Here is a 72,089-nt window from a genome sequence, read left to right on the forward strand (position 1 = left end):
CTTGGAGCCTGCTGAGCCCAGAGGCACGTTCACGGTCTGCTGAAGAGTGGGGAACAGTTCAGGAGTCCCCACCCAAGCAGAGTCTGCAGGGGCCGGGCTGTGGGTCAGAGACACCCTCACAGATGCGGAGAGGTGTCAATCCAGAGAGGAGCCTTCTTCCCAGAGGGTGAGGATGGAGGGAAAGAAGAATCAGGTCTGCTTCTTCCCTTCCAAGGTGGATACCTTTATTTCCCTCTTTCTGTTTTTAAAACAATTCTTTGTCTCTGAATATCAATAACCTCAGATATGCAGATGACACCACCCTTATGGCAGAAAGTGAAGAGGAACTAAAAAGCCTCTTGATGAAAGTGAAAGAGAGTGAAAAAGTTGGCTTAAAGCTCCACATTCAGAAAATGAAGATCATAGCATCCGGTCCCATCACTTCATGGGAAATAGATGGGGAAACAGTGGAAACAGTGTCAGACTTCATTTTTTTGGGCTCCAAAATCACTGCAGATGGTGATTACAGCCATGAAATTAAAAGACGCTTACTCCTTGGAAGAAAAGTTATGACCAACCTAGATAGTATATTGAAAAGCAGAGACATTACTTTGCCGACTAAGGTCCGTCTAGTCAAGGCTATGGTTTTTCCTGTGGTCATGTATGGATATGAGAGTTGGACTGTGAAGAAGTCTGAGTGCTGAAGAATTGATGCTTTTGAACTGTGGTGTTGGAGAAGACTCTTGAGAGTCCCTTGGACTGCAAGGGGATCCAACCAGTCCATTCTGAAGAAGATCAGCCCTGGGTGTTCTTTGGAATGACTGATGCTGAGGCTGAAACTCCAGTATGTTGGCCACCTCATGCGAAGAGTTGACTCATTGGAAAAGACTCTGATGCTGGGAGGGATTCGGGGCAGGAGGAGAAGGGGACGACAGAGGATGAGATGGCTGGATGGCATCACTGAGTCGATGGATGAGAGTGTGAGTGAACTCTGGGAGTTGGTGATGTACAGGGTGGCCTGGCATGCTGCGATTCATGGGGTTGCAAAGAGTCGACAGGACTGAGCGACTGAACTGAACAGAACTGAGCTGCACGGTGTTGCTCTGGCTGCAGCGAGCGGGGTTCCTCCTGGTCGCAGTGCTTGGCTTCTCACTGCTGTGGCTTCTCTGGCCGCGGAGCGCGGGCCCCATGGTCTGGGCTTGGTGGCTGTGGTCCACCCGCTTATCTGCTCTGCGGCAGGTGGGATCTTCCGGGACCAGGGATTGAACCTGTGTCTCCTGCAGTGGGCGGCGGGTTGTTTACCACTGAGCCACCAGAGAAGCCCCTCTGTCCCTTGCCTGGTTGCTATGGCTAGGTCTTCCTGTGTTAGATAGACGGACTGAGAGTGGGCATCCCTGTCTTGTTTCTGATCTTAGTGGGAAGACCTTCAGCTTTTCGCCCTTGAGGATTATGTTGGCTGTGGTTTTGTCATAAATGCTTTTATTATGTTGAGCTATGTTTCCTGTAAATTCACCTTGTTAAATTTTTTTCTTAATTTTTGAAGAAATTCATTTCAAGGCTTTGGAGTTACAAAGCCCAAGAATAACTGATACCCAGTGAGGAAAGGGACCTGGGGCCACGAGGACCCACCACGAATGCGTGCTGACATCCTTCTATGCAGGCAGCGTGGTGCATCCACACAGCCTCTCCGTGAACACCTAAGGGAAGGAGACCTCGGTCCTTCCCCCGATTGCCCCTTCCCTCACCCCTGGACACTGGGTCGGCAGGCTGCAGTCCACAGGGCCACACAGGGTCGGACAGCACTGAAGTGGCTGGGCACGCGCGTGCACACAAGCTGTGTGTCCACAGCTTTCTTCTGTTAGCTTTATTTGTGCTCTGTAAGGAACAGACATCCACATATTTATGATAGTTCCAATATAACGTATTAGTAAGCCTTCTCATGCTGAGTCACTTCAGTCATGTCCAACCCTGCGACCCCATGGACTGTAGCCTGCCAGGCTCCTCTGTCCTGAGATCCTCCAGGCAAGAATACTGGAGTGGGCAGCCATTTCCTCCTCCAGGGGATCTTCCCGACCCAGGGATCAAACCCACTGCTCTTTCGTCTCCTGCATTGGCAGGCGGGTTCTTTACACTGAGCCACCTGGGAAGCCCAGTAAGCCTCTCAGTTAGTTTCCATTAGAATGAATTCATATGCATCTACCTCTCTATTTTTCTACCTGTCATTTCTATCTCTACCCAGTCATCCACCCACCCACCCATCCACTGATCCACCCACCCATCCATCCACCCATCCATCCATCCACCCACACATCCACCCATCCATCCACACACCCATTCACCCACCCACCCATCCATCTACCCACCCATCCATCCACCCATCCATCCATCCACCCACCCATCCACCCACCCATCTATCCACCCACCATCCATCCATCCACCCACCATCCATCCACCCACCCACCCATCCACCCACCCACCCATCCACCCACCCATCTATCCATCCACCCACCCATCCATCCACCCACCATCCATCCACCCACACATCCACCCATCCATCCACACACCCATTCACCCACCCACCCATCCATCTACCCACCATCCATCCACCCACCCACCATCCATCCACCCACCCACCATCCATCCACCCACCCACCCATCCACCCACCATCCATCCATCCACCCACTATCCATCCATCCACCCACCCACCCATCCATCCACCCACCCATCCATCCACCATTCATCCATCCACCTATCTACCCACCCACCCACACACCCATTCACCCACCCACCCATCCACACACCCATCTATCCATCCACCCACCCACACATCCACCCATCCATCCACCCACCCATCCACCCACACATCCACCCATCCATCCACCCACCATCCATCCACCCACCCACCCATCCACCCACCCATCTATCCATCCACCCACCCACCCATCCACCCATCTATCCACCCACCCACACACCCATTCACCCACCCACCCATCCATCTACCCACCCATCCACCCACACACCCACCCATCCATCCACCCACCCACGCACCCACCCACCCATCTATCCATCCATCTACCCACTCACCCATCCACCCATCCAGCCCCCCACCCATCCCCCCCACCCACCCATCCACTCATCCATCCACCCATCCATCCCCTCACCCATCCATCCACACACCCACCCACCCATCCACCCACCCATCCACCCACACCCACACACCCAGACACCCACCCACCCACCCACCCACCCATCCACCCACCCATCCACCCACACCCACACACCCACCCACCCACCCATCCACCCACCCATCAACCCATCCACCCACCCATCCACCCACACCCACACCCACACACCCACCCACCCATCCACCCATCCACACACCCATCCACCCACCCATCCACCCACACCCACACACCCACACACCCACCCACCCATCCACCCATCCACCCACCCATCCACCCACCCACGCATCCATCTATCTATCTATCTGAATCTAACTAGACACACCTATATACTGTTATATAATCTCCTCCTCTTGAATGCAGGTGGAACCTGTGACATCTATCCAATAAGATATGACAAAGGAGTAGGCATGTTCCTCCAATGACCACATTATATTATATAAGACTCCATTCCTAGTGGCTCAGATGGTAAAGAGTCTGCCTGCAATGTGTGAGACCTGGGTTCAATCCCTGGGTCGTGACGATCCCCTGGAGAAGTATTCTTCCCCTCCATTATTCTCGCCTGGGAAACCCCATGGACAGAGGAGCCTGGCAGGCTATATAGTTCATGGAGTTGCAAAGAGTTGGACACAACTCAGTGACTAACGCAAACAAGCGGAAAGACATTCTTCCTTCTGCTGGCCTTGAAGATGCACCTGACCAGGTTGCAGTCTGCCTCCAGTACAGTATGAACACGAGTTAGAGGAGAGAGACCTGACTTACGGCGGTGTTTACTTCTGTACAAAGCCTCTCAGTCTCTGGAGGGGAAAGCGCCTCTTTCCCATGCCATATCTGGGACCTAAAGGGGTAATGTAAACCTGGAGAGGAGGAGACCTGCCTTGGACGTGTGGTCGGCAGAGTTACAGCCCTTTAAAGCTGTCTGCGTCTTATTCCCTGAATCTGTGCAAATGTCAGGTGGGTGATGGAGGGGAATCTGGGTAACAGATAGAATTAAGTAAGTCTGCTGGTCAGGTGACCTTAACATAGGGAGATTATCCTGGATTATCTGGGTGGACCCAGTGTCACCGCAAGGGTCCTTAAAAGCGGAAGGCGGGGGCAGAAGAAGAGAGTGAGAGGAAGCTGTGGATACAGAAGGGGAGAGGAGAGGCACTGTCCTGTCTTTGAAGATGGAGAAAACCGCCACAAGCCAAGGACTGCAGGCAGCCCAGAGATGCTGACAAAGGCAAGGGGTGGATTTTCTCCCAGAGGCTCCAGAAAGGAACACAGCCCTGATGACACCTTGATGTTAGCCAGAAAGCCCATTTTGGACTTCTCCAGAACCCAGGGATAAACGATATTGCTTTAAGCCACTAAGACGGTGGTTATGTTGTTACAGCAGCAACAGGAAGCTGCCTGAGTCTCTGCACCCCGACGTCATTCGCTTCCCATCAGCCAGGGGCACCTCGGCCTCCAGAGAGGGGTGGGATCTCACCCTAGTGATACTCTCAAGTTGGTGCAGAGTGGCGGTGTCTGTCTGGGCACAGAGGCCCCTTCTAGAACTTTCCATTGGGAAGAGACCTCTAGTGGCCACAGGTCAAGAAGGGGAGGTCAGGAAGGGGAGGGCTTCCGTTCCAGAGCAGCAGGAGGGTCCTGCCCTTCTAGGAGGCACACAGGGCAGCCCACTCTCTCTCTACAGCAGCCCAGCAAGTAGTGGAACAAAAGATGCCCAGAGCGAGAACATGAGTCCAGGCTCCCCTGTCCCCAACCCCAGCAGAGAAGCAGCCCAGGAGGCAGCCCCCAACGGAGGAAGTCTGCACCCCTCCCACCTCCCTAGTTGATGTCACACAATAGGGACCCCAGAAATGTGCCGGCAGTGGGGCAGACTCAGTGCAGCCCTGGAACACCCAGGTTCTGCATCTATAACAGGGAGAGAGAAGAGAACATGCCTGGGGAGGCTCTGAAGGAGGCAGAGGTGAGACAGGAACTTATTCTCTGAGTTCCCAGGGGTGAGAGGTTGGGAGGATGCCTCTCTCCTGCCGTTTCTCACATTTGTCCAGATATCAGAATTTCCATGGCTGAAGAGCGGTGCCCCTCTCCTTGGACTGCAAGGAGATCAAACCAGTCAATTCTAAAGGAACTTAGCCTTGAATATTCACTGGAAGAACTGATGCTGAAGCTTGAATACTTTGGCCACCTGATGCGAAGAGCCAAACTCATTGTAAAGGACCCTGATGCTAGGAAAGACTGAGGCAGGAGAAGGGGACGACAGAGGATGAGATGGTTGGATGGCATCACCGATTCAATGCACATGAGTTTGAGCCAGCTCTGGGAGACGGTGAAGGACAGGGCAGCCCGGCATGCTGCAGTCCCTGGTGTCGCAAAGAGTTGGACACAGATGAGCTGGACTGAACAGTAACTCTCTCCACTTCACATGTTCGTCCAGGTATCAGAATTTCCATGGCTGAAGTGCAGTGCCTGTCTTCTCGCTGGCGTGTTTCTTGTCAGCAAACTCTAGAGACCCGTGTGCAGACACCCTGGCTGTACGCTCAGTCTGTTTTCCGAAACCTCACTTTGCAGAAATCCGCCATCCTCCAGGGAGGCCCTTGAAAGGGAGATGCTGTCTCGCGCTGTCCGTGGTCCCCAGTGGAGCCTGGGTCCTCCTTCCTCCCACCGCATCTTCCACAGCCCACCTCCCCGCCCTCCCCCAGCCTGGCGGCCCCTCTGAAGTGCATGTCACTGCGCCGTCATGCCTGAACTCAGACCCCCTTCCTCACCCGCTGAGCTTTGGCTCCCAGATCATCCTGTTCCCTCCACTTTCACTCCAGCCATCGTTTTTAGGTCACCATCCCCTTGAGGATAATTCACAGAACGCCTGGTCACTCTGCTGACCTTTTCAAAGCTGCAGCTGCCTTTGCCCCAAGGTACCCAGCTTGGCTACCCGCTCCTGGGCTGCACCCCATCCCTGTCACCGCCCCCCCTCCCCCAACACACAGCATCCTCACCTCCTTCCCGATCTCCCTGCAGGCCCCCTCCTCTGACTGCCTCTTCCTCCCCCCGCCTGTTTCCTGATGTCCTCCATGCGGGCTTCCCTGCCCTCCGCAGGCTTCTGTTAATTCATTCACCACGTTTCCACTCTCAGCTCCCCTCCCTCCTCATCCCCCGGCTTGTCCAGCTCTGCGCAGCCTCACTCCCTAGAACATCTCTCGATTCCCTCGCCTTCTTCCCTCCACTTTGTAATTCATTGGGAAACACCCCAGCTCTGATTAAACCCATCCATCTGCCCCGAGTGCCTGAACATGGTGGGAGAAAATGACACCCGGGGCTGACATTCTCACACTGGATCCACGCCTCTGGCCTCGGAAGGGCCTCGGGCACCCTGAGATCTGGGGCATTTGCGGCTCCCCTCTCTGAGGGCCGTGCAGGGGAGGGCACTGGGCAGTGGGTCCCTCTCCCTGTGGCTCTCAAACCTGAGGGCACCTTGGCTTCACGAGAGAATGGCCACCACCCAGCTGCTCTGGCCCCCGGTCCCTGCCCTGCCTGTTTGCTGCAGGATGGGCATCACCAGGTCGCTTTCTTTGTCCTTTTCATTGACGTGTAAGCATGTATTACTTTCCCCTGCTGGCAGTGACAAATGACCACACGTGTAGTGGCTCACCACAGCAGAGGTGTGACGTGCTCTCTCACTGTTCTGGGGCCGGAAGTCTGAAATCAGCGGCCAGCACGGCCAGGCTCCCTGCAGGGGTGTTAGGGCTGGACCCTCCTGCCTCTTCCAGCTCCTGGCAGCTCCAGGTGTTCCTTGGCTTGCGGCCACATCACTCCTCTGTCTCCCTCTGCACATGCTTGTCTCTGTGTGTCTGTGTTTTCTCCATCTCTTAGGAGAACACTCTCCTTTTAGATGGAGAGGCTGCGTGTACCATCTGGGATAAGCTCCTCCTCTCAGGAGCCTAAACTGAATTACTCCCTTTCCCATATAACGTAACAATCGCTCTTTTATCATACAGTCACTTTTTTATTCTGGGAACTAAGACGTATGTTTTGGGGGCTACTTGTGGCTCAGCTGGTAAAGAATCTGCTTGCAATGCAGGAGTCCTGGGTTTGATTCCTGGGTTGGGAAGATTCCCCTGGAGACAGGAAAGGCTACCCACTCCAGTATTCTGGCCTGGAGAATTCCATGGACTGTATAGTCCACGGGGTCGCAAAGAGTCAGACACGACTGAGCGAACTTCACATTCAGCTCCCTAAAAACAGACATACAGGAAAGTGGACAGGTCTTCACTGCAGAGATCAATGAATTGTCTCAAAGCAAACACAGCCAGGGAAACAGGACACGGATGCAGAAACATGCCTCCCAGGTATCCAGACCCCTGAGGCTCCTGTTGGCCTCAGCTCCCCACTCCAGGGACGCCCTGCTGCTGCTGCTGCTAAGTCGCTTCAGCCGTGTCCGACTCTGTGCGACCCCATAGACGGCAGCCCGCCAGGCTCCCCCGTCACTGGGATTCTCCAGGCAAGAACACTGGAGTGGGTTGCCATTTCCTTCTCCAACCAGGGACGCCCAGCCCCTACTCTGTACAGCCTGGTTTTGAATCTTGCGTCCATGGAGCCAGGTGTGTCCATTTCTTTTGCCCTCCGCTCTGTGCGAGATCCATCCCGTTTGCTGTGCACATTTCCTCTGGGTAGCTGCCCATGTGCAACCATGTTCCTGTCAAGAATCCTTCCTGCCTGGGTTGGGCTCTTTCTAGTTCCGGCCACTGCGAACACGCTGCTCTTGCAGGTCAGTGGACGTGAACTTGGGGGCAGACTCCAGGAGATGGTGATGCACAGCGGAGCCTGGTGTGCTGCAGCGCATGGGGTCGCAAAGAGTCGGACACGACTTGGTGACCGAGCAACCACGGCACGTTCCATGTACGGCTGTTACAGAGTGTCGGCGAAATTCCTTGTGTTGTACAGCGTGTCCTTGTCGCTTGCTTACTTTGTATTTGATAGTCTGTGCCTCTAACTCGCCCACCCCTGTATTGCCCCTTCCTCCTTCCCTCTCCCCGCCAGAAGCCGCTCGCTCGTTCTCTGTATCTGTGAGTCTGGTTCTTTTTGCTATTTTCACTAGTTTGTTGTACTTTTCAGGTTCCACGTGTAAGTGATTTTTATCACACAGGATTTGTCTCTGTCTGACTTATTTCACTTGGAGCACAATGCCCTCCACGTTCACCGCTGTTGCGGACGTTCCATTCTTGTTGATCGTTGAATAGTATTCCATCCTGACACCCGCACCAGCAGAGGCCTCTGCCTAGTCTCTTTGCCCCCATCAGGCATGCCGGCTGGGGGTGCTGTCCCGGCTTTGTGAGGAGAGGCAGGCAGCTGGGAGGCAGCCCTACTAAAGGGCTAGAATTGAAGCTTAGGTCCCCCTCTGGGGACCGCGGGGCCCAGACACACCCACAGACACCCTGGGACAGGGTGACACAGGCCAGGAAGTCTTCCCTGCAGGAAGCTGGTGTGGCTAATGGCTCATTCACGAGCATTTGTGTGTGAGTGTGTTTACCCGGCTTGGGTGTCCCCTCCATGAGGGCTGTCAGGTAGTTCCCAACTGATGCCCTTACCCTGATCTTGTAAAATGAAACTCAGACGAAACCACGGCAAGTGCTCCACACGTCACAGAGGCTTCTGGGTCCCGGTCTCTCCCACCTCCCCCCGCCCCTTCCCTCACTGTCTCTGAGATTATCTTAGCTCCGACCAGACTGGAAAGGAAAGCGTTTTAATTTATAGGAAACCAAATCCCAGGCCCAAAGACTACTGCTTTTCACTGTATAGTGATTGCTTTTGGGGGTGGCAGGTGGCATTGTCAGAATTTTTCTGAGGCCGATAATGAAGGTCAATTAAAACGGAGTTGATAATTAAATAGTCCACAAATGTCTTGTGAACTAATTAAGTTGTATTCCACTTTCATTAGTTGCCCAGTTTGACTTGTGTGGTGACTTTGAAACTGTGTTGGTGGCTCAGAAGGCAAGAAATCCGCCTGCAGTGTCGGAGAAGCAGGAGACGTGGGCTTGATCCCTGGGTGGGGAAGATTCCCCTGGAGGAGGGCCTGGCAACCCGTTCCAGTATTCTTGCCTGGAGAATTCCCATGGACAGAGGAGCCTGGTGGGCTACAGTCCATGCGGTCGAAGTGAGTTGGATATGACTGAGTGACTAAGCTCTAAGCATACAGATAATATCCTGTACAAAATCGTGTAATATGTCAGAAGGAACATCATTCCTTTTCTTTGGACTTTTAACACATAAGACATGCATATGTAGATAAGGGATGTCAGACTGGCTGGTTCTACTGAATATCTCTTTCCTAATGTTTGAACACATATATGTACCATTTCCTATCTCTCATAAGGGCTTCCCTGGTGGCTCAGCTGGTAAAGAATTCGCCTGCTGTGCGGGAGAGCTGGGTTCGATCCCTGGGTTGGGAAGACCCTGCTGGAGAAGGGAACGGCCCCCCACCCCATCTCCCATATTAGCTGACTGAGAACATGATGCCTGGAAACGAACGCCAAGTAAATAAAGGAGTTGGAATCAGCCGGAGGGTCAGCTTTGCTGCGCATGGGCCTCTGCTTCGGCAAATCTGAGGGTTCTGCCTCCAGGTCTCAGAACTCAGGTGCGCATCCCGGGGGTCCGGGTACACCAAGTGAGGTTGACTTGGGGGCTTCCTTTCTCCGCATCAGGAAGCTCCTTCTGCCCAGGAGACAGTGCCCTGTGGTCTCTCGTGGGGACAAGCACTTTTGAAGATAAAAAGGAGCAGGAAGCATGCGCCTCCTTGTACTGGAGGCAGCCCCAGCCGCTGTCTGCCCACCACCCCCTCCTGCTCTGGGAGAAGCCAGGGGGCTCTCCTGTCCTGAGCCTCGTCATGTGAACGGCGTGAGTGGGGGACCCTCTGAGGACCACACAGTTGTTTATTAATGACTGATAAGCAATCAGGGACTGATAAGCAATCAGGGTGCGTTGGAGAAGAAGGGAGGCATGGCTGTGGCTGAGGGTCACTGTCAAGGGGAGAGAAGGCTCGGAAACTGTGATATCAATCAGAGACAAAGGCGACTCAGAGCAGTCTGAAGCAGAAACCACCTTAGAGATGTTTGTACCAAAGCCCCACTTTTATGAACCAGAAGACCAGATCCCATTGAGGTTAAATGGGGGCAGAAGGCTTGGATCTGCCTAACTGTACATAAACCTGGTTCTCTGGGAGTTCAACTGGGAAACAAAACATTCAGGGGACAAAGTGGTAGATGAAAGAAGTGTGGAAGAGCCTTGCAAAGGCATTTTGTAGTGTAACATCTGAATGTGCCCAAATTTATCAAAACCAAATTCTATAAAGCAAAGATAAAGTGAAAGTCACTCAGTTGTGTCCACTCTTTGAGACCCCATGGACTATAATACAGGTCATGGAACCCTCCAGGCCAGAATACTGGAGTGGGCAGCCGTTCTCTTCTCCAGGGGATCTTCCCAACCCAGGGATCGAACCCAGGTCTCCACATTGCAGGCAGATTCTTTGCCAACCGAGCCACCAGAGAAGGCCAAAAATGAGGTTATTTACGTTAACCTTTTGCTTGAGTAAGTTCTCTAGAACTTCATTTTTTTCTGGGTTTTACCATACAAGTGCGTGTTAGCTCAGTCATGTCCAACTCTTTGCAACTCCATGAACTGTAGCCTACCAAGCTCCTTTGTCTGTGGGATTATCTAGACAAGAATACTGGCCTAGGTAGCCATTCCTTTCTCCAGGGGATCGCCCTGACCCAGGAATTGAACATTGGTCTCCCAAACTGCAGGCAGATTCTTTACCATCTGAGCCACCAGGGAAGCCTGCATAAAGATAAAGGCTGTGGATAAAAATGTGGCCATTTCACAGATGGGAAACTGAAGTTATTATACATTTTTTGTTCAGTTTTGTCAGAAGGTTTATTGCCAAGAGCGTATCTCCACCCAGGGGTTTCCTCACCCATCCATCCCTCCATCCATCCATCCTTCCATTCACCCATCTCTCCGCCCATCATCCATCCATCTTTCCCTTCATCCTTCTATCCCTCCATCTATACATCTGCCAATTTCATAGTTACTGAAAAATTAGCCAAAACATTTAGGGATTTTTGAATGTACCTCCTGTGGTTTCTTAAGTAAAAAAAAAGGTACAAGGAAGCAGTGAGTCTCCTGACAGAACACCAGCTTCTGTGCAGAAGGCCAGCGTAGTTCAGGTTCCTGGGCAGGAATTTGTTTCTCCACACAGAGCCTAGCTCTTTGTATTCTTCATTTCCAGGAGCTTTACGTGTCCTTCCGCGGCACCATTTTGGCTGTAACTGACACGTTAACCTGCCTGTGGTTCAGAGTTGCTAACAGATCTACAAAGTCACAGTCCCTCCCGTAGATTTGCAAATTGAATAAATCATCCAAACTGGAGGCGTTAAAAATCTCAAAGATGAGAAAGAAAATTCAAAGATGCCTGCAAGAGCAGCCAGCATCAGAGGGTACCCCCACGTCCTCGGTGATTCATTGTCTTAACCCTTGTATCTTGCACCCATTTCAGAGCACGGGATTCTGGGCTCCTTTCAAGCACAAGCCAGCCTGAATTCACAGCGGGTTACAGAAGCTGGCAGGCTGCGAGCTCTGTATGGAACCCGGCTTCCCTTTTGGTTGCCCATCGGCCATTGGCAGAACCGGTCTCCTCTGCAGTGTGACGGCCTCCTTCCTGGCTCCCCAGCCTTAACACACTGCCCTCCTCTTTTTAGATTCTCTCCCTGGAGCATCCACCCCTGCTACAGCTTTATCTTCCCGGCTTCCCAAACCACACCTGGTTTCTCCTGACCAACAGGCACTGAACTTTTTACTGGGGGGCCCAAGGTACCCCGCTTCCTCTGCCTGGAACCAGCTGGAAAGGACTGTGTGGTCACCCATGTGTCCTGCCTCCCTCTCGGGTAGCACACCAGTCAGGGGGCCTGTTCCTTCATTCTTGCCGCATCTTTCTTCTTCATGACCTGAGGACGTTCCCAGGCTCCAGTGTGGGTCAGAGCTCCCTGGTTTTACCCCTGGTGCTACTCTGTTCTGCAAACGGAGGATAGAGCAGAATCGTCACACCAGGCCCTGCTTGGGGCACACAACGGCTGTCATCTTCCAGCCCCCAGGGTCTGAGCTTGATATACAATGTTTATGTGCTTCTTAGGATGCTCCTGGCACTTTCGAAATGATGTGCAGGGAACATCTCATTTAATCCCCAGAAATAGCAGCTATGAACTGAAGGTCTGTGTCCTTCCCCACATGCTTGCTCTGGAACCCTAATAAGCCCCCATGTAAGGGTTTGGAAAGTGAGGACTTAAGAAGTGATAAGAGTTAGGTGAGGCCAGGAGGGTGAGGCCCCCATGATGGGATTAGTGCCCTTGTGGGGAGAGGGAGGGGCCACAGGAGGATACAACTGGAAGCAGCTGTCCACTGGCCAGGACGCTGGCCTTCACCAGCCACCAGGTCTGCAGGCTTCCTGACCTTGGCCTTCCAGCTTCTGGAGCGGTGAGAAATAAATGCTGGCTGTTTAAGTCATCCAGTCTGTGCTGGCTTTGTTGCACCAGCCCAAACTGGGACAGTAAGCTAACCAGGAGGGTTGCTACTCTACTCGCTGTGCAAACGGGAAGCTGAGGTTAAGTGACTTGCCCAAATCTCCCGGCTCCCAAGTGGGAGAGCCCAGTCAGAACTCGGGTTAGAGGACCAGGCCTCTGGCATGCCTACTGTCGCTCATGTCTCCTTTCTGTCCTCACTCCAGCCCAGTGCCTGCAGGCCCTCCCAGGGCAGGAGGCACCTCCCGTCTCAGTGTCTCTGTGCTTGCTGCCCTCATGAGCCTTCCTCCCTTCTCTAGCCAGTGCAGTACCCACCCCCCACCCTCTCCCTGGGCACCGCGCCTCATCTGGTGGGTGCCTGTCCCCTGAGACTATGTGTGGAACGGGCTGCAAGCTCAGGAAGCCAGGGCGCTTCATGGGCTTCTTTACAGTTCACGGCCACAACTCCTCACCATCCAGCCTGCTGCTTTATAGGCAGCACTAGTTCAACACAAAGGCATCCACAGAGAAAAACGTGCTTCAGAACATCAGAGAAGGAATTGAGGTTATAGTTGCATCTGCAAAAGAAAGTGAAAGAAGAAGGCAGTTTATGGACAATTAAAAAAGAAAAAGACCCTTTTCTGGGGGGCTCAAGCATGCAGATTGATCGTTGCTTGAAAGAATGGAATGACGCAGACAATGGCCTCTACGACTGTTCCGCTTGGAGTGGGTCAGAGAGCCCGTGTCTGGAGCTCCAAGTGACCTCCAGCCTGCAGGTCGTCTGTTCATCTCTAACTCCCTGAACTCTGCAGTCTGGTGTTTTGTGCGGCGTTTTCTCTAACTAGTTCTTACAAGTATTGTCTCTTTGATGAGGCTGCCAAGTCTGTGAAGCCGAGGTCCTTTCCCTGCTTTCCTGGCTGACTCGCCCCCTTCCTCACCCCACGGGGGTGCTCAGGGCCCAGACAAACCCGGCACAGTTGGGTGGGATGGGGAGGTCGCCGTGGACTCAGGGCCCCAGATCAGCGGTCCTCCCCTGGCTGTCCAGCACCGCCACCTGCAGAGCATTGGACGTAGTGGGTCTGGGTCTGGTCGGTGTTTCACTGAGAGCCTCAGGCGATTCCAACAGGGTTCTGAGCTCCTGCAGGGGTTACGAACACACCCTGTGGGGGGCTGTGGTCACCTGGCTTCTCCACCTCACCAGGGTAAGAGCAGCTCAGGGGCTCAGTGATGAAGCTGACAGAGACTCCAGGAGGCCCAGGGGGCTCAGCCCCACGATAGAGGAGGTGGACAATGACCAGCTTTTTCTGGCACTCTTTGATACAACACCTCTTTGGGCTGGTCTGTGTTCTAGGGGAGAAAGTTATAGGAAAGTTCCAGTTTATATTGACTTCAAATGTGATAGCCAAAAATAGAAGATCGATTTTTTGAATCAGCCTTAAAAGAGGTTCCTTTTTAAAGCAACAGTTCGTGAGATGACTATAGCCTTGTGGGAGATCTAAAGTTGAAAAAAACAAAACAAAACAAAACAAAAAAACTGCAGAGCATCCACTCCAGGCTGACTTTCTGGCATGCACCCACGATGGGTTCTCTGAGTGCGACACCGGTCTTGGAGATGCTGTCAGGAGATGCCGTCAAAATATGCTGGTGGCCCACGTTCAACACCAGCACTCACATCTTGTTATTAAGCAGAAGCCGCAGAGGGGCAGGGCTTGAAATAGGCAAAAATTTGCAAGGTTTGAGATTCTGTTCAAACTTCCAACAGCCACCCAGCCTTGCTGGAAGCATCAAGCATCAGATGAATCAGCGATTGAAGATGGATCTGGGCTAAATTTGGAGATTTTTGACTCAGCCAGCAGTGAAATTCAGCAGTTTCTCCTGAAGCTTTTGGTGACCTTTTGGTTTCATTCAAGCTCAAACACCAAAGGCGATGGGACAGTGGATGGACTGGCAAGCTTGGGTGACGGTTGTACAGCTGAGATCAATCCACCCACTGTGAAATCAAACTGAATCTGGTTTGCCTCTCAGTTTTCTTTCCCCGTAAAGGAGGGGCTGGGGGTGCAGGTGGGATGTAGAGGCTGGCAGGGCGGGTCAGGGAGGAGCGTGGCGCGCAGGGCAGGAGGCCTGAGCAGACCCCATCAGGCACACTCTGTGCTGGTGGCTCCGCAGGAAACCCCGAGGGGCTCGGACACCCCGTCACTGTGTCCGGGGACATGTTCCCACAAACCTGCCACTGAGCAAGTCTTCAGCTGAAGCCTAGTACTCCCTGCTTCCAGCACTGGATAATCCTCAAAGCACCCTTTGGATGTAAAATGGGTCAGATCAAAGCGTCAGTGAGGACCTGGGTCCCTGATGATCCTGGTTAACGTACCCGAGGTCTCTGTCACGAAGAGGACACGGATTTAGCCTTGCTCTTTTTCTGCCTCTGGTCTGCGGCTTGCTTATTCAGGCTGTAGATACTCATATACAGAGAAACAATAGAGGGACATAAAATATTCATGCTGTGTCCGTATTAAAGTATAATTAGCAGCAGTGTTAAGCTGTCAGGAGGCCTGCTGGATTGTAAAATGTGAGCCGGGGCTGGATTCTTCATTATCTCATGGACCCAAAGCCTGGCTAATGATGTTCTTCTCTTTGAGGCTGATTTCAAAGCATTTTAGCTGCAGCGCTGTAGTGTCAGAATGGCTTCCTTATGCTTTTGTGATGTGAATGATTTCTTGTGCTTATGGTAAGTACCTTTATTTTTGTTTTGTAATTACAGAAAAACTATGTATCCATCATAAAGAACTTAAATAATATAAAATGAGCAAAAATAGAAACGTCCTTAAATTTACCCCCTGTTTATAATTTGGCATTAATTTGTCCAGATATCTTTTAAATATAATATTTATTTATGTATACAATATTTATTATGCTTCATTTTAATTATCATACAAAGAAATTCTTTTATATCTCTTGATTTTTTTCACTTAATAATGTATATTTAACAACTTCCCATAAATGTATGTTTTTTGTAGGAAATTAATTGTGTGTGCTCAGTTGCTTAGTCGTGTCCAGCCGTTTGCAACCCTTAGGACTGTAGCTGCCTGGGCTCCTCTGTTCATGGAATTTCCCAGGGAAGAATATTGGAGTGGGGTGAGATTTCCTTCTCCAGAAAAATTACATTACAAAAGATAAACTAAAAAAAGATACATTATGGTATGTCTATTCTTTGGGTAGCATTAGGATGTTAATCATGAAGATTACATAGTTAGGTGGAAAGACTATAGTCAATGAATGAAGTGTGATATAAAATTATTCATAAGCTAAATATCCTGGTAGAATTTCCAAACAAAATCTGTTCCTTATCATCTTTAAGATGACTGTCTTGATTTAAACAAAAAACAGCAACAAAAAGGGCTTGTCTTGTTTGGAAAGATTCGCTTGGCTGTTGTCATGGTGGGCCATCCACAGGGCTGTTATTTCTGAGGATGACCCAGTGAGATTCTAAGGGCAATCTCTTCCTCATCTGATCGCCCAGAAGTCTCACTCAACCACATGACCATGATCACAGTTAGCAGGCTTCACCCTTCCAATCCCATTTCGCTCTTTAAACTCTTTGGAATCTCTTCGGGATAAACCAGTTCTAACTCTAAATGCTCTTTCTTTCTGAATAAATGTGAATTACCTTCAGAGAATAGAGTGTGTGTGACAATGAACAGATTGAGTATAAAGGATACGAACATTTATCTTGGATATTACATTTCCAATGGAAATTATTGGATTTTCCTACAAATCCAAAGAATATAAAAGTTGTGTTTTCTCCTCCGTAAAACAGCTGGTATCCATGTGTGTTTCGAGTGTCCTAGGGCTTCCTTGGTGGCTGAGTGGTAAAGAATCCTCTTGCCGATGCAGGAGGCATGGATTTGATCCCTGATCCAGAGGATCCCACATACCTCGGAGCAACTAAGCCCATGAGCCTCTAGAGCCCACGCTCTGCGACACAGGCCACCCTGCTGACGGGAAGAGAAGGGACGCCACCGCAACGGAAGCCCCCGAAATGCAGCGAGAGGGTAGCCCTTGCGCAACTAAAGCCCGCACGGCGACAAAGACCCACCACAGCCCAGAACAAACCTTAAAAATCCACAGCGCTTGAAATATTTTTTTTTAAGTGTTCTAGGACAGCCTCTATGTTCTCACTTCCATACTTCACTTCATCACCCCCCAGATCAGTCAACTGAATCACCATCTGTGTGTACTAAGTCACCCTTGCGACCCTATAGACTGATTTCTCTGTCTATAGGATTCTCCAGGCAAGAATACTGGAGTGGGTTGCCATGCCCTCCTCCAGGGCATCTTCCTGACCCAGGGATCGAACCCACATCTCTTATGTCTCCTGCATTGGCAGGCAGGTTCTTTAACACTAAGGCAGCCACCTGGGAAGCCCTGAACCACTGTCTACACAGTTGCTAATCCAAACATCTGAAGTCATTCCTGTAGAAGGTAGCTTCTGCCAGGGAAACAAAGAAGCCTGGAGTCCCCGTAGCTGACAGTGGCAGCATTCCTTGCTGACTCACAGGTCAGCATGTGGGCCGAAGCCTTCTGGGCTCAGCTGCACTCCATTGGGCCCAGCTAGGGTCCCAGTGTCTCCTCGTCAAGGTCCCAGGTTGGCGGAGAAATACTCCCTGGAGGTGCTTTAGTTACATTGCAGGCAGGAGCTCAGGAAGGCCGGGCCATCTAAGCCCTCTGCAGTCTCAGCACCCCGTCACTTCCATGGACGCTCTGCTGGTCAGAGGAAGTCACACAGCCACAACCACAGTGAGTGGGGTGGGGTCTGTTCCCGTCACAGTGCAGCTGGGCTCAGGGCTGGCTGGGGAGGGGTTAATTACAGAAAATGGTTCAGTTGCGCACAGCCCCTGCCCAGTTCATCAACTTGTCAACTGCAAATTGGCCCTTGCTGTGGGTGCTTGCCACCTACCTCTGCAAGGATTAAATCAGGCACCGCTGGAGCTTCGGACCTTCAACCCCCATGAAAGGAGCTCAGGGTGGAGGCCAGAAATGGTGGAAGGCAGTGCTCTGTGCCCCAGGGAAACTGTTGGGACAGGTCTTCAGATGGTTAGATGTTCTCAGGAGCTGTTTCTGAGCCCAGTTCTTATATCACCTCAGATCTAGAAAAGCACTGAAATCCTTCATGGGGATCATTGTGTCCTGTGACTAGCAGAAGCTTCGCGAGATCAGCAGAAACTTTCTACGAAAAATATGTGCTTGACTGTATAAAGTCTTCCTTTGCCAAAATCACATCATGCTGTCCTTCCCCCCATCTCTGGAGCAGTTTCTCGAAGCTATATCTGAGGTGTTTTCTCCCGGGCTGCAGTCCTCATATTGCCCCCCAAAAACTCGCAACTCCTAGTTGTGAATTTATTTTAGTCAACCAAGCGCTGCTGCTCGTCTCTCCTGTTCTCTCCTGAACAAACGCCACCCCTGCCCTCTTCTCTTCCTCCACCCTCCAGCACAAGCCACTGCCTGCCCTCTATGGGAGACACTCTCTCTGCTTGCACTCCTCACCTGACCACTCTGCACACAGCAGCGGAGAGATCTAAACACACCGCAGGATGCAAAAGAGGCTGTGCTTCTCCCTGGCTCAAGGCCACCTTAAGACTTCTGGTTGCCCTCAGAATAAAACCCATTCCCCTGCCCTTGGCTGTGACTCTTATGAGGTGTGGTTTCTGCTCATCTCTCCTGCCCTCATTCTGGGGCAGCTTCCAGCCCATCCTGGAGGTCATCTCTCCAAAGCTGCCCATCCTGGAGGTCATCCCTCCAGACCAGGAAGAGAGCAGACTAATGTCTCCAAATAATCACTTTATCGGGTCGAGATACCAGCTTGTTCAACAGAACAGACAGAGATGGGGGAAGGCGAGGAAACCAAGTGAAAAGGTTGTTCATCTTGTAACTATCTCCCGAAATGGCAAGCCTCCGGCAGGGGGATGTGTTCATTTCTTCCCTCCTGCCATCCACAGGTAGGCTCCTGAACAAAGGCACTTTAACAGTCAGGCAGAGGGGCAGGGTCCTCTGAGGAAAGCCATTATGTATGATTATAATAACAAAAGCAACGGGAAGCAAGTCCAAGAAGCAGTTCCAACAGGAAAAGTTAGAGTCGCCTTTTCCCCGCGATATCCTGACCTCATTCCGGGCAACTCTTTTCTCCTATACCCTCCAGCCATGCCATCTCCTTATAGTCCTCGGGTACAGAAGCTCACTCTTGCCTTAGGGCTTTCTCACCAGCTGTTGCCTCTGCCAGGAACACACTCCTCCAGGTCTCTCTCGTACAAACTCACCTTTGAAGGGAAGCCTTTGTTGGATGCGAGTCTACAGCACTCTCTGCGTGGCGCGCAGAACAGCTTGACAGCTCCTCCTTTTATTTGTGGCTTGTTCACTCTGTTTCCTCCCCTCTTCCGTCACCTCAAGGGTGCAGAGCCCCCCGCAGCCCCAGCTCGCGGGAGAGCTTCTGCAAACCGTGGGGACTTGGTGAACGTCGCTGAGTGAATTTTGAAGTTTATAATGGCGTGAACTGCACAGTACTCTCTCTTCTTAGTAATGCAACTATTTTAGGTGGGGTCGTCCTCGGTGGCTCAGTGGGTAAAGAATCCACCAGCATTGCAGGAGACGCAGGAAACGCGGGTTCAGTCCCTGGGTCAGGAAGATCCTCTGGAGGAGGGCATGACAACCCAGTCCAGTATTCTTGCCTGGAGAATCCCATGGACAGAGGAGCCTGGAGGGCAGCAGTCCATGGGTCAGCAAAGAGTCAGACATGACTGAAGCAGCTGAGCACCCACTCAGATTTTAGGTGAAGATGTAAGTAGGGGTAGAGCAGTGGCTGGTGTTTGATCCGCTATGGAATTAAATCCAGGTCAGGAGATGGATGAGAGGTCCGCAGGGAGAAAGACCTGGCACCTTCTGTGAGCAGGGCCATGCGGTGCGTGGGAGCCAGCGAGGCAGCGAGGTGGGAGCCAGGCAGACCACGGGGGTGACGCCAGTTCTGTTTCTTCCCAGCTGTGTGTCCCCGGCTACATTATTTTATCCCATTTAACTTAATCCTTGACAGCCCTATCAAATAGGCATTATATATATTTCATGAAGGAAGCAGTTGAGTGTGGGAGATTATATATAATTGGAGTCTGGCCCAGCACAGATGTTCATTAAATGCTGGCCCCCTACAAAAAGGATCCCAGGTTCCTCTCTGCTACGCCTCTATGTGAATGCGAAGGTATTAAAATTCTAAACTCTGCAACCAGAAATAAAAACGAGGTAATTTCTGAAATTATACAAATGCTCTTCCACAGAGGAAGTCACCTCAGGGTGTCTGTAATTACAGCACTACCTATTACATTTAAATGTGGTCCTCAGAGCAAAACGGCGAGCAAACGTGGCTTTCAGTCAGCTCCCAGGCGCGGACGGGAGCAGCAGGCTTCCCACAGCCCTTCACTTACTTGTGTCCTCTTGGCTCCGTCCCCGGGAGGCCGCTGGGCCGCTCCTGCCCTGTTACCTGGTGGCCGGCCTGACTCTCTGGCCCGCCCATGGCAGGACCTGGGGGAAGACCTGCCTAGGTCTGCTCCGTTACTCACGCTAGAATTCATCCTAGCTTCCGATCCCTTCTCAAGAGGGCTCGTGATGCAGATTTAAAGCCGTAAATGTGATTACTGGGGCTTCCCTGGTGGCTAGGCTGGTAAAGAATCTGCCTGCAATGCAGGAGACCCTGGTTCGATTCCTGGGTTGGGAAGATCTGCTGGCGAAGGGAAAGGCTACCCATTCTAGTATTCTTGGGCTTCCCTTGTGGTTCAGCTGCAATGCAGGAGCGAGGCCCTGGTTCAATTCCTGGTTTGGGAAGATCCCCTGGAGAAGGGAAAGGCTACCCACTCCAGTATTCTGGCCGGGAGAACTTGAGGACTGTATTGACCATGGGATTGTGTCAGTTGGGCACAACTGAGTGATTTTCACTTTTCATGGCATTATTGAGAAGATAAGTAAATATTTATGGATATGCAAGCAATTTCTGTTTTAATTTTTTAAATTGAAGGATAGCTAGTTTCTTTGGACAACACTGCACCAGCTACATGTGTGCGTATATCCTCTCCCTCCTGGGGCTTCCCGGGGGGGCGCTAATGGTAAAGAACCCGCCTGCCAGTGCAGGAGATGCAGGTTTGATCCCTGGGCCAGGAAGATCCCCTGGAAGAGGACATGGCAACCCACTCCAGCATTCTTGCCTGGAGAATCCCACAGCCAGAGGAGTGTGGCGGGCTACAGTCCATAAGGTCGAGAGCGTCGGACACGACTGAAGTGAGTTAGCGCGTAGCACCCCCTCTCGAGCCTCCCTCCCACTCCCCTCCCCAAGCACTGAGCTGAGCTCCCTGTGTGACAGGACAGCTTCCCGCTAACTATCTGTTTCACACAGGGGAATGTGTCTATGTCAATGCTGCTCTGCCAATTTGTATTTCTTTTTGCTAAGAACGGCTTCCCAGGTGGCTCAGTGGCAAAGAATTCATGTGCCAATGCAAGAGACGCAGGAGATGCTGGTTCGATCCTTGGATGGGGAAGATCCCTGGAGAGTGAAACGGCAAGCCACTCCAGTATTCTTGCTTGGGAAATGCCATGGACAGAGGAGCCTGGCGGGTGATGGTCCATAGCGTTGCAGAGAGTGGGACACGACTGAGCTTGAGCGACAGCATGCACGCACAGGTGTGCCCATCACCCCCAGGGCACGGTTCTCTGTGGTTGTACTGGGGTCCCCATTCCACCTCTCACAAGCTCGGGGACCATGTCCAGGTGAGATGAGCTCTCCGGTCCTCCCTCCATCATCTGCGAAGTGGGTGCAGGCGTCACACCTCCTGTCATAACCGGGTGGGGCTCCCAAGGGGTCTTGTCCGTGGAGCCCCCAGAGCAGGTAGACAGTGCCGTGTGAATGTTGCTGCATAGATACACACGCAGCTGCGTCAGCCAGCCTCCCTGCCTCCCGAGGGCTGGAGGGGTCAGGACTTGCTCAGGAAGCTGAGTACAGGTGACGGTCACCATCTCAGGTCAGGCTGGTTTAAAGACTGGTCAGTTTCCCCCCGCCCTCATCTTGAGCCCCACTCTGTGGTCAGAGTGTCTCCGGACACTCTTCAGATGACTGCAACACACCGCAGCTGGTACCTACATCTCTCAGGGTCTCAGTTTAGTCGCTCAGGCGTGTCTGACTCTTTGTGACCCCATGGACTGCAGCACGCCAGGCCTCCTCTCCATCACCAACCCCCGGAGCCTGCTCAAACTCATGTCCGTCATGTCGGTGATGCCGTCCAACTGTCTCACCCTCTGTCGGCCCTTCTCAGGGTTTAGATGCACATGGACCTAGTCGGGGGCAGAGGACAGAGAAGCTGTGCTGGCCGAGGTGGGCTGTGCAGGGAGGGGATGGTGAGGGGATGGGGTGGGTGAGGGTGAACGTCCCCACAGGCAGAGGCGATGGGCACTGTCCTCTCCTCCGTCTCCACCCCTGGGCTGTGTTCAGAACAGTCACAGGACTGTTAACACGGCAGGGCCACCAGACAAACTATTCCGGTCCTCTTTCTTGTGCTTGAGCCCCCAGCCCCATGCTACCCGGGGCCCCCTTCTCTCAGTGATTGCCTCCAGCAGACCAGACAGGGTGCGGGGATCTTCATCCAGGCAGGGGGCTGTTGGGGTCCTGGAGTCAGACCAGCACCCCCACGTGGCTTGGTGGATGGTCAGAGCTGTGGAGAAAGGCTGGAGCCCTCACGTGGGTCACCAAGCCAAGGGAAACCCACAGGCCAGCTCACCAGCCTGGCCCTGCACCAGCAGGCCTGACCAAATCTGGCTCCTGTTCACTGAGTTGATGATGTTGCTGTAAACATGGGGAGCTTTAAATCGTGGTGAAGAGACTCATGCCTGGGCCCGGACACCCCCCATTCCTGTGTCTCTAAGAAGTCTGGTGAAGGCACCACCCGCCATCACGGACTCAATGGACCTGAATCTGAGCAAACTCCGGGAAATGGTGGAGGACAGAGGAGCCTTGCATGCTACCTTCCATGGGGTCAAAGAGTCCACAGGATTTATTGACTGAACAACACCCGCTCCTGGACTGTCCCTGCCACTCCTGCTTCTCTGATGGATACCAGGTTCTGACCAGAGCCCAGCATGGCCTTGCCTGTGGTTGAAGCCCAGAACCTAAGATCTGGCTTCTGTCTCCATCCTAGCTCCTAGAGTGGGGATTCCCTGTGGAGTACCTGTCCACAAAGGTGCTGAGACCTCGAGACAGATGCTCACCTGGCATGATGACCCATCGTCTGTCCCATCTGGGCTGAATCCCAGCTAGAGCACTTCCTAGACCTCTGATCTCCCCTCCTGATTCCCAGAGACAAGGTCTGAAGGAAGTGTGCGTTTGGGGAGCCTGGGGCGCCACGCACCCTTCCTGTTGCTCACATCTCATCTGAACTTCACGAGAACAGGAAAAGCAAGCGTGGCAGACGTTTTCTATTCAATTTCAAAGCACTTTCTTGAAAGTGACTTCTGACAACTGTCACTAAAGGGAAATAGACCCAGTTTGATAAAGAACAACCCTGAAATCTCATAAGAATTATTTGATTGCCTCTGCTTTGCCACTGAGAAAAAAACAATCCCTTTTTCTACTTGGAGCTGGTGTGGTCCTTGGATTCATTTTAGTTATCTTCTGGCTGGTCTCAACGCTTAATATATAGAGTGCCTCATGGAATCAACAATAAAAGGAAAGAAAGTACTTCCCAAGCCCACAGACTTCGGTTGAAAAACAGCCCTGCGGTGGAAACAATTATTTGCTCTTATCTATGAGAACAGCTCTGTCCACACCGCCCCCACCTCCCGTATCCACCCAAGCTCTGCAGACCATAAATCACGACTCCCATCTTTCTGCAAAGAACAGCAGCCACAGCTGCTCACAAAGCCCCAGGAGCAGGTCTTTTGTCTTGGATCCCCTCGTCCTGTGCGACGCACTCTCCAGCCCCCACCCATGACCTGGAGAGGGTCCTGATAAGAGGTGTCGAGGACGGGGAGGGGACACACGCTGCTGGAACGGGCCCTCCCCCGCCAAGTTCACACGCCGGGAGCAGGCTGTCAGCATCCCTGGGCTCTTTGTAACCTTTGTGTCCCTGTGTTTAAAATGCATTCTGTGCACGTGTTCCTAGGCTGCTGGAGCTCACTTGCAGGTACTCGGGGGGAGGACTCCTGGTGGAGGGAAGGTGGGGGGGGGGCAGAGGAACACTGCTGATGGCAGCTCTGGGGGTCCTGACAACACAGACCTTGTCCCTCTGCCGGTCCAGGCGCTCAGACGCTCTCAGTGCAGCAGCGTCTGAGACACCTGTCACCGTGCTGTCTGCTGGGGACCCTGAGAGGGTGCAAAGCTGGGCAAGCCCATCCTGCCCCCCCTCCCCCCAGGGGCTGGACAATCAGGGGTGACCCCGATTCTGTAGCAGCGGGATGGGGGTGTGAGAGGGAGGACGAACCCGGGCCCTCCTGGGCAGACGCCAGCCTAGCAGAGGTGGGGACTGGCCTTTGTCTGGGAGGCTAGGTCTGCGTCAAGGTGCAAGGGAAGGATGTATCATGCAGTTTAAGGTCAGAACTAGGAGTTCGTGTGTGGGTACCTGCATGGTGTTTGCAAGTGCACACGTAGCTCAGTTGGTGAAGAACCTGCCTGCAATGCAGGAGACCTGGGTTCCATCCCTGGTTTGATTCCTGGGTCAGGAAGATCTGCTGGAGAAGGGATAGGCTACCCACTCCAGTATTCTTGGGCTTCCCTGTGGCTCAGCTGGTGAAGAATCCGTCTGCAATGTGGGAGACCTGGGTTTAATCCTTGGGTTGAGAAGGTCCCTTGGAGAAGGGAAATGCTACCCCCTTCATATTCTGGCCTGGAGAATTCTATGGACAGTAGAGTGCATAGGGTCGCAAAGAGCAGGACATGACTGAGCAACTTTCACTCCATTTCACATGTGGGTGGATGCATATGTGGGTGTGTTCAAGCCTATGTTCTCACATGCACTCACATACGTATGTGCCTGCCCGTGCACGTGTGTGTGTTCCATCCGTAAACTGAAAGCCAAAAGCCAAGTGGGAGGGACCTAGAGATGAACCAACACCCCAGGTGGGAGTTTGCAGGGCTGGGAGCGAACGGGTGGGTGAGGCGGGGAGCTCTGACCTCCCTGCCTCCACCAAGGACCTCTCCCCTGCATGTTGTTCACAAAGGGAACAATCTGCTGAGTTCCTACTAAGTGCCCTGCACTGTGTCAGGTAAGGAGCTTCTCCATATTGCTGAGACCCCATCACAGCATTCGTTGTTGTTCAGTCTCTAAGTTGTGTAAAATTCTATATGACCCCATGGACTGCAGCATGCCAAGCTTCCTTGTCCTCCACCGTCCCCCACAGTTTGCTCAAACTCATGTCCATTGAGTCAGTGACGCCATCCAACCATCTCATCCTCTGTCATCCCCTTCTCCTCCCGCCCTCAATCTTTCCCAGCATCAGGGTCTTTTCCAGTGAGTTGACTCTCCTCATCTGGTGGCCAGAGTATCGGAGCTTCAGCTTTAGCATCAGTCCTTCCAATGAATATTCAGGGTTGATTTCCTTTAGGATTGACTGGTTTGATTTCCTTGCATTCCAGGGAACTCTCAAGAGTCTTCTCCAGCACCAGAGTTTGAAAGCATCAGTTCTTAAGTGCTTAGACTTCTTTAAGGTCCAACTCTCACATCCATACATGACGACTGGAAAACCCATAGCTTTGACTATATGGACCTTTGTAGGCAAAGTGATGCCTTTGCTTTTTAATACGTTGCCTAGGTTTGTCATAGCTTTCCTTCCAAGAAGCAAATATTTTTAAATTTCATGCCTGCAGTCACCATCTGCAGTGATTTGGGAGCCCAAGAAAATAAAGTCTGTCTCTGTTTCCACTGTTTCCCCATCTATTTGCCATGAAGTGATGTGATCAGATGCCATGATCTTAGTTTTTTGAATGTTGAGTTTTAAACCAACTTTTTCACTCTGCTCTTTCACCCTCATCAAAATGCTCTTTAATTCTTCATTTTATGCCATTAGAGTGGTATCATCTGTATATCTGGGGTTATTGATATGTCTCTTGGCAATCTTGATTCTGCTTGTTATTTATCCAGCCTGGCATTTTGCATGATGTACTCTCCTTGGAAGAAAAGTTATGACCAACCTAGATAGCATATTCAAAAGCAGAGACATTACTTTGCTGACTAAGGTCCATCTAGTCAAGGCTATGGTTTTTCCAGTGGTCATGTATGGATGTGAGAGTTGGACTGTGAAGAAGGCTGAGCGCTGAAGGATTGATGCTTTTGAACTGTGGTGTTGGAGAAGACTCTTAAGAGTCCCTTGAACTGCAAGGGGATCCAACCAGTCCATTCTGAAGGAGATCAGCCCTGGGATTTCTTTGGAAGGAATGATGCTAAAGCTGAAACTCCAGTACTTTGGCCACCTCACGTGAAGAGTTGACTCATTGGAAGAGACCCTGTTGATGGGAGGAATTGGGGGCAGGAGGAGAAGGGGACGACCGTTGATGGACGTGAGTCTGAGTGAACTCCAGGAGTTGGTGATGGACAGGGAGGCCTGGCGTGCTGCAATTCATGGGGTCACAAAGAGTCGGACACAACTGAGCGACTGAACTGAACTCTACATATGAGCTATATAAACAGGATGACAATATACAGCTTTGTCATAATCCTTTTCCAATTTTGAACCAGTCAGTTGTTCTATGTAAGGCTGCTTCTTGACCTGCATACAGGTTTTAGAGGAAACAGTAAGGTGGGCAGGTATTCCCATCTCTTGAAGGACTTTCCACAGTTTGTTGTGATCCACACAGTCAGAGGTCTTCTCATAGTCAATGAAGCAGAAGTAGATGTTTTCCTGAAATTCCCTTGAAGTATTTTGAGCCTAACCTTATTAGCATGTGAAATGAGGGCAATTGTGCAGTAGTTTGAGCATTCTTTAGTATTGCCCTCCTTTGGACTGGGATGAAAACTGGAAGGCCTTCTTATCTCTCGTTGCTGTTCACAGCACGCAGTACAAAGTCTTTGAAAGCAGAGCTTCCAGAGGCGCCCTTGAGCACGTGTGTATGAGTGCACACAGGCTATGCCAGGCGGGGGTCACTGAACAGACCTGCCTGGAATCTGTTTGCGGTGAGGAGCAGGTTTCCGGATTCTTCCTTATTCTCTTGTCTCCGTTCTGTTGAGAGGTCTCTTCTCTCTGTTTTGTGTCTCCTCACCTCCCTGCAATTTGCAGAGTCCCAGCTTGGTCTAGGGAAGCAAGGATGTAGGTCCCTAAGGCCCACAGCTGCTCTGTCCAAAGGCCATAGACCCCTGTGTATGAGCACACACTCACGAGACTCAGGCATGCCTCTATTCCAGACGCACTTGCTTAATTTTGAATAAATGAATTAGTGAAGAATCCATGAGTCTGTATTCAGGGTGAGAAGGACCCCCCCTGGGAGAAAGTGAAACGCCCCTTTCCTGGGGTGGCGGTGGGGGGTGGGAAGAATCCAGAGAAAATGCTCACCTGTCTCTGAGGTTCAGCTGCTTGCAGATTTCACGGGCTCCCTCCGGCCATGGTGTGCGTCACTGTGTGATCACTAGTCTGTGATCCTGTGATAATCACGCCTGTTTATTTGCAGATGTTACCATGTCAAGGTGACAAGTAAATGAAAATGTGTGTAATTCTCAAAACTAGTCAAGAACATTGATGTAATCAACCAGTCAGCATTTCAAGTGTGGCCGTTCTGGAACTTGGAAGCTCCTAAAGTGGGTTCCCCTTGCCCTCTCACAGCTTCCTGAGTTTCAGCTCACTTAATTTGTGCTGAAAAGTTATTTTCTTTCTTTCTTTTTTTTAAAGGAGTGGTAAAAAGCCTGAGCTCTGTCAGGGTTAGAGCTAATCCTATGTATCAAAGCTCTGAGAAAATAAAGAGGAATTGTTAATAAAACATCAGAGTGGGGTGGAATAGACCAGAAGGCTGCAAGCAAACTCACTGTAGCCGAGGAGAAGAAGGACCTCTTTTCACCCAGGAGAGAGAAGAGAGCAAGTGTCTTGAAGCAAAGGTCCCAGGCTGATCAAATGCAGTTTGGGCTCTGAATCATCAGTCATATATGGGAGACACGGAGGGGCTCATCCCAGAAGACGTGTCTCAGCTGCACGCTCTGCCACAAGCGGCACCGCCCTGCGTTCCTCTCGCCTTATTTTTCAAAATAGGAAGCTGTCTTCTATAGGTTTGGATTCTTCTCTATCACCAGCAGCAAGCTAAGGAACAGGCTTTTGGGGGAAACATTTCTGACCTTAGGGGCTGCTCTCCACCATGTTTGAGTCTTTTCTACTTAAGCATGGTCCCTGAGTTGAAGGACAGTTTTAATCATATTCAAAATAGCTTTTTAAGAATAAATGAGTGAACGAATAAACAATACGACAAATAAGTGACTGTGGAAGCTTGGAAGCGTGTTTCCAAAATTCCTTGGTTCCCTTTCTGCAGGGAGATGGAATCGCTGTGCCCGCCCCTTGAATCTGGGTCTGGGCTGCTTGGACAGAAGGGGGCAGGGGACTGACCATCCAGTTTTCTGACTCGGGTTTCAAGAAACTGATGTATTTTATTTCCCACCTCCTGGGACACTGGGTTGGTTGGTTGGTTCCCAGTACCATCCTGAGAGGAAGCTCCAGCCAGCAGGTGGGGATGTCCACACGGAGGGGACCCAACATCCAGCACCAACTTGCAGCTCTGGGGTGCGCCCTCTCGGAAGTACAAACAGTTGAGTTGTGTTGAGTGATGCCACATGGAGCAGAGCCTAGCTTCCCTGCTCAGCCCTGCTCAGCAAAAGAAAATAAATATGTGGTTTAAGCCCCAGGGCTTCGGGGTCATTGATTCTGCAGCAATAGATGACTAGATACAATTTATGAACAAGTATTATGATGTTGAATGATGCAAGGTACAGTGATTTTCAGGACTTTCGTTACTGGACTGGAGGCTTCGTGCCCTTGGTGATCAGATACAGCCCAAGGTTAGAGCCTCAGGCTCCTTATCTGTAAGAAAGATAATGTCCGTCTCATGCTCACGTTTGAGGACAAAGTTAAATATGCAAAGTGCCCATGATGCCCTTGGCAGAGCGCCTTCCTCAACATGAGTGGGTTCTCCCCCCCAACCACTCACCTCCCTCCGCCCCCCAGGAGATGATTGATTTCCATTTGTTTGCTTTGCTGTGATTTCAGAAGTGACCTAGACAGATAAGAACTTGGTGAGAGTCACCGTCTCAGATGAGATGAAAAGAGAGGCCTCGAGTTCAGGGAGGGGAGAGAGAATGTCTTTCATACAGTTCAAACTTGAAAATAATGCGTATGCATCACAGTTCAACAAAAGCAACAGGAATGAAAATGTTTTTATGAAATGATCCATAGGTATAAAAAAATTCACTTTCTGAATCTAAATGAATATCTAAGAAGGACAGGTCTTATGGCAAAACACAGGTTTTCCAACATTTACTTTCTAAAGGAGCCTAAGAGAAAGGAACCCCGGCACTGACGATGGGGAGCACATAGTGGGTCCCCTCTTCGGGCTTCTGGGGGGCTCATTCCAGGCTTGGCCTTGAGAGGTCTCCTCTGTGGGCACCTTGACCCCATTCTGTGACACAGACCTCAGCTGGGGGGGGCGGGGCGTGGAGCAGACACAGCGGGGATCAGATGCCTGGGAGGGAAAAATCTGGGAGTCAGTCTCCTTATGAGCTGGAAGGGCTGCTCAACCTCCACAGGAGGAAAGGGCGGTCCTCACTGCCTGCCCCTCCCAGCTCCTGCTTTTCATCTTCCTCAGCGAATGCCAAGGTGATCAGCAGGAATCCTGGGTCAGTGTCTTAGAACAGGCTCAGATCCTGGGGGAGAGGAGGACCCGTCTGCCGTTATCACAGCTGGATGGGTAAATGTGTCCTAAACAAGCTGGTTGACCATCTTCGTAAAGATTTTGAGCACAAAGCACTATTGTCATCTTTCTCCTGTGGGAGGGACACTGTCAGATTCCCTTTACCCTACGCAGGGGACCCTTTTCCTCTGGAAACGGCTGTGTGATGCTAACACTGGGGTGCAAGGCATGGAGGGATTTGTTTGACCTGAAAATTTGGGGTCGGGCTGGAGTGCAACATCCCCTGGAAGTAATCTTGGAAATACCAGTGCTGGGTACAGATGGGAGTTACCAGGTGAAAAGGTCCCATGGACAAAATCCTTTGGGAAACTCTTGAGTTCAGCAGGTCTCTTTGTGGCAAGATTGGTCAGAGGCTTTAAAATTCAGTGGGACTCTTCAGGAGGAATACCATGCTTACATGGTTCTAAATGTTCATGACCAATTTCTCTGAGAAATTTGGAAGACTGGGTCTTGTGGGTATCAGTGGCGGAACTCTGATCTTTAGGACCTGAGCGTTATTAATATTAAATTCAAAAATATCAGGGAGAAGCTCAGATCTAATTTTATCTTCTCTTTGACCTTTTCTATGGCTAGATGGCATCACTGACTTAATGACGTGAGTCTGAGCAAACTCCAGGAGATAGTGAAGGACAGGAAAACCTGGTGTGCTGCAGTCTGTGGGGTCACAAGGAGTCAGACATGACTGAGCGGCTGAACAGCTTCAACAGCGGTTCTCCTAATCGCTCTCAGGCGCTCCTGTCCATCCTTTCTGTTACTCGGACACAGGTGTGCACCCCCGCTGCTGGGAGGACCCTAATGGGATTGACCTGTGCCTCCACCGGCCTCTTCTTCACAGGTGTTATTGCCCATGTCTCATTGCATCAGAGCCTGGTTCTTCTGGCCAATTTCTCCCTAGGATTTGAAAGATGTCCATCACCACTGTGTTGAGGGGACTTTGGTTGTTGCTGTTCAGCTGCTAAGTCATGTCCCACTCTTTGTGACTCCATGGACTGCAGCACACCAGGCTCCTCTGTCTTCCACCATGTCCAGGAGTTGGCTCAGGTTTATGTCCATTGAGCCGATGATGCCATCCAACCTGGGACTTTGATATCTCTGGCTGACTCGTGTCTTTTATGGACCCACCCTTGTGCAGCCTGTAGGTGAAACTATTCTCCTCCAGGAACCCAAGGGTTCAGGAATTTATTAAGTCTTTTCCTGTAAAGGACCAGATAGTAAATATTTAGACTAAAGTCTCTGTTGCAACTACTGAGCTCTGGTGCTAAGTGTGGAAGCAGCTACTGACGGTGGGTAAGCGGGCGGGCTGCCGATGGTCATTCTTGCTCTCTGATGCATCCTGAGTTCTCTTAGAGCTCTCGATCAGTCATCAAATTGTTAGTGTTCCCTCTAGCCACAAGGTTAGAGTATAAGCTATAGAACTTAGTTTACACGTTATTTCACCCAAGGATTGGAACTTGTACCTGAACTCGAAACTTACTGCACATGGCTTTGACTCCCAACTGGTCATTCAGGGCCAATGAGCGGGAATGGACAAGGAGGAGATTTGGACCCCATGTCATGACTAGCACTCAGAACTGTTCATCATTGGTGGTCCATCTGGGAGTCAGTGCATGAGAGGTGAGTACCCTGACTTTGGGGGTCACTAAGCAGTGGCTGCAGGTTGCTTTGTTCTGGAAATTACAGATGGGCCTTCCTGGGCTCTGAAGACATTTCCTGTGCCTGACTTTCCAATGTGGATCCAGAGTCTGGCTCGCTCTCCTCTCTCCACCCTCCTGTCTGTGTGGGTCCCTCCCAGGTGGCCCTAGTGGTAAAGAGCCTGCCTGCCAATGTGGGAGATGTAAGAAATGTGGGTTTGATCCCTGGGTTGGGAAGATCCCCTGGAGGAGGGCAAGGCAACCCACTCCAGTATTCTTGCCTGGAGAATCCCATGGACAGAGGAGCCGGCCAGCTACAGTCCATGGGGTCGCAGAGCTGTACACGACTGAAGCGGCTTTTCATGCATGCCCCCTGGGCTGCTGCTGCTGCTGGGGGTATGGACGCTGCAGGTCATCTCACCCAGTGCAAATCAAGTCGGAACAGATGCCTGTTGGGAAAATGAGTTGGAACCGAGACGCTGACGCTGAGTTATTGACTTGCTCTGATGGGTTCCAGAGCCTGACACGGTTGCACGTGGCAGCCACAGCCTCAGCTGCGTCTGGCTGCTCATTAGCTTGGCAGTGAGCCGTAGCAGCACACTTCTTGCTCCAGGGTTCTCCTTGGCTTTAGGAGCCTGCCTCCCCCTGCTTCCCGAGGCAGGATGGAGGCACACTGGGTGCAAAGCTCTTCTTGCTCCCCAACCCTGCAGGTGGCCTGCTTGTTCTGTAGTTGCTCTTGTAGCGCATCTAAGCGTCCGATGTCCCAGATGTCTACAGATTGGGTCCAAGAGGCAACACTCGTCCCTAGAGGGGTGCCAGGGCTGTGAATTGGGGTGTGAGTTTTTACCCTACTGCCAAGTGCTCACGTTAGCCGTCAGTCTCCTAGAGGCTTGTAGAAGACACAACACTCAGAAATGGAGGAGATTGTTGAACATGGCAGGGCAGTCTCCTTGCCCCTGAATCCCGTGGGCACAGGCAGGTGGGCCTCTGCACACAGTAGGTGTGTTATCACTCAGGAAACTTGAGCTCAGGGGACTTGAGTCTTTCAGTAATGGCCAGTGAGCATGCCTGTCCTTTTCTCTGGAGGGAGAGACTATTTGCATAGAGGGATTCTCCATCGAGTCACCAGGGGCATTTTAAACCAAATAATGCTTGGTTGCCAAGGGCTTTCCTGTGCGCCGAAGGGGGTTTGGCAGCATTCCTGGCCTGTACTCTCCAGATGCCGTTGGCACCCCCATCCCAACTATGCAAAGCAGAAATGTCTTCAGGGGTTGCCAAATGTCCACTGAGGGGCAAAATTGCCTCTGATTGAGAACCACTGCTCTATGCAATGCGTAAGCACATATTCACTACTGAAACATCCTTGAGAAGAATGAGCATCCTTATAACAAAGGGCAGGTGAGTATTACCTGAGTGGGTTTGGGAGACAGTGATGCTCAGTATCTGGTTCAGGGTGCAGGGGTAGCGAGATACCTCATGAGTTTTAGTTGACATTTATTCATGGGTTCCCTTCTCCTGAGGATTGCCCTGGGACACTGATCTCCCCCAAAACATAATCTTCCAAATTATGTCTGTATGAAGCTCAGCACCTTGTGTAGCTTGGGATGCTGGCAGATAAGAAGCCGAGATACCAGCCTGGGAGCACCTGTAATAATGTGAGGGGCTGTCCGTCACATGGTACTGAAGTTTTGTGGGCCGGGAGGATGTGGTGGATTAATCTGCCTGAGAAGCTACTATAGACATGCCATAAAGCTATTGGGTTATTTTTAAGATGACAGGGCACAGTTTCATAACACACGGAAGGGTCTGTGAGAACACAAGTTTTTTTAAAAAAATTTTACAGGATACATCTTCAGCGCTCGATGTGCAACACCAACAATTTTTTGTTGAATGAACAAATATAAACTCAGGCACGAGAGCTCAGGTTATCCTCTTATAATGAGGATTTTTCTCTATGTTGCTGAGGTGAAATCTACTGCAACAGTTTGCTCCTCTTTGACTCCTTATCACCCGATTTCTTTTCCCTGGAAAAAGAGAAGTGATGGGGAAGGTGGGCCTCAGGTTCTTCTGAGCTCTGGAAGAAACCATTCTAAACCAACCCCACTGCTTTCCCCGCATGGAGCTCTGACATGATGGTCTTTGCCTACAGTTGGTCATCATGGGGCTGAGGTCATGAGATGCAGGACAAGAGGGGGCTCACCATCAGAAAGACCTGACCAAGAGCCTCAGGGGAAAAGCTTTCTTTACGTATTTGAGTGACAAGGGTGTGGATGCTAACTTGCTACTTAACTTCCACAGCTCAGTTCTGTGATGATCAGCACCTAAAGTTTAATCAAAGTATGAGTTGGACTGGCTTAGCCTTGTTTTTAATCTTCACTCCTGTTTCTCCCTTGGGTTGTAAATGGAAATCTTTCATTACAGTGGCCAGTGGGATATAAACACATCCTTTTCCAGGAAAGGACTCTGTGTAAGCTTAAAGGAGTTTATTAAATTAGCATGTGGGATTTGATATCACCCAAGTAATGAAAGCTGCAGCTGCTTTTAAAGAAATGGCTTTCAGTCTTCAGCTCTCCCACACACGTGCTCTGTTCTAGAGACGGACGGCCGTGAGAAGCCTTCCTAGGGAAGGATAATCAGCCAGGAGACAAATGAGCGGCCCTGCCTTTCACACTGTACATGCCGGCTCTTTACTAGCGGAGGTTGGAAGTCATGGATTTCATTAGTGCAGCGCATTAAGGGCCAAGGGAAAAAACATCCAATTTGCCGCTGCCTCAGTGACTTTGTGTTTTAATCAAATGGATAGGAAAGAATCATTAATGGATGCTCAGACTGATTAAAATTCCAGTGAGAAAGAAAATAAATGAGATTGTGACCCAGCCTTAGAAGGTCACTTGTTGGCTGGCAGTCCCTAGCCTGCAAAGCCTCAGACTGTTGGTTGTTACTGCACTGTTTATCTAACACCCCAAAGGGGTGGGAAGCCTGATCAGTATCCTTGCTCAGGGGGTCCCTGCTATAAAGGAAGGTGGCTGTTCTTCCTGGAATGAGGCGGCAAGAGGGTCACGTACATCTTCTCTGTGCGGATAAAGTTTCCATCTCCCTGCACCCTTGGATCTTGATTTAAGATCGCAAAAACTTATAAAGATGTGGCCACGACAGTGATTACCTGTGTATTTGCAGGGTTACTGGAGGCATGAAAGGAAGCTGCAAATGCATTTAAGAGCAGTCTGAAAGCCATGAAGTGCTACTCAAATTTAGAGCGCCTACTATTATTGTTATTATTTCCATCCCTGTCATTATTGTGATTACCGTCAGCGCTACTAGGAAGTTTAAGATCGCAAGAGGTTTTCCACATGGCTTGTCTGCTTGACAGACAGAGCCCAGAGGGGCAGCTGGTTTTCAAGGCAGAATTTCCTTTCCTGGTTGACAGGCAGCTGTCTCAGGGTGCAGCCTCAGGACCCTGGGGAGAAGTCATCCACAAGGGAAAAGGGGAGCAATTTCATTGATGTGTCCTTGGGAGGCGACTGCCACGCAGATGCTCATGCCTTAGGGCAGGTCGGTAGCCTTCGTTCATTCTCGTTCATGCACGCCCGCCTTCCCTCCTCACCCGTGTAAGAGTGAGAGCCTGCTGTGTATCAGGCTATGTTCTTCTTCTCATGATCACATTTCTCGTCTTCCAGGAAGGCATGTTCATTCATAGTCAGAACCTTCAAGGGCTGGCAAGATAAGCATGCAGAGGGCAGCCCCCTGAGGCCCCTGTGTGGGTACGAGGATGTGTAGAAGGCAGACAGTCTTGACTGGGTGACTAAGCATACACACACTGGATACCATTGAAAGGTGGTATCCATTTGCGAAGTTACCCCTAACTTCCCTGCTGCCCCTGAGTCTGCAGTCCTTCTTGACTTGGAATTTTCAGCTTAAACCCAAGTCAGAGGGTAGTGATTTCTCCGCACAGCAGGAGAAGTGGCTCTTCCTCTTGGAGACCCCACACTCTCTGTCTTCCTCAGGGGGATGAAGTTGGTATCATATTTAGGGACTTGATTTAAACAACTGATGAGAATTAAAAATTGTATTTCTGGTGACTCCAGATATGGAGTCCTATTTATTTTATTTTAGCCAAGATGTTTGTGATTGTGAACACCTCCCACGGGGACTCTGGCCGTGGCAGAGACGAGACAGGGTTGACAGTGTCCTGAGCTTGCCGCTGTCTCCCGGTCCCTTGCAGGAGCCAGGAGGGACCACGACAACTCTTCTGGACCAGAAGCGATGACTGAGATGGTCGTGAGGAGTTAAAGAACAAGCAGAAAGGAGGAAGCCGCTGGAGCCAGTGTTCTGTCTGTGGCAGAGTCCACGGCTCCTGACTGAACAAGACTTGTGTTAAAGAGCAGCTTCAGCCCCCCGCAGCTCACAAACCCAAGTAACTACAGGCTGATGAGGACCTTTGGTGATGCTCAAGTGTGCTTGATTCTTATAGCAACTTGCTTCTCTTTTTTTTTCTTCCTGGTTAAGAAAGAAAAAAGAAAGAAAAAAAAGAAGTGAAGTCACTCAGTCATGTCCGACTCTTTGAGACCCCGTGGACTGTAGCCTACCAGGTTCCTCCATCTATGGGATTCTCCAGGTAAGAATATTAGAGTGGGTTGCCATTTCCTTCTCCAGGGTCCTGGTTAAGAATTTTCTTTTGTTAAAACTGCCTCCCCCCCCCCCCCAACACACACACACACACACAGTCTAAATCTTTGCTAAAACAATTTCTATACTCGCTTTCCAATATATTTTCCCTGAATGTTTTTACCCCATACTAACCCTTATCTCTTCTTGGCAGTTTGTTAATTACGAAGACGTTAATAATACACCATCTCTCCCCCCACTCCCCGCCCCCTTCAAGTCAACTTGGAATTAACTTGTTTCTTATTATGAAGGTAGTTCAGAATCATGCGTGATGTTTTCCAACAGTAGCAACAGAAGGGCAAACCACTCCATCTTGCCTGTTAAGCACAGGCATCATTTTACATGCTTCATGCACACGTGCTCACGGTGAGCCAGACCACCCAGCCCGGTCCTCTGGGACGTGGCCAGCTTCCCTCCAGGCCTCTCCCCCGGCTTCTCTCCCACCTCCCTTCCGAGGGCGGCTCTGTTCCTTCCCAGGTCTCCTGTGTTGATTGGCTCCAGCAGGCGCCTGGCCTGGGAGTGTGTGCTCTTCAGGGCGATTCCCGCCTCTCTGCTCCATTCATTCCAGATAGTACCGACCTCAGGGGTAGCCCTCAAGGGACTTCACGTTTCTACGTTATTGGTGGGAGGGGGAGGCAGGTCTTCAGGTTCATGTGAAGCTCTCTCAGGGAACATGAGCCAGTCTGGGAGGGTTGGGAGTGACACTGAAGGAGTGTGTGTGAAGAAGAGACAACAGACTCCACTGAAAGGCCGCAGCGCACGTGTCGGTGAGTGTCCTGGGATGAGGCTGCGGCGACTTCAGGTCCTCCTTGCAGAGCTGTCTGAAGGTAACTGCGACTACTGGCGGCACCTTCATGGAATCCCTGTTGTGTTAGGGGGCAGCGCAGGAGCTGCAGAGCGCAGAACAGGTGATTCAGTGGGAGGGGGTGAAGATCATGATTTGGGGGCGGTGCATAGGTGCTCCTGGTCCAGTCCTGGCTGGGGTGAGGGGCTGGGTGTCAGTCATGTGACCCTGGAGAAGCCTGAGGAAAGCTGACTGTGTCCTCAGTTCAGTTCAGTCACTCAGTCCTGTCTGACTCTTTGGGATGTTATGGACTGCAGCACACCAGGCCTCCCTGTCCATCACCAACTCCCGGAGCTTGCTCAAACTCATGTCTATTGAGTCGGTGATGCCATCCAACCATCTCATTCTCTGTCGTTCCCATCTCCTCTTGTCTTCAATCTTTCCCAGCATCGGGGTCTTTTCCAATGAGTCAGCTCTTCACATCGGTGGCCAAAGGATTGGAGTTTCAGCTTCAGTATCAGTCCTTCCAATGAACACTCAGGACTGATCACGTCTAGGATGGACTGGTTGGATCTCCTTGCAGTCCAGGGGACTCTCAAGAGTCTTCTCCAATACCACAGTTCAAAAGCATCAATTCTTGGGCACTCAGATTTCTCTACAGTCCAACAACTGACTGGGTCCTGGGACTTCTCAAATGTGCTCAGATGTTTACTGTCCATGAATAAATATCCATTTGAACTCCTTCTTGGATATTCTGCTGGGGCCATTTCAGTAAACAAAGGATGAGCAGCTGTAAAGTCATTCATGATGGAGGAAAAGAAACCAGAATACTGGCCCTAGACAACAAAGAATCATATCAAAGGGAAAATTTCAATAAGCCCAGACACGTGCATCTTTCCACACATAGAAGAACACTAAATTCATTGACTCTATGTGTCTGTTTTTGTGATTAGCAGGAATCTTTGATGTTCAACTACATTTTTCTCTCGCAAAACCTCCTCTATATCTTGTCTTGTCTCTTACTTCTCTGTATCAGTTCCTCAGAATGATCTGAGAGGCTGGTTCCCAGGCTAGAGTCCTTAGCAGCGAAGAAAGCACGAGTCTCAACTTTTGCATTGTGTATTTTTTCCTTTTAGTCAACATTGCCATTCAGAGGATAGGATAATCTTATTTTAATGGGATACATTTCTATCTTCATTGTATGCCTTCTACAACTAATTTCACTTTCCAATAAAAAAGGAAATGGTTTACACACATCTTTCTTCCCCCTTCTTTTGAGCTGTTTGTCATGCAGAGGCAAATTTGCTCCCTGCGGTCTAGGAGAGGTGCCTCCTTTCAATATCACCTGTGATAGTCTAGAGAGTGGCCTCTACTGACCTCACTTGCCCTTGTTGTTGACTGGACACGCTGCTTCACGTTTCTAGCATTTGCCACCCATCACAGAAGTGAAGGAGGGCTTCTGTCCCCTAGGAGGGCAGTAACAAGGTCACCATCACTGTGCTTCTTTCCCCCCCACCAAAGTTCAGTGTTTCTTTTCCTCTCTCTAAATCATTTGCACCAGCCCTTTAATGAGCACATGCTTTTTCTTACAGAGTTGTTTTTTTCAAGTCAGCCAAAAAAATCCATCCACCATCCCCCACTCCCCACACTCATGAGACAAAAGCGGTAAGATGTCTATTTCATTTCCTCTGTGTACGGCAGGAAGGGTGATGGGCTGCTGTCACTGGGGGAGGGGAGCTCTAGTTCTTAACCAGCTTTCTCTGCTTCTGAAATTTCAGCAGAAAGGACATCTTAATAATAGCTTTTGATACACAACAGAAGTTCTGAGAAAGCACATCTATATTTGTTTTCAGTTCTATTATGGTGAATCATGAAATACTTAAGATCTATAAGATGGCTTTTTGAACATTGTGATCACAGGAATAAAAACTCTTTTTACTTTGGATGTAGAAACGTTTATCATAATAACTACGTTTAGCTTTTAAAACTCCCTGGGCAGCCAACCATTTTCATTAGTCCAGCAAATGACATTTATTTTGTGTGGAATCATAACAACTTACTTATTGGGCTAAAGAACCCAGACCAGACCTAAATATTTGATTGTCTCTGATGATTATTATAAGGGAAAGCTCCAGATCCTCAGTTACAGTTCTGTTTGCTGTTCTATCTTCATATTGATGGTTTCAGGAGGATTTTGGAATGAATCACCAGTGTTAATACGTGAAAAGCATGGTTTTTTTTCCCACTGAATCAGGTACCGTGGTATGAAATGTAAAAGTCTGTGGCAGCCAAGTGTTCACAGCGATGTTGCTCTTTGCGCCTTTAAAGTTGGCTCTCCCTATCATTGTGGAGCAGAGTTCACCAAGCACTGGATTGTTCGCCCACTAATAGGGAATGCGAGCTGGGTTTAGACCATCGTGAGACAGGTTAGTTTTCCCCTACCGATGATGTAAAAGTTAGCTCAAATGTAGAGAAGCGTTAATTAAGATGGTCACCCTTGATGCATGGCCTTTTATCCACCTCCTCTGTCTTACCTGGGCTGTGGGAAACACCCCCTTCCAGCCCGTTCTCTGGACTTCTGGCAGATTCATGATCTCGAACACCTCTTTGACCACAGGACCCCTCTCCCAGGACTGTAGCAGCTCCCTGGTTCACATTGGTGCTTTCCCAAATCCTCGGTATGGAACTCGGGGGCACCCATGTTCCTGCCCACCTGGTCTCCCAACTTCCTCACAGGCCTGAGTATGCCCCCATCCACCCGTCTTAGCCAGCACCTGGAAGCTCACCTCCACCCACACCTCAACGCGGCCTCCTGATTCCCAGAGTCTGCTCAGTGCCCCCTTCTGGGCACCTACAATGATGCCACACTGTATGTACCACATGCCAGCTCACGCTCCCGGAATCACCATGACTGGTGTCCTGTGTTCTCAGCTTCCCGTCATACGCCAATATCTATCTCTACATCTTAGCTGTATCTGTATGCATGTCCATGTCTATGTCTGTATACACGCATGTATACTGCTACGTACAGGGTCTTCCCAGTTAACTCAGTAATAAAGCATCTTTCTGCCAGTGCAGAAGATGTACGAGATGGGAGTGTGACCCCTGGGTCCGGAAGATCCCCTGGAGTAGGAAATGGAAACCCACTCCAGTCTTCTTGCCTGGGAAGTCCCACAGAGGAGCCTGGCGGGCTACAGTCACGACTTAGCAACTAAACAACAAACAAGTGAGTTTAAATGATGTCATAGGATGAGGCCCTAATCTAAGAAATTCAGTGGCATTATAAGGAGTGGAAGAGAAAGAGCTCTTTTTCTGCACACTAAGGAAAGGGCATGTGAAGACGCAACAAGGAGGTGTCCATCTGTAATCCAGGAAGAGGGCCCTCCCCCCACCTGACCACACTGGCCCCCTGATCTCCAGAATTATGAGAAATGGTCTCTTATTTTTTAAGACCCTGATGTGGGAAAGACTGAGTGCCGGAGGAGAAGGGGACAACAGAGGATGAGATGGTTGGATGGCATCACCGACTCGATGGACATGAGTTTGAGCAAAATCTGGGAGATGGTGAAGGACAGGGAAGCCTGGTGTCCTGCCGTCCATGGGGTCACAGAGTCGGGCAGGACTGAGCGACGGACCAGCAACAAGAAAGCCACTGAGTTTGTGGTGTCTGCTGTTCTGGCAGCCTGAGCTGACTTCTGCTCCATACAAGGTAAAATCATTCCACATTAATTCAACAAGTCAGGGCTCTGTGCACTTGGGAAGAAGTCATTTACCTCCACACTAAGGTTCTGGAAGCAACAATAACGTTGAAACTCAGGTCCTGAATTTCCTGTTTCTTTTTTCCTGACTGCTGATTATGCTGACCTTTAGCCATTGCAGGCTCACAAATTTCAAGAAATCACCAGGTGTGTCAGGAAGCTGTGACAGTAATTGAAAGGATTTGTTTTTCTGCTCTGACTCTATTCATCTGATTATATTGTAAGAAATATTTGCTTTAGTCCCTGTGGACAAAAATTGTTCATAAACTACAGAGAAATTGCACAGCCTTGGAAGAAATCAACTTGTTAAGTGGGCCATGTTTTTCTCCGTAAGTAAGAGAGAGCCTGTAAGACGTTCTGTTGTGAAAGAAAAACAGAAAGGAAAGGAAAGAAAGGGAGGGAGGTGGTCCTGCAGATGCCTGGGAAGAGCAGGGTTTCAGCCCAGGCACCCGGCACCCTCTCCCGCAGGGGCTGATTTTAATAAGGGCACAAAAGTGTGATGCTCTTTCCCCCACTTGGGGGCACTTTTCAAGGACATGTCAATTAATAAAAGCAGCTCTGTCAGCAAAGGCAAGCACATCAGTAAGCTGGAATTGATCCGTTCTGAAGGCAGAAAGTGGCAAACCACTGGAGAGCAATAATCAGTTTGGGGCGGTTCTCTGGGTGTGGGCTTCCTTGGTACTGCTACTGCTAAGTCACTTCAGTTGTGTCTGACTCTGTGCGACCCCATAGACGGCAGCCCACCAGGCTCCCCCGTCCCTGGGATTCTCCAGGCAAGAACACTGGAGTGGGTTGCCATTTCCTTCTCCAATGCATGAAAGGGAAAAGTGAAAGTGAAGTCGCTCAGTCGTATCTGACTCTTCGCGACCCCATGGACAGCAGCCTACCAGGCTCCTCCATCCATGGGATTCTCCAGGCAAGAGTACTGGAGTGGGGTGCCATTGTCTTCTCCGGTGGGCTTCCTTAGGCTGTGTCTTTCTGTGGGATAAAGGGAAAGGCGAATGCCAACGACTCTGGAATTTTTGCTTTTTTAGAGGAAATCGAGTTGCCATGCAATGATAGTCACCCAGCAAGGAGTGGCCACCCTAGGAGTCTCCACTGAGCGGGTCCCCAGCTGCAGGTGTGCAGGCCAGTGTGGACCGTCCCTATCGCCTGCAGCACACTCTGTCTCTTGGAAGTGGAGTGGCAGTGAGATATTCACCTCCCGAGCTCTCCCATCAGTGCCCCTGACTTCTTGGCCATCTGTCCTCCAACTGCTCTCGGCCGCCCTGATCAACGCCACTCTCTGTCACAGGTGGCTCTTGGGTTCTGGACAACCAACACACGTGGTGCTGGTGGCTTAGTCGCTAAATCATGTCTGAGTCTTGCAACCCCGTGGACGGTAGCCCACCAGGCTCCTCTGTCCGTGGGATGTACCAGGGAAGAATACTGGAGTAGGTTGCCATTTCCTTCTCCAGGGGATCTTCCTGACCTAGAGACTGAACCTCTGTCTCCTGCTTTGGCAGGCAGGTTCTTCACTGACTGCCAAAGGAAGACACATGCCAGGTTTAGAACATTTTGTTTCTGTTTACTGGGACTGCACCGACGCCAGGAAAATTGCCATTCCTGGTTTGGCTCATAAAAGAACATTTTGAATAAAGGACCAGGACACCCTCTCCACTGCTCCAACGCTGGACAATCTCTCCCCACTTCCACTCCTTCCCAGCGCCATGGCGGCCTGCATTCAAGGGCACCAGGTCCAGGAGATGCCAGGAGGGAAGGAAGACTCGGCTTATTCCTGTGACCTTCCTCTTGACCCCAAGGTGTCTGCCCTGCAGTTTGTTGTTGTAGTTCGGTCGTTAAGACATGTCTGACTCTTTGTGACCCCATGGACTGCAGCATGTCAGGCTTCCCTGTCCTTCACCATCTCCTGGAGCTTGCTCAAACTCATGTCCATTGAGTTGGTGATGCCATCCAATCATCTCATCCTCTGTTGTCACCTTCTCCTCCTGGCCTCAATCTCTCCCAGCCTCAGATTTTTTTCTAATGAGTCAGTTCTTTGTATCAGGTGGCCAAAGTATTGGAGCTTCAGCTTCAGCCTCAGTCCTTCCAGTGAGTATTCAGGACTGATTTTCTTTAGGATGGACTGGTTGGATTGCCTTGCTGTCCAGGGTACTTTCAAGAGTCTTCTCCAGCACCACAGTTCCAAGGCATCAATTCTTTGGCACTCAGCCTTCTCTATGGTCCAGCTGTCACATCTGTACACGACTGCTGGAAACACCATTGCTTTGACTGCAGGCCTGGTGTATAGCATTCATCACTCTCAGCCCCAATGCACTGAGTGCTCCTGGCATAACCAGGCCTTTCGGTCTGGATGGAAACACTCGGAGTCCATCTCACAGCTAACATCAACTGGTCAGGAAAATATTGCTGCTTGAATAATACATAACATCCAGGGATAAAGCGAAGCTAATGCATTCTTGGGCAAAGAGAGGTTTGGTATATGCATTAAACGGAAAAGGAAACAGAGGCGTCTGGGAGGAAATTAGTTAACAAAAACAGCTTTCATCCAGACACTGGAGTCTGGGACAGCCGTGCAGTTTCATCCGAAGCAGAGTGAACACGACCGCCTCCTAGTCCCCTGTCTGAGTGGTCGTGTACTGCTGGCCGTGTTGACCTGTGAAAGTGCCATGTAATGTGCTCCTGGGTCAACCCTCTTGCTCAGATGTCTCCTAGGCTGTTGCTCCAAGGATGAGAGGTTCATTTTTCTGAGCTCTCGTGGTTCTTCTGTCTTAGGAATCAGCTCTTCCAGAGCTACAGTTGCTGGCAGGCTGCTGCCCTCTTGTTAGAAGGAGTTATGAGGTCTGGCCCAGGACGAACCCTGGATTCTGGCAAAGGATGGAGCTGAGCCAGCCCTCGGCAAGCACCTTCTCCTTTAAGGCACTGGACTTGGGGACTGCCCACAGTCCTTGACACCAACTAAACACAACTTTGAGGTCTTTCCCGTAAAATACAATCTAAGTAAAATGTTTTCCCAATTTATATGGACTTTTCTCTCCTCCAGAGTTAGTTCTTTTAGACAGAACAGTATTTTGTTTGCATCTTGGGAGAAAAAACAGAAGCAGTGGCTAGATGAAAGCCCTGCTATGCAAGCCAAAGGATTTAGAGCCATATGGAGAGGGCTTTATTCTTTTGATGAAGAATAAATCAAGAGGTTGTAAATTTAGAACAATAACAGCACAGCTATGACCTCACCACTGTGAGATGTGCTGCTCGCTGGCGTGGAGATGGGTAGTTGAGGATCCATGGAGTGGGGGTCTCCTGAGGGTCAGGAAGATTTCATAAACTTCATAATCTGACAGTCAGATTTTGTAATTCCTCCTAACTAGAGGATAGCACAAGCAACAGGACACGACCACTCAGACACAGGGCTCCCAGGACGGGTCCTTCAAGCTCCCGGTGAGAAGCACGCATCAACGAGAAAGTGCTGGTCTGGCATGCTCCCAAGCTCCCATGAGATTCTCTATGTGGGTCACGGTTGGAAGGGAGTGACACTGACCAGGCTTGAGATCTGCAAACAACTGCCCCGGTTCTCCGCAGAGCTGTCGCCTTTTAATTTAAGAGAGTGGCGATTCCGGTTGCAGAGGTCTGGATGAGCCTGTGACGTTGAGTGCTGGGGGCTCCAGCGTGCAGATGGCACTAAGCCATTTTTCATGCCATTTCCCAAGCCTAATCCCTGGAGGTTCAGGCAGCATCAGTCCTGATCAAAGTGCTCTGGGTGGTTTCATTATTTGAAACTGAACCATCTGCTCACCTCTCTGTTTCTTTACAAATCATTCTTATTATTTTAAAACTGCATAGCAGTTAGTGTTTTGGAAATAACATGGAAAGGGATGGGTTGTGGGAAGCATGGGCCAAGACTGGTCTGCTGTATCCCCTGGGGTCAGGGGTCAGCTTCTGGGAGGAGGGGGAAGCGGCAGCCAGTCTTCCTGGGGGATTCTTCAGAGCCCCCATTTTCCCATCTTGGGGGAGGGGAAGAGATAGACAATGGATAAAATTCCAGGTAGCACAGTGGTAAAGAATCCTCTTGCCAACCCAGAAGATGCAAGAGATGTGGGTTCCATCCATAGGTTGGGAAGATCCCCTGGAGTAGGAGGTGGCAACCCACCACAGAATTCTTGCCTGGGAAATCCCACAGACAGAGGAACCTGGTGGGCTACAGTCCTTGGAGTCACAAAGAGTCAGACATGACTGAGTGCGAGCAAAAAATCATTGGCAGTAGCTCTTGTCCATCTCAGGCTCAGACTCTTTGGTGTCCCGTGAGGCCTTGTCCAGTAGAATAAAACCTCCATCTTATAGACTGCATTTTTCATTCTTACTAAAAGTGGATATTCACCCTCGGATGCAGACAGATGAGCAGGCATCTAACCCTGGGAGAAGGGTACTATTTGGAAATATACCCTGATAGATTTTTCTCCTTGAAATTCCCATTCACCTTGGGATTCTCCTGCCATTTACCTGGGCACGAGGACAAGGCTCATTGTCCCAGGAATGGAAGACACAGAAGGACCCAGAGAGAACACAAGCTTACATTCTTGGTTTTGCCTCCAAAAGAGACTTGTAAGGTCTAGTTTTAGGTTGCAAGAAATTGTGAGAAGAGGGACACGTCTTATGAGCTTACTCGTTTGTCCTATTTGGGTTTTAGCACACCGAATCTTGGCTTCGATACCAGGAGCAAACTCTAGAAGACTCAGAACGCAGACGCACACCCTACACCACAGGGTGGGGGAGTGTGGAGGCTGCAAGAGCAGTGCCTCCTTTGCAGATCGAGGGGTGCCGCCCAGGCTAGAGGGACGCGCGAAGGGGCTAGGAGAAGGAGACAGCAGCTCCCTACTTCCTCAGGGGAAGTTCCTTGTGGAGAGGACCCCAGGGGGCCCCCCTCATACAGCGGGAGGGTTCCCTCACTGTGGGGCAGCCGCCACTGCACCCGGTAGGTCTAGGCAAAGATGCATGTCACACCCTCCCCAACCCCAGCATTCACGACTTCAGCTGGGGACAGAGGACCATCTGAGGACGCAGGAGCAACCTCACCCCGAGAGACACAGGTGCTGATGGAGAACGGCCCATGGTGCAGGGGGTCTCAAGACCAGGGGATGTGCGAGCCACAGTAGACACTCCTGCCAACTCACAAAGGGTGCCTGTGGGGTCAGACCTTCATCCAGGATACCAGCCAGCGTAGAAAATAGCTGCAGACCAAAGGGTCCCTCTTCCTTGGCACCATGAAGTAAGTCCATAAATCCCCCATGAAGCGTTCCTCTCGGACGAGGAGACAGGGTGGGCTACCTCAGTGTTCTGAACAGACTGGAAATCCAGCAGAAGTCCCTGATCCAGTTAGCACTGTCCGCTTGGAGCTTCCAAGCTTCCAAGCTCAAAGTGAGCTTCCGGTTTGAGGTTTTGTGGCCACACATATTTTTTTAAGTTTATTTTATATTGTATCATAGTTGACTGAGATCTTGAGAGTCCCTTGGACAGCAAGGAGGTCAAACCAGCCAATCCTAAAGCAAATCAATCCTGAATATTCATTGGAAGGACTGACGCTGAAGCTGAAGCTCCAACACTTCGTCCACCTGGTGCTAAGAGCCAGCTTACTGCAAAAGACCCTGATGCTGAGAAAGATTGAAGGCAGGAGGAGAAGGGGACGACAGAGGATGAGATGTTTGGATGGCATCACTGAATCAGTGGACGTGAACTTGGGCAAACTCTGAAAGAGAGTGAAGGACAGGGAAGCCTGTTGTGCTACAGTCCATGGGGTCAAAAAGAGTCAGATATGCTTAGTGACTGAACAACAACAAATAGTTGATTTGCAATTTTATGACCGTATATTTTAAATGGGCTTCCCAGGTTTGTGGTGGTAAAGAACTCACCTGCCAGTGCAGGAAATGCAAGAGACCCAGGTTGGATCTCTGGGTCTGGAAGGTCCCTTGGAGGAAGAAATTCAGCTCACTCCAGAATTTTTGCTTGGAAAATCCATGGACGGAGGAGCCACACATTTTAAATGACCTTACATTTTAAACTTAACACAATCATCTTATCTCATACTGGAAAAGAATTTCAATGAACTAGAGTCTGCCGGCTGCGTCTTACAGGATAATTCTCCATTAGTTTTGAGTTATGATCTATTTCACCATTAATGTGAACATTAGTGGGGTGTGGCTTAAGGAAAGGAAAACCTATGCAGAGGAAAATAACCTGAAGCTGGTTTTACCTTTCACCCAACTCTCAATGGTTGTACAACCCTAGCAGAACTGCAAGGAACACCCTGAGCTGGGTGCTGGAGCCAGATGTCTGGGGAGCAAAGGGGGAGGGGCTTTGGCAGTGCGGAGGGGGCTGCCTGTGAGTCTCAGGGGAGCCGCCTTGCAGGCTTGTTGGAGGCTGATGCTGTCTTCCGGGGCCCACTGACCCAGGGCCACATCGTTGGTGGAAGTCAGTGACCTTGACTCCTATCCGCCTGCTTGCTCAGTGGGGCTCTGCTTCTCTAGGTTCCATGGGACCCACTGATCACATACCTGGGGTTAACAGCCTCGCTCCCCTTCCGGGGCTGCCAGCTGGGCCGGCTAGACCTGGTTCTGGGCGAACTCTGGCCCCCTGCTCCTCACTCCTCCTCACTGCCCATCACTCAGTTCTCGCTTCCTCCACTTCTCTGCCTTGCACAGTCCTATCGGGGGGTCACAATGCTGCCCCCTCTTCATTTGCAGCCTAAAGGTTGGTTCTGAGAATAGTCTTGGCTCAGGGCCTAGAGAGAAATCACCTAGTCAGACACCAAATTAGAATTTAAAAGGTTGCTTAGTGAGCATAAAATTGGAGCAAAAAGAGTCGGGTATTCTTTAGGGATGTTTCCAGTGTGCTCTGGTAGCAAGATACGGTGTCCTTTTCAACACCAGGCTATTTCCAGAAGAAGATCTGGGAGGGGACACCTGAAATCAGGGCATCCATCCTCCGAGACAGGGCTTGGAAGAGCACACACGCCCGCCTCCCACTCCCACTTCCGGCTACATATTCCTCTTGTTCGCTCAAGGCTGATGCTTTACAGGCTGTGAGACGGTCTCAGTCTTTAGTGCTGTTTGCATGCTTGCTTCCTGATGGGATTTTGAGGAGGTGGCTTAGTCTCATCAGTGAGGTATTTACAGATCTGGAAAGACTTTTGCTGATGAGTGAATCTGACCTTCTGTGTCAAATCTCAGATTTCCCATTAGAGGATGGGGCTGCCTGGCCCACACTCACAGGAGGCCTGGGGACCGCTCACTGTTCCCCTCTGGGTCATGGGCTTCACCCCCTCCACTGCCCTTCTGCCTGTCCACCCACAGGCTCCATTCAGCTCAGCATGGCCCTATCTTGTGACCAGGAAAGACCCTCTGACGCCTGAAGTCCTGAACACCCCTCTTCATCTGGAGTGTTACTTGATTAATGTGTGTATTAATTTACCAGGACTGTCATGATGAACTGCTACATATTGAGTGGCTTAGAACAGCAGAAATGTATTGTCTGATGATTATGGAGACCAGAAGTCTGAGATCAAGAGGCTGGTGGAGCCAGGCTCCCTCTGAAGGGGCAGGTGATGGGTCCGCTCCAGACCTCCCTCCGAGCCTCTAGCAGCCTCTGGTGTTGCCTGGCCTATAAATGTTCCACACCACCCTCTGCCTCCACGTCATCTTCCCTGTGTTCAAATTTCCCCTCTATAAGGACAGCGGTCCTGTTGAAGTAGAGCCCAAAGTTAATGGACTTATTTGAGCTTGATTACCTCATAAAGATATCTGGTATATATCAGGGATATATCTGGCATATCTGGTATATCCCTGATATCCCTGGTATATCCCTGATATATCTGGCATATCCTCGATATATCTGGTATATCCTTAATATATATCCTTGAAGTATCTTGATTATCATAAAGATATCTGGGATATATCAGATATAACAGGGAGATATCTGGTATATATCAGGGATATAAAGATATCCCTGATACCCCAGTGGTAAAGAATCTGGCTGCAATGCAGGAGACCCTGGTTTGATTTCTGTGTTGGGATGATCCTTGGAGAAGGGAAAGGCTACCCACTCCTGTATTCTGGCCTGGAGAATTCCATAAACTGTACAGTCCATGGGGTCACAAAGAGTCAGACACTACTGAGCGGCTTTCACTTTCACTTTCATGTCATAAAGAGGGCTTCCCATGTCGCTCAGACAGCAAAGAATCCACCTGAAATGCAGAAGACACAGGTTCGATCCTTGAGTCAGTAAGATTTCCTGGCGGAGGGCATGGCAACCCACTTAGAATTCTTGCCTGGAAAATCCCGTGGACAGAGGAGCCTGGGGGGCTACAGTCCCTAGGGTCCCAAAGAGTCAGATATGACTGAAGCAACTTGGCACACAGCCTGCGTCTTGTAAAGGCCCATAAGGTCACATTATGAGGTAGTGGGAGTTTAGAACTTCAACACACACATTTTAAGGGACACAACTCAGGCTGAAACTGTGTGTGGCCTCCAGGAAGGTGGGAAGCTTATTCACTGTTATTTTCAGGGCAGCCCCTGAGCCTATTGGGCTGTCTAGCATGGAGGGAGTGCCTAATACTTACTGTTGATTGAATACCTGGGAGCTGATTATTTAAGATAAACACAACCTCCTTCCAACTGCCTCCATGCATTTGCGGCAGTCTTTAGCAAGAACTGCTTGCAAGTATCTTAAATTGGCCACAACCACACAAAAACTAAGCAGAAAATCCAACCCCTCTTGCCTTTCTTCCCCATTCTCAAAGCTCGAGAACCTGAATTTGTGCAAAAATGCAGTGAATGTGTTCCTCTCTTCCATTCTCCTCCATCTTCGGAACAAGTGTGTTCTCTTGACTTCCTGAAACTCTGTTAGATTTTAACTTGCTTCATTTTGTACTCCAAGGCTAAACTTGCCTGTTACTCCAGGTATCTCTTGACTTCCTATTTTTGCTTTCCGGTCCCCTATGATGAAAAAGATATCCTTTCTCTATCTCTCTTTTTTTTTTGGTGTTAACTCTAGAAGGTCTTATAAGTCTTCATAGAACCATTCAGCTTCAGTTTCTTCAGCTTTAGTGGTTGGGGTATAGACTTGGATGACTGTGATGTTGAATGGCTTGCCTTGGAAATGAACTGAGATCATTGTGTCAATTTTTGAGACTGCACCCAAGTGCAACCCACTCCCAAGTGCTGCATTTCAGACTCTTTTGATGACTACGAGGGCTACTTCATTTTTTCTAAGGGATTCTTGCACACAGCAGTAGATATAATGGTCATCTGTGTTGAGTTCTCCCATTCTCATCCATTTTAGTTCACTACTTCTTAAGATGCAAGTATTCACTCTTGCCATCTCCTGCTTGACCGCATCCAGTTTACCTTGATTCATGGATCTATTAATAGCATTCCAGGTTCCTATGCAGTATTGTTCTTTACAGCATCGGAATTTACTTTCACCACCATTATCCTGAATCAATGAGCAGCAGTGAGAAATGGAACAATAGAAAGAGTTTGATTTTGGAAAAGTTGGGTTACCAGATTCAGCAATAGACAATGAGGATTTCCAGTTACCTGTGAATTTCCCATGTGTTGTACTAAACTTGTGCTCAAATGTATTTCTCACTTATCTGAAATCCAGACACAACTGGGCTCCCCGTATTTAGTCTGGCAACCCTGCTGGGGTTGTCTGTGTGGTCGTGCACTAAATTACTGATGATTGTAGCAGACCCCTCTGGAGGTGGAGGAGTTGGAGGTGGGGGGAGTGGGATTCTGTGATGACAGGTGGAGGCTGCAGAGATCTTGGTACATGTGCTGTGGTTATTTCCTGCCTGTTTTTCAGTTCCTCTCTTTTAGGCACACACAGCTCCAGAGCCCCTTTCCACCTGCCCCGCCCCCGTCCTCTGTACCATTTCCCCTCTTTCTGCCTCTTCTGTCCTCTGGGGCAATAGTCCTCCTTAGGCTGCAGGTGGGGTGTGTGTGTGCAGTGCTCACACTAGGCACTGCCTCAACAGCGGCAGTGTGGCCACTCACCTGTGACTTACTCCCAAGGCATGTTTGCATCGTTACCTGACTTCTTGTTCCTGGATCACCAGAGATTCTTGGGACTCATGGTCATTCCAGGTTTGAATATCCTGTATGTCTCTTTCTAGTTCGATGATGGGGCTACTATCATTCTCATCTACAAAATGACAACAGCAGCAGGTGAAGCTCATATATTGTGATGATTAAATTCAATAACTTAATTAAGCTGTCATGGACCTAACATAGAGTAAGCACTCAAAGATATTAGCTGTAATTACCATCATTTTACCACGACCATCATTATGTTCATTATCACCATCATCACCATCACCACCACCATCACCACCACCACCATCACCACCACCATCACCACCACCATCACTACCATCACCATCATTATGATCACCATCACCACCATCACCACCACCACCATCACCACCATCATCACCATAACCACCACCACTATCACCACCACCACCACCACCATCACCACCATCATCACCACTATCACCACCATCATCACCACCACCATCACCACCACCACCATCACCACCACCATCACCATCACCACCATCACCACCACCATCACTACCATCACCATCATCATTATGATCACCATCACCACCGCCATCACCACCATCACCACCATCATCACCATAACCACCGCCACCATCACCACCATCATCACCATCATCACCACCACCACCATCACCACCACCATCACCATCACCACCATCACCACCACCACCATCACCACCATCACCACCACCACCATCACCACCATCACCACCACCACCATCACCACCATCACCACCACTATCACCACCATCACCATCACCACCATCACCACCATCACCACCACCACTATCACCACCATCACCATCACCACCATCACCACCATCACCACCATCACCACCATCACCACCACTATCACCACCATCATCACCATTACCACCACCATCACCACCATCATCACCATCATCACCACCACCACCATCACCACCATCATCACCATCATCACCATCACCACCATCATCACAATCACCATCACCACCACCACCATCACCACCATCATCACCATCATCACCACCACCACCATCACCACCATCACCACCACCATCACCACCATCACCACCACCACCACCACCACCACCATCACCATCACCACCATCACTATCACCACTATCACCACCATCACCACCACCACCATCACCACCATCATCACCATAACCACCACCACTATCACCACCACCACCACCACCATCACCACCATCATCACCACTATCACCACCATCATCACCACCACCATCACCACCACCACCATCACCACCACCATCACCATCACCACCATCACCACCACCATCACTACCATCACCATCATCATTATGATCACCATCATCACTGCCATCACCACCATCACCACCATCATCACCATAACCACCGCCACCATCACCACCATCATCACCATCATCACCACCACCACCATCACCACCACCATCACCATCACCACCATCACCACCACCACCATCACCACCATCACCACCACCACTATCACCACCATCACCACCACCACCATCACCACCATCACCACCACTATCACCACCATCACCATCACCACCATCACCACCATCACCACCACCACTATCACCACCATCACCATCACCACCATCACCACCACTATCACCACCATCATCACCACCACCACCACCATCACCACCACCATCACCACCACCACCATCACCACCATCATCACCATCATCACCACCACCATTATGACCACCACCACCACCATCATCATAGCCATCATCATAGCCATCACCATAACTATTACCATCGCTACACCGTAACCATCATCACCAACATCACCACCATCATTATCGCCATCACCATAGCTATTACCAGCATCACCACCATCACCATCACCATTATGTCCATCGTTATCATACCATTGTCAAAATCATGCTCATCGTCATCACCTTTCTCATCGGTTTACTCATATTATCTGCTAGGAGAACTTTCCCTACTTAAAATCTGGATTGAATTGTTTAAATCCTTAGTTCACCATTGTGGAAGTAGTTTGACTGATATCTCCTTTGTTGATAAATTCTCTAGTGGTTACATCCTCAGGGTTGCCTTTGGGTCAGCAGAAACCTGCTTCTATTGACTTATTTGAGTGTAGCAACTATTTTACCAGTGAGTGAGTGTAATCTTTGATCTGAATGGCTTTCATCATGACATACAATCCATCATTCATCCAAGCATTTAAACATGTAAAAGACTTTATGGAAACTTTGCGGAACATGATAGAGTTAATACTGTGTCAATGCAAACAATTTTAGATAGTTCAGTTCACAAAATCTCCTCTCCGCGTCCTCAACTCACCCCCCAGTATTCTTCTATGTCTCCAATGTTCTCTTTTCCTCCTTTCTTCCTCTCGTCTCTTGCTGGAGGCCCCCATTTCCTGCTCTGGTCCCCTACATCTCATATCAACTTTGTCCTCCAAATCTTACATTTACTTCAAATAACTTATCAAAATGTTTTCCCATATAAGCTTCCTTTTAAAAAGAGTCTAGTGCAAACTATTTAAATGATAAAATTTTGATTCAACTACAATTACAAGCATCCTTAGGTATCCATGGGGGATTGGTTCCATAAGCCCCTAAAGATAACAAAATCCATGGGTATTCAAGTACCCTGTATAAAATGCTGTAGTACCATGAACACTTCCCATGTGGCTCAGCCACAGAGAATCTGCCTACCAACAGAGGAGATGTGGAGAAGGGTTCGGCCCCTGCTTGGGGAAGATACCCTGGAGAAGGGAATGACAGCCCACTCCAATATTCTTGCCTGGGAAGTTCCATGGACAGAGGAGCCTGGGGGCTATAGTCCATGGGGTTGCAAAGAGTCAGACATGACTAATCACACATGCAGCAAGAATGTAACCGGCCCTCCACATCCATAGGGTCTGCTTCTGGAGATTCAACCAACTGAATTCATGGATGCAAAACTTGTGGATACAGAGGGTTGATTATAGTTTGAAAGATGTAGGAAACTGCCTGAGTCACCTTCTTTAAAAGTACAGGCTAAGAAGAATGAAATAATACCACCTGCAGCAACGTGGATGGATCTATATATTATCACACTACGGGAAGTTACTCAGAAAGACAAATATCATATGATATCACTTATATGTTGAATTGAAAACAAGGCACAAATGAACACACCTGTCTATGAAATATAAAAAGACTATAAACCACAAAAAGATATAGAAAACAGACTAGTGTTTTCCAGCAGGGATGGGACTAAATACAGGATGGGGCTTCACTGGTAGCTCAGATGTTAAAGAATGTGCCTGCAGTGCGGGAGACCCAGGTTCAATCCCTGGGTTGGGAAAAGCCCCTGGAGAAGGCAATGGCATCCCACTCCAGTATCCTTGCCTGAAGAATCCTATGAACAGAAGAGCCTGGGGTTGGGGGGTGGGCTACATTCCATGGGGTAGCAAAGAATCGGACATGACTGAGTGATAGGAGGGATTAACAACATGGTCCTACAGTATCCTGTCATAAACCACAATGGAAAAGAATTGAAAATAACGGAGCCACTTTGCTGTACAGCAGAAATGAACGCATTGTAAATCAACTCTATTTCAATAAAAAAGTGCATGCTTCCTTTCAGCCTGGAATAACAACTCTATTCAATTTTTGTCTTCAGCATGAGAAATCGAGTCTCTTTCATCTCAGACTCCAGAAACATCTTTCCCTAACATGTTTAGTTTGATTTTCACATGGCTTCATCACTAATTCCTAATTACTGTCAAGTATTTTTATTTGTATGTAATGAATGAAAGCAAGGGTAGAAAAGAGTTCTGTTCTAGAAGTCCTTCAGAAAGAACAGTTGGGAAATTTGAAAGGTTTAAATGTGTGTGGGCAGAAAGCCAGGCAGAGTCAGCCTCAGAGGATGACTTTTCTGCTGGAAAGCCTGCCTGGATGCATTCCCGTGATTCAGTTCTAAGGCTCGCATGTCAGCCTTATTGTTGGAGACTGGATTTGGTTCTAAAGGAGCAGTGAAGATTCAGCACGTTGGCACTGAGCCCCGTTGACCTGCACAGCCCCCTGAAGCTCACGCTCTTTGAGCCAGGGATGATTTATTTATTTATTTATTTTTAAATCATTCATTTATCTTTGGCTGTGCTGGGTCTTCACTGCTCTGCGTGGGCTTTTTCTAGTTGTGGCGAGTGGGAGCTACTCTCCAAGAAGCTGCTCTCCTTGCAGTGCCCAGGCTTCTCATTGCAGTGGCTTCTCTTGTTGCGGAGATGAGCTCTAGAGCTCAGGCTTCAGTCAGTGCCGTGCACGGGCTCAGCAGTCTCAGCTCCCAGGCTCTAGAGCACAGGCTCAGTAGCTGTGACACACGGACTTAGGTGCTTCATGGCGTGTGACATCTTCCTGGATCAGGGACTGAACCTATATCTCCTGCATTGGCAGGCGGATTCTTTACCACTGGAGAACCAGGGAGCCCCAAGAGATGTTTCTGAAGCTTCAGTACTAAAATCATTCCTTTTAACATTGGGAACCGCCCCCTACTTTGTGGGAGCAATCATTACACTTATGACTGTGAGGGAATACACCCTCATGTCAACAGAGGTTCCCAAACTTCATTATCACTCTAATTTTTATTTACTCATTTGGCTGCATTGGGTCTTAACTGTGGCATGCAGGATCTTTGTTGTATCATGCATGATCTTCCATTGTAGCACAGAGGCTCTCCAGCTGTATCTCACAGGCTCTCCAGCTGTAACTCACAGGCTCTCCAGCTGTGGCTCACAGGCTCTCCAGCCATAGCACACAGGCTCTCTAGTTGTAGCTCACAGGCTCTCCAGCTGTAGCTCACAGGCTCTCCACTGTGGCTCACAGGCTTTCCAGCTGTAACTCACAGGTTCTCCAGCTGTATCTCACAGGCTCTCCAGCTGTATCTCACAGGCTCTCCAGCTGTGGCTCACAGGCTCTCCAGCTGTGGCTCACAGGCTCTCCAGCTGTATCTCACAGGCTCTCCAGCTGTGGCTCACAGGCTCTCCAGCTGTGGCTCACAGGCTCTCCAGCTGTAACTCACAGGCTCTCCAGCTGTGGCTCACAGGCTCTCCAGCTGTGGCTCACAGGCTCTCCAGCTGTAACTCACAGGCTCTCCAGTTGTAGCTCACAGGCTCTCCAGCTGTAACTCACAGGCTCTCCAGTTGTAGCTCACAGGCTCTCCAGCTGTAACTCACAGTCTCTCCAGCTGTGGCTCACAGAATCCAGAGCGCATGGGCTCAGTAGTTACAACTTGCTCTCAGTTACTCTGAGGCGCATGGGATCTTAGTTTCCAGACCAAGCATCGAAACTGTGGCCCCTGCATTGCAAGGCAAATTCTTAACCACTGAACCACCAGGGAAGCCCTACTCTAATATTTTGACATTGAAGAATTGGATTTTAGCGGTGGGGTTAATGCCAAAGGACCCTAGAAATTTATAAATGAGAACTTCATGGGTAAAATTCTTTAACTGGGGGAGCTTTGTAATTCCCAAATTGGCAGCACAGTAGACAAAGTTACAGTGAAATTTTACTCAGCGTGAAATCAACCATGGCATTGAATTTTCAGCAAATGCAGCTTGAATCTTCAAGCTGCTGCTGCTGCTAAGTCACTTCAGTCGTGTCCGACTCTGTGCAACCCCATAGATGGCAGTCTACCAGGCTCCCCCGTCCCTGGGATTCTCCAGGCAAGAACGATGGAGTGGGTTGCCATTTCCTTCTCCAATATATGAAAGTGAAAAGTGAAAGTGAAGTCGCTCAGTCGTGTCCGAACCTCAGTGACCCCATGGACTGCAGCCTTCCAGGCTCCTCCGTCCATGGGGTTTTCCAGGCAAGAGTACTGGAGTGGGGGTGCCATTGCCTTCTCCGGCCTGCATAAGCTCAAAGTGAATGCTCTTCAGCCTGTGTGATAGAAAGGAAGAAGGTTAGACAGAAAGAGCAAGTGATGTCCTGCCCCCTGTCTCCATGTTCTACCCTCTTCACTGGCTTCATCTCTCCTCTGTTTCAATTCAGAGTCTGGGGCTGGAAGCTGCCTTTAAAGGGAATCGCATGGGATGGTGGTGGTGGTGGGGAGTGTTCTGGAAACCTGGACCAGAAAGGGAAGGAATTAGCTGGAATGTTCTTGTGGAATCTCTAAAGCCAGAAGAGGGCGTGTCTGGGATGGAGCCAAGGCCCGCACTGGGGACTGGGCTGCCTGCTGCCCTTGAGGAGGGATGTGAGAGCAGAATCAAGGCCAGGAGGAATGGCCAGTGGTCAAGGGTGGGTTGAGAGGCACTGGAGGCCAGTGTAGGCATGGTGAGTGGGTAGTGGAGGCCAGTGTAGACATGGTGAGTGGGCGGTGGGATGTCCGTGTGCCCACTTCCCAGAGTATTCGTGGCTAGTACTTCTCTGCTTCCCCTTGAAGCATTGATGCTGCTCAGGAGCAGTGAATTGGACTTTTTACTGAACATCTGCTTGTGCCAGAATCAGCATCAGATGTGACTCCTGCTTGAGGAACACCCACTCGAGCTTGGACACAAAGGAACCAGATGGCACAGTCGGAGGAGAGCAGGAGCAGAGACACATGCAGCCTCTTTGGGCCCCAGAGGACTCGATCTCTGGTCTCAAAGGTGGAGAGTGGCAAACGTTCTGGTGGAGAAGAGGTGCGAGCGCATCAAGCACACACAAAGGGCAGCAGGGAAACATGCTACACGTGTTCAGAGAGCGGCAAGGGCTGGCTGAGGCTGCGGGGGTGGGAGGGGCTTCGGCAAGAGAGGAGACTGCGCAGAGGGGATAGAACACCCGAGCTGGGAGGTGACAGGCCTTCCCAGGTGCTCTGTGGTTTCCAGCTGAGCGTTCACAACTCCATCACGCTTGAGGTTTCATTCTCAGGCTCGCTCACCTCAGGATGCTTCCTGCTCAACATGGCAGCTAACTCACAGTGGTCTCCTGCCCCCTGCCCTGTGTAGACTGGTCTCCACACCAGTCTGCTCGATCAGATCAGTGCCCCACAGGCTTCAGATTGACTGGACTCTGGGCTGTGGCCTTGGACCCTTGCATGATCATCTGCGTCCTTTCCCCCTGGATGGGAGGCTGGTACTTCCATGCCTGCTGCAAGCCCGACCCTGGCCTTTTCATTTCACACCCTTCTGACCTTCTTCTTGTTCCTGGAACAAGTCTTTCTAGTTGGAAAGTTCTCTGCCCTACCCGACCTCTGCAGGGCTCTTCTGTGCCATTCAGGGTTCTGAGCGGTGCCCCGTCCTCTCTCCACAAACCTGCGTCCACCTCCATCCTGCACTTTATCCCATCACCAGCGTGCGACCTCGATGGCTCCTGCTGGTGCTATTCAGCTCATACTCGTGTTGATTCATTTACTGCCTGTCGGCCTCCCTGGGCCCCCCTTTCCTGGCTCAGTAGGGGCAGGAGACCCACTTGCCTTGGTCCACCTCTCCACCCATCCACAGCCATGAGCTGATGGCAATCTGAGCTGGGCAGGCCGCTTGTTGACTGTTGAATAAAGAACCCGAGGCACAGGGAGAGGGCGGCAGTGGAGCCAGTGGAGCGGGGCTTCCCCCGGCCTGGGCAGAGCAAGGCGACCCACGTGTGAACAAGCCCAAATCAGCACCCAGAGGAGCCCAGCCCGGTCCCTGCACACCCACGTCCTCCTATCACACCCCGGCCTTTTACACTTGATGCAGACACTCCCACGGTCCTCCGGGGATCTGGCTGTACCCTCTAAGTATGAGTCAAGACTTGATGGCCTTCAGGGGTTCTACGTACAGTACTTTTCCAACAGTAACATCTCCCACTGCAGGAAGGGAGGCTATCATGGGAGGGTCTAAGCCCCTGATGGGACAGTCAGGAATTGGGGGAAAGGAGGCCTGGAGCTTCAGGAACTTCCTATCTCTTCCTGTGACCCTGAGCCTGGAAGGGGGAGTGGTGGCCTGGAGAATGAGAGGAGCCTTGACTCGGGACATTGAGCATTTTATCGAGGCGGGCGGCCTGAGCAGGTGCGTGTTCACAGGGGTGATGCTCACAGCCACAGTGTGGCTGACTCCCCCACACGCCCACCCACCCCTCTCTCTTGGACTTCACACCAGCTTGGGGCAGGCTCCTCCGTGGCCAGCACTGAGTGGACCACACCCACCTCTCCCCCAAGGCATTCGTAGTGGAACCATGTGTACAACAGTTTCCTGATTCACACTTAGGGCTAGGGTGGACAAATATCTAAAAATGATGGAACGCTCCAACACTGAGTGATACCTGGTGATGAAGCGCAGACTCTATCACCCCACAAGTGAAGAGGCATCTCTCCACACCAGGGTCAGAACCACACATGCACTCCCAGGAGTCAGAAGACGAGCAGGAGGGAGTGTCTGGAGGTGACGGGCACAGCAGCAGCGGGAGGGGGCGCTTCCAGATGCCGAGACCACCCGCAAGTCCCGGGTGGATGAGACGTGAGGCTGCTCCTTCCCTGAAGCACATTCAGTGAAATGTGACACGTTTAGAATTATCGATCTGATTCCACTGTCAAGATTTTGCTGACAGTGTGGGAAATGGACACGTTCATCTCTGTTAAAGTAACCTGCTCCTATTCAGGGACCAGCGGAGTGCCCAACATGTTCCCGGTACTTTTCAGCACATCTCTTAGCACCCTCCTCCACACCCTGAGGAGTGGGGTGAGTCTCCTCTTTATAGTTGACAGCATGGCAGGGCAAGTGTGGCCAAGATACTCACCATGATGATGACAGGCTGAACCAGGATTTGAACCCAGACCTATGGAGCCTGGATCCCGGGCGATGGTTTCTGCCCTTCACACGGAGCATCTCACTAATCCACGGAGCCTTCGAGGTGTAACCTGCTCTTGGTGATAAAATCATAAACATTCATTACTGAGAACTTGGAGAACAGAGGAGGGTACATGAAAGAAGATAAACAGCAACTATGTTCCCACTGCAAAAAAAATCGTTATTGCATCTTGATATGCTTTATTTCCCCCCAAACTTCTCGTTTTATCTTTCCAAAGCATATACCAGATCATTTTATATGAATTTTTAAAAATTTATTTTCCTGCCTAACAACTCAGTATGGGCCCCTCTCTTATTGCTGAGCACTGTTTGCTCAGTGCTGGCTGAGAGTCCCGGGGTTGTGTGACATGCATCCAGAGGATAAATTGAGATGCTTCAAATCCAGGTTTATGCATTCAAACGCTTTCCAATTTCTCGCCCTTTTGAAGCAAACTCATTTTGATCAACTATGTACATAAATGTTTGACTGTGGTTTTGATCATTTTCTTGGGACAGCATCCTTTCTCCATGTTTTCAAAGACAGCTCTGTCCCCTGGTTATGGTCTTAGAGCCTCCAGAGGCTATTTGTTTTGCAAAACAAGAAATCAGGTGACACCACACGTGAAGCTGCAGGAAGAAACATCCTTTAAAAGAAGGCATGTTGAGGAAAGCATCTGCGTCTCTTGATCATTGCTCCTCCATCAAACCTGGGTGACCCAGAGCCTCCCCTCCTCATGTCTAGAAGCTTACAGAAGGCTGCTTGGCTCAATGGAAGAACTAGCTGTCCCTGTCCTGGGGGCTGCACAGGGTCACCGTTTCTAACCAGGTCAATTCTGCTGTTAGAGTGGCACCAAAGCCCTCTAGTCCCTCTCCAGCAATTGTATGGAGTGTTCTGGGGCGAGGCCCCATCTACTCCACGGGAAGCACACGGCTCTCTGCAGGCAACCAGAACTCAGAGCTCACGTGTGCTCCAACACTTCCCCTGCTTCCCATGGTGCCGAGTTGTGCTCAGGGTGTGAGGTGGCAGTTCCTCTGAGTGCCAGGGTGAGGCGGGGGAGCCTCTGGGGAGCCTTCTCAAATTATTAAGTACCAGGAAACCACAGAGTGTTGGCTGAGGGCTCCCCACTGTCACCTGCTCCTCAAGAATCGCCTTTAGCTCTGTAACTTCCTGGGACTGGTGGGATACTTGGCAACTACAGAGCACGTGGGATGCACGGGGATTAAGGGGGTTAACTGTGGGGATGGTGCCAGTGACAGGGCTCCTGAGGAAAGGGCTGGCCATTCTGAAGGAGATCAGCCCTGGGTGTTCTTTGGAAGGAATGATGTTAAAGCTGAAACTCCAGTACTTTGGCCACCTCGTGCAAAGAGCTGACTCATTGGAAAAGACTCTGATGCTGGGAGGGATTGGGTGCTGGAAGAGAAGGGGGTGACAGAGGATGAGATAGCTGGATGGCAACACCGACTCAGTGGGTGTGAGTTTGAGTGAACTCCGGGAGTTGGTGATGGACAGGGAGGCCCGGTGTGCTGTGATCCATGGGGTCGCAAAGAGTCGGACACGACTGCGTGACTGAACTGAACTGAACTGAAAAGGACCTCCACTCAGTGATGATTCTTTACTTCACATCGTTGAATACTTTCTTATTAAGATAGCACATTAGAAATTTTATATACACTGTTGCATTTGTATTTTACAAATTAGTGATATTCACAAAAAGTGATATTACAAATATCTTATGGTATCTCTTCTATGTGACATCAAAAAAATGGTACAAATGAACTTATTTGCAAAACAGAAATAGAGTCACAGATAGAGAAAAGAAATTTATGGCTACCAAAATGAAAAAGAGGGGAGGGATAAATTGGGAAATTGGAATCAACAAATACACACGTATGAAATAGATGACTATTGATCATAAGAACCTGCTGTGTAGCATAGGGAACTCTACTCAATACTCTGTAATGACCTAGATGGCAGAAGAATCTAAAAAAGAGTATGTCTAACTGATTCACTTTGCTATACAGCAGAAACTAACAGCATTATAAATCAACTATACTCCAGTAAAAATTAATAAAAACATAAAAGAAGTAATAATGAGAACTTTGAAAGTACAAAGGTTGAAAAGTAGGATAGCCAAAACTTTTCTGACAGATTATGTGATTTGTACATTAATAGACTGTTGGAATTTATACTGAGGGTAGTCAAGTCACTAAAATAATGCATTAAAAACTTTAAATTGCTATCTACCAGCATATAAATTAGAAAATTAAATTTAAAAAGATATTTACAATAACATAAAAACATCAAATATTTAAGAACAAGTGACACAAATATGTAAGACTATGCAGAGCACTATTGACAAGAGAAATTTAAAATAAAAGTAGAAGAGTATATCATATTTACAGATGGGAAGGTTCATTATTATGTAGATACCAGTGCTTCCAACATGATCTCTAGATTCAATGCAATTCCAGTAAAAGTGCCAGCTGGGTGAATGTGTATGTATGTGTAACTTGAGAAGCTGATTCTAAAATTTATATGGATGCTATGCCACGACACCCTTAAAAAAGAAGAAGGCGTGAACATTTTATTTTTTTTTGACTATTCAACTTTCCGTAAGCTATTTGGGGCTCCTGAGGTGCCGACAGTATCTTGACCCTGTCTGTAGCTACACTGGTGTTTAATTTGTGACCCTTTACTAGTTGGTTTTGTTTTGTGCACTCTCTTTGGGTACGATATACCATAGAGAGAATTTATAAAGGAAATTATATGAGATTTCAAGAGGGACACACTCCTCTTTTGAAAGTGAAAGTGTTCGTCGCTCAGCCGTGTCCAGCGCTTTGTGACTCCATGGACCATTTCCCGCAAGACTCCTCCGTCCATGTGATTCTCCAGGCAAGAACGCTGGAGTGGGTTGCCATTCCCTTCTCCAGGGAGTTTTACCAGCCCAGGGATGGAACCTGGGTCTGCCACATTGAAGGCAGGTTCTTTACTTCCTGAGCCACCAGGGAAATCCAAATGTCCCTGGTTCTTAAAAATTGACCTCTTCTGTCACCTAAGTAAATTATGATCTGGTCAAGAAACAAAAGGGACAAATACAGACAATTTTTTCATTTCTTCTGAGACAAGGCATGATGCTTTCAGCAACGATTTTCTTGCTTTGGGCTTTTGGACTCTGCTGGAAGGGAACAGGATGACATGCCAGTTTCTCCTCCTCTCCTTGCTCTGCCCCCTCTCCCCTCTCTCCTCTCACCTGGACACCAGTGGACCAGGGCTGGTCCACGAACGGCTCTCAGAGACGTTCTGAGAGCTTCTGAGACACCCTGCCCGCGATTGTATTCTGACTGCCGGTTGATCGTCAGGTTGAAGACCTCTCACCAGTGAAGTGCAGACTCGTAACTGGGAGGCCTAAGTCAGCATCCAGTAAGCACGAGGGACCGCATTCATCTCAAACACCTGGATGTTTTCCCCTTGGTGACACCGCAGTCCTCATCTGGGACTCTTCTCATGGACGTACATGTCTATGTACAAAGAGGATAATGTCCACTTCATTCTGCCTCAGTGGGGATTCCAAAGATTAACTGTAATTAAACTTATTTACTTTGAGTTCTCTTGAGGAGTGGTTGTAATAACAAAAGAGTGAGGATAGTACTGCTAATTGGGATTATATTACTGAATAGCAATGAAAGGAATTCAAGGTTATATGAATAATATAATAATAATTATATGAATAATAGTTCTATTTAAAAAGTTTTATATAAATACAGGGTAATATCACATTGAAACAATAACTTTCTTCTTAGTTTTCTTGACTTTTAATTCTTTGACTTATATTTAAACACATTGTTTTATTGATGGTGATGTGATGTGCCTTTTAACATGATTATTATCTCTCCTAAAGTAACTAATTTTATGTACAGGGAAAATATTCTTCAGATAATAGGGCTTTATATATTTTGAACCTGTACCTTTGTAATAAAATGTAGAGTACTTAATCCCCTAAGCTGTACAATCTTTCTACATATCCATGAGGAATTCATAGATATTAAATTAGCTACAAGGGGGCTTTGAAAATGTTCTCCAAATGCTGTAAAGAGATATTGAGAAATCAAGAAAGATATTAAGCATTACAAGAAAAAAATTAATAATGCCCCATAGTCTACTAGAATTCAAGTGTGGTTTATTTATATTAAGTTTTCCACTGATTTCCTGAGCGTCATGTTCCACTGCTAGAGTCAGAAGGTGGTTGTCCACGACTGAGTCTTAGAAGTGCATGGAATTGTCAGCCTGTGGTGTTTTAGAAGACTTTCCTGTAGCTTGAACAGTAAAGAATCTGGCTGCGAGGATTTGAATTCATCTCACCTGCTTCTTTGGCAAAGACCAGAGTGACCACATTTGCTGGGATGCTGGTCTATGAATTTCAGTTACACACAGTCTACAAGCAGTCTTTATATGTTTGCTGAATATCACAGAGTTTTGGGGATTGTGAACTAAGCTCTCATTTGAGCCTGGTTATTTGTGTACATTTGAGGTTGTCGAGAAGCTTAGTCCATTAGAAAATAAGCTGTCCATCGGAGTGGTGTAAAGAACGATGGACAAATGTGTTTTGCCCCACTGAAAACACGAGAAAGAATTTATTGTATTTGTGTTTTAAATTTCTTGACCACCAACCCCTGCTAAAATAAAAAATTAAGATGGTAGTCCCCCCTCCCCAAAAGAGCTGATATGTTTTGAAGAATGAGCAGAATTTGAAAGATCCAGAGTTCCTTGCTCTGCAAGGTTCAGCACCAAGGACAGCTCTGGAGGGGCCCTGGTTACACTCCCCAAGTCTCCCTCCCATAGGAAAGCTGAGAGAAGGGGTGTTTGTGTGTCTACAACTCCTTGTAACCCCCTGGACTGCAGCCCTCTGTCCATGACATTCTCTAAGGAAGAATACCAGAGCAGGTTGCTATTTCCTACTCCAAGGAGTCTTCCCAACCCAGGGATCAAACCCATGTCTCTCACATTTGCTATATTGGCAGACGGATTCTTTACTACTGTACCACATGGGAAGTCCAAAGGAGAGTCTGCAGGTTATTTAATAAAGGATGATGGTGCATGTCAGTGATGCAGGCCTGCATTGTCTGTTTTGAGCATCATTAGAAAAGAGCCCTGATTCTCACCAGTAAGAAAGGCAGGGGCAAGCTTTCAAGGAGAGGATGTATGTGTCTTACGCTTTGCAGTATTTCTGGCCACAAGCTGAGAGGAAGTGAGGGGACTGTTTACAAACGTCTTCTTTAAAGACAGAGTGGGATCTCAAATGTTGAATTTGCTTCTGAACATTTTGTGAAGAGCCTGGCACACAGTGTGGATAAATATTTGCTGAATGAATGATTAAATAAGTCATCTAGAGCTGCCATCTTCTAATTTTTGCCCTCCATTCATTAAAAAAATTTTCCTCTTGAGGTGTAATGCACAGAAAAGTACACAGCCATAAGTGTGTGCTTAATAAACGATGCTGTGAAATGTACCAGGGAAACGTCACACAACCCCACCAAAGTCAGAGAAAACTGCCCTACTCCTCCACCCTGGCTGCTCTGAGGAAACACCAGAAGCTGGGCGGCTTAGAAACAACAGACATTTATTCCTTGCCATTCTGGAGGCTGGACGTCCGTGGCCATGATGTCCATGTGGTGAGGTGGGGGCCCTCCTCTGAATTCACACTTCTCACTGTGCCCCACATGGGTGGAAGGGTGAAGGAGGTCCCTGGGGCCTCTTTTAGAAGGACATTGACTGCATTCAGGAAGCGTCCACTTTCAGGACCTAATCAGCTCCCAAGAGGCTCATTTACTAATAGCGTCCCCTTGGTCGTTAGGTTTCCAACATTTGAGTTTGCGGGGGACAAAAACAGGCAGAGCATAGCAAAGGCAGTTCCAGTGTCCCCACAGGCTAAAGATGCCCAGGCCCCCTGCAATGACTGTCCCTCCCCATCCTCTTAAAAGCTCCCGACATGCCAACCATTGACTATTGTGGTGGCCCCTTCCTGGCTCTGCTTTGTAATTATTCCTGGCCCTTGTTGTTGCTCAGTTGCTAAGTCAAGTCTAACCCCATGGACTATAGCACTCCAGGCACTTGTATCCTTTACTGTCTTCTTGAATTTACTCAAACTCATGTCCATTGATTTGGTGATATGATCCACCCATCTCATCCTCTGTCACCCTTTTCTCCTCTTGCCCTCAGTCTTTCCCAGCATCAGAGTCTTTTCCAAAGAGTCCACTCTTCACATCAAGCAGCCTAAGTACTGGAGCTTCAGCATCAGTCCTTCCAATGAATATTCATGATTGATTTCCTTTAGGATTGACTGGTTTGATTTCCTTCCTGTCCAAGGGACTCTCAAGCATTTTCTCCAACACTACATTTCAAAGGCATCAATTCTTCAGCACTCAGCCTTCTTTATGGTCCACCTCTTACACTGTACATGACTACTGGAAAAACCATAGCTTCGCCTATACAGACTTTTGTTGGCATATAGTGATGTCTCTGCTTTTTAATATGCTGTCTAGGTTTGTCACAGCTTTCCTTCCACGGAGCAAGAGTCTTCTACTTTCACGGCTGCAGTCATGGTCCTCTGTGATTTTGGAGACCAACAGAAGGAAGTCTGTCACTGCTTCCACATTTCCCCATCTGTTTGTTAAGAAGTGATGGGACCAGATGCCATGATCTTAGTTTTTTGAATGTTGGGCTTTAGGCCAGCTTTTTCACTCTTCTCTTTCACTTTCATCAAGAGGCTCTTTTGCTTCTCTTCGCTTTCTGCCGTAAGGGTGGTGTCATCTGCATATCTGAGGTTGTTGGTATTCCTCCTGGCAATCTTGATTCCTGCTTGTGCTTCATCCAGCCTGGCATTTCGCATGATGTACTCTATGTGTAAGTAAATAAGCAGGGTGACCATATACAGCCTTGTCATACTCCTTTCCCAATTTTGAACTGGTCAGTTGTTCCATGTCTGGTTCTAACTGTTGCTTCTTGACCAGCATACATGTTTCTCAGGAGGCAGTCATGGTAGTCTGGTATTCCCATCTCTTTAAGAATTTTCCAGCAGGCACAGTCCAAGATCTGTCTGTTTGTTTGTTTGCTTTAAGTGGAATCAGTCATTTTTTACCTTGAGCTTCTCTTGTTCAACTTATGGGCGTGGCATTCTCTTGCGTTGCTGCAGGCCCGTCTCGTTCTTTCATTTCTGTGGCTGTTCCGTTTTATGAAAGCACAGCTAATGTTTCTGTTATTCCTCTGTGAGTGGGCATCTGGACTGTGGGTGTGGCTTTGGCTTTTAGAAAGACCCCTCCCTGAGCATCACTGCTCACGGTTCTTGCTCACCTGTGTGCGTGGTTCTGTAGAGGGGCCCAGTAGGCACTGCTGGCCTTGCCCCTGCTCTGAGCTCTGTGTCAGGAGAACAGACACAGACAGACTTGTTCATGGGCAGCACCTGTCTTCCACATGGCACAGCAAACCTCTTATATCTTGGCCAACACCATTCAGGCCCCCAGGTCAACTTCTCCACATCTGCCCTGTGGCCTCAGAGCAGAGGAGACCACTCTGAATGTGAACAGGCATGTGAGTCGCCCCAGACTTTGCAGTATGGGTCCTGCCAGGGGTGGGTGCTGGGGTCCATCTGGATACACCAGTCCCTGGGGTGCAGCACGATGGGGAGTCTTCACATTGGCATCTAGGAGGATTTCAACAGGAAAACTGTAAAAATATTTAGCACTTGAATTATAGTTTAACAAATTTATATAACTACAGCTTATTTACATGATTTTGACTTAAAAATTTTGGGTTCATTAATCACAGTTTGTGTTTGACCTTCAATTGTAAAAATTGGTTTAAATATTTTACAAAAAGAATAACTTTTTTGAGATAATACATGTAATGTATTTTAGTTGTCATTTTAAAGTTACTTTAATTGGTACATTTATAGATATATATTTATAGATATATTTTGTATATATATATAAGTGTACAGATTATATTTTTATAGATGTAGTTTATACATTTATAGATATACATTTATAGATATATAATTTATGTATTTATTTTTTCCTTTTTCTTTTTTAAAAATTAATGTATTCATTTTAATTGGAGGAGAATTACTTCACAATATTGTGACGGTTTTTGCCATACATCAGCATGAATCGGCCGAAGTTACACGTGCCCCCTCCATCCTGAACCCCCTTCCCACCTGCCTCCCCGCGCTGTCCCTCTGGGCTGTCCCAGAGCACCGGCTCTGGGTGCCCTGTTTCATGCGCTGAACTTGCGCTGCTCATTTACGTTGCATGTGTTATTGTGTATTGCTGGTTTTCGGCCACTCAGTCGTGTCCGACTCTTTGCAGCCGCGCTGACTGCAGCGCGCCAGGCTTCCCTGTCCTTCACTATCTCCCAGAGCTTGCTCAGGCTCGTGTCTTTGGAGTCGGCGATGCCATCCAAAGTACTGGATCTCCGGCTTCGGCATTAGTCCTTCCGGTGAACATCCTGGTTTGATCTCCTTTAGGACTGACTGGTTTGACTAGACTCCTTTAGGGTCTGACGTGGATGACCTGGATTACTGTCTGTTAGTGCATATGTGTCAATGGTATTCTCTCAAATCACCCCACCCTTGCCTCCTCCCACCGAGTCCAAAAGCCTGTTCTTTATGTCTGAGTCTCCTTTGCTGCCAAGCATGTAGGATCACTGGTCCCATCAGTCTTTCTAAATTCCATATATGAAACGGCAACCCTCTCCAGTACTCTTGCTTGAAAATTCCATGGACAGAGGAGCCTGACTCACCACAGTCCATGGGGCAGAAAGAGTTGGACATGACTGAGCACTCAATGTATTTATAGTTTTGATGAAAACATATTTAAATGAATACAGTCCAGACAACATTCCATTGTATATTTTAATCTGAAATGCATATTATAAACTTTAGATCATGGAGAATAAATGCAGTCAGTTTTGTGTGTGTGTGTGTGTGTGTGTGTGTGTGTGTGTGTGCAATATAAAATATGGAAGTGGGGCTCAGAAATAGAAAGCTGAGAAGGAAATAGGAAAATCTTCATAAAAGGAGCTCTGCTCACATTTAAAAATAATCTGGAAACAATGAAACTGAGCAGACTTCTGTGGTGTGTGACTCAGATGAAACTTGCAAGCTCAGTGTTCTACACTGTATAATTAGTTAGATTTAATTATTGAAAAAAATGAAAATGAGCAAGAAAATTGTTCTCATCAGATACAAAACTTAAACAGGTCAGATAAAATCTCTTTATAGTCATTATTAAAGGAAGATTGAATTTTTGATCAAACAATGAGAGTGGGAAAGAGTATTTCTTATCCAAACCACAGCTGGAACTGACAGAGCACCAGCCTGCTGTTAGGAGATGAAGAAAATGATATTCATGAAATCGGTAAATTGGGCGAGAGAGATGAAGCCTCATCACGCCATTTGGGTAGTGTGTGAATGTTTCTAGCAAAGGCAATCTGATTCAAATTGACGATTCTGATTTTCTTTCCATAAGCCTGATAGAAAATTGAGTATTTTACATTGCAATTATTTCTGTTGGAAGAAGAAAGTATAGCCACCAACTTACAGATTTTAAGTTTAAAGGCAAAGTATTTTGCAACTATTTTTTCATATTTTGTAACGTAGCTTTGGGTAAGATGGTATCTGTGGCTGCAAACATCCAAACTCTTACTTATAAGAACATAAAACATCATTTGCACCTAGAACCAGAGAAATCACACAGGTAATTACTGCTGTGGGGAACAGTCTGAACAAACAGTGAGTGAGAGCGCTGAAGAAAGACTTCCAAACATGGAAGTACCTTGATGCAATGTTCTTAAAGAGTCGTATTATCTGCTCACTATTAGCAAGCATGATGATTTTTTTGTGATACCCACAGTACAATATTTATAGAAAACAATAGAAGTTTCCTAGTAGAAATGCTTGCAAAACTAAACGGTAGAATGGCTGAACCTGGAATTTTGGTTAAAAGATAAAGCGTGTGAAGATTATCAAGGATGAAATATTCAAATGAGACCCATATCTTAATGAATGGATGCGAATGGACATCTTAAGTAAGAGAAGAAATCACACACAAATGTTTTAATAAGTAAATATTACCCATTTCCATAACCTGTACCAAAGACAAAATGTTCTGTTGAGCAAGTAACATTTGTGGATTTAGTCTTAACGACCAGAAAGATGAAAACAGACATCAGAATTAATGGCTGTCATTGGTTTTATATCTATTGTAAAATCTGATATGAGAATGGTGTGACCGAGCAACTTTCAGTTTCAGCTTTTGATATAAAGGATAAAACACTAATAATACTGGTAAAGAGAAAAGTGTACAAACCAGAGTTTTGGCTGAAAATCCATTTGTTACTAGGAGTCATGACTCAACTATACATTTAGTGATATTTTTTGGAGCAAGTGTTGTGTTAGTCACTCAGTAATGTACAACTCTTTGTGACCCTATGGCCTGTAACCTACCAGGTTCCTCTGTCCATGGGATTCTCCAGGCAAGAATATTGGGGTGGGTTGCCAACCCTCCCACAGGGGATCTTCCCCACCCAAGGATCGAACCTAGCCTCCTGCATTGCAGGCAGATTCTTTACAGTCCGAACCACCAGGGAAGGCCAGTGAATGCAGTAATTATATATACTGTTGTCCAAATCTTCCCAAAGATAGACTCTCTTATCACATTTGACCTTTCAACCTTTCCTGACCACATGAAAGGAATACCAAATCTTCGCTTTATTTCAACAAGATGAAATTCTTACTAGAAGAGTGAAATCAACCATGAGCTTCAGGGTAAACGTTAACGTGATTTCCAGCACACAAAATAAGTTAATGCTAAATCTGTACCATCCACACTTAGTGGGTAGGAATTATTTCTTGTTAATGTTATGCATGAAAATGTCTACAAAAAAGCCAAGTCTAAATTTAGGCATTTTTCTTTTAGGATTAACATGCTTTTGAATTTTTTTAGCGAAAGGTGGATCTTGCTCAAACACACAATGAAGGTGACATTACAATAAAATTTGAAAACTTAGTACCAGGAAATGAAAATGTATAAGGAGCGTGAGGAAGACTGTGCCTTAATGATTCTAAAATTGTGTTCGTTGTCAATCACGATACAGTCTGAAGTGAAGAGCTGAATAAATTGAGCAGCATTTCGTCAGTTTGGGTTTTCTTTATGATGTTCCAGAATTGAACAATTTAAAAGGATAACTTAAGAAATCAGGCTAATTAAGAATAAAGTATTAAATGAATTAAGTAAGGAAAAGTTAAGGAATTCACTGATGGTATATCATTTTATTGCTTGCTTTTGCTCAATCTGCTCAATGCGATTTAGTGATTTATTTTTATAGTCGATTTACAATGTTGTGTTAGCTTCAGGTGCACTGAAAGTGAATCGGCTACATAAACGTATGCGTATATCCACTCTTCTTTTGCATGTTCTTACATAGGCCATTGCAGTGTACTGAGTAGAGTTACTTGCGCTATGCAGCAGGTTCTTATTAGTTTTATATCTTATACATGTGTGTGTGTATGTTAAGTTGCTTCAGTTGTGCCTGACCCTGTGACCCCATGGACTGTGGACTACCAGGCTCCTCTGTCCATGGGATTTCCCAGGCAAGAGTACTGGAGTGTGTTGCCATGCCCTCCTCTAGGGGATCTTCCCGACCCAGGGATCAAACCCACGTCACGCGTCTCCTGCATTGGCAGGCAGATTCTTCACCACTGGCACCGCCTGGGAAGCCCCCAGTTTACATGTGGCAGTGTGTTTGTGTCAGTCCCAACACCCCAGTTTATCTCTCTTCCCCTTATCCCCTGGTAACCTGTTTGTTTTCTACATCTGTGACTCTGCTTCTGTTTTATAAATGAGTTTGTTTCTTTTTCCTTCCACATATAAGCAATAGCATATGGTATTTGTCTTTCTTTTTTCTTCCACATATAAGCAATAGCATACGATATTTGTCTTTCTGTGTCTGACTTGCTTCACTCAGTATGACAATCTCATTTGACTGCTTTTTTCTTCTCTTCACTTGGTGACCATTTTTTCTGCTCCTTTTTCATGTCTAGTAATCTTTAACTTTAGGCTGATGTTTTGTTTGGAACATTGTAGGAACTCTGGATTTTGATATCTTCCTCTGCAGGATGTCATATTTGCTCTGGAAGGCAGTTAAATTACCAGGAAAACCCCTAAATCCTGTTGAGAGTTTGTTTAAGGTTTTGCTGCTAATTAATTAGATTTTACTCTTGGTCAGATGGTGGATCTGTTAGTCCTAAAATGTGATATTTATTCCGACTATGTGGCTCTTCAGGGTTTTCAGTGGGAAGCTTGAGGCATTCAGCTTGCTTGCCTAGTTGGTGAGACTTGAACGCCAATCCCTGTCTCTCTAGTAGCAGACAGCTCCTGAAATATTTCTCTTGGGCTTCTTGGAGTTGTGCAGGACTTGACTCAATTTAGTATGAAGGTTTGGGAGCTTCCACCTATGTCTCCTTCCTCTCCAGGACTTTTTTCTTAGTTTCTGATCACTTCAGCCCCGTTTCTTCCATTCCAGCAAGATCACCGCTTCCTGTTTGGGCTTTGTGCCCCCACCTGCTGTGTTGAATCAGAAGTGTCCTCAGAGAAAAGCCTGGCTAAGTGCTCAGTGCTGTGCTCACATGTTTGCTTCCCAAGGAAGGGAAGCAAATCCTTCCTTTCTCCAAGGATCGTGTGCCTCCAGTT

The sequence above is a fragment of the Capricornis sumatraensis genome, chromosome 18 (genome assembly GCF_032405125.1).
Source record: "Capricornis sumatraensis isolate serow.1 chromosome 18, serow.2, whole genome shotgun sequence".
Lineage (NCBI taxonomy): Eukaryota > Metazoa > Chordata > Mammalia > Artiodactyla > Bovidae > Capricornis > Capricornis sumatraensis.